Source organism: Canis aureus, chromosome 23, assembly GCF_053574225.1.
Source record: "Canis aureus isolate CA01 chromosome 23, VMU_Caureus_v.1.0, whole genome shotgun sequence".
In the NCBI taxonomy this organism is placed as follows: domain Eukaryota; kingdom Metazoa; phylum Chordata; class Mammalia; order Carnivora; family Canidae; genus Canis; species Canis aureus.
In genome coordinates, this window is record NC_135633.1 from 20,463,513 (window position 1) to 20,535,601 (window position 72,089).

Sequence of the window (72,089 nt, forward strand, 5' to 3'; positions counted from 1 at the left end):
TTAAATCTGATTAATTTATATGTATTGTATTCACTCAAAAACCAAAATGTCAATGAAATAATGTAGACAAGAATCAAAATCAAGAATATAAGGAAATGAATGATACAAGTGTCATCTACCTTAATAGAGACAGGTGTATTACTTAAAAATGGTGTTAGGATATCTGGCTATCTGTTTGGAAACAAAACACTCTTGCAACAATTCTTAATCTCTCCCCAAATCGAGATGGATTAAATATCTCAGTGTAAGACAAAACAAAAGCAAAGACGTCATACTATTACTAGTAGAAAATGTAAGTGAATACTTTCTGTGATCTTTCTGTGGGAAAGGACCTCCTAAGGATGACATGAAAACCATAACCCTTAAGTTAAGGTGGGTATAGTCTATTAAAAAACAATGTAAAATGAGCAGTTAAATAAAGAACATGTATATTTAACATATAAACAACAAATAAGAAACTAGGACATCAAAGAGCTTCTAAAAAGAATAAAAAGAATAGCGATGAAAATGATGCAAACAGGATGTTAAACACACAATTCAAAGAAGAAATGCAAATGCCCCAAGACTGACTCTGTAAAGAATGTTCATCCTCACATAGAGAAACAAAAATAAAATAGCTATTGTATCTCTCACATTAGATTAGCAAAGGTGAAATAGATTGAAATCACCCACTGTATTTTTGAGAATAGGGCAGATATGGAAAATGTAGGCCTGTATCATTTATAAAATCTCTTTGGAAGGCAATCTGAAAGTAGTAAAAATTTACAAAATGGATTTGCCTTTTGTTTCTGAACAATGCTATATTTAGTATTTTACATTTTCAAAATAAGTATGCATAAAACTTTGCTTCAAAGGATATTCATGTATAGGATTGTTACCAGGATAAAACAATTTACAGTCTAACAGTAGGTGCACAAAATAAATTATTTTCCTATACAATATACTATACCATATAGAGAAATGGGTAACAGTAGAGATGTGTGAATTTTACAGACATAGGTTGAATTCTTTCCCTCTATTTCTTAGCTCTTTGGCCTTGGCCAGTTGATTTAGCTCCTTTATGCCTCCTGTTTCCTAGTGTTAAATGGATATAACACCACAAATTCATAGTATGGATGTACAGATTAAATTAAGCACTTAATGGAAACTAGCTCGCACAATGCCTGACAACTACATTGAAAGAAATGGCTGCTGTGATCATGATACACTAACCTTAAGTCATTAAAAGTAAGTAGATCTATATTTTCCATAGAAAGATGTTGTTCAGATTGTTGAGTTAAAAAAATGGGTTGCAAAATAACATGTTTGGGTATGAACAACATATGGGGTTTTGTGTGTGTGTGTGTGTGTGTGTGTGTGCGCGCGCGCATGCGCGCATGTGCGGGCTGTGTATCTTTTGGTCCCTCTGGAGATAATTCCATTAAAGAATATCCTTACAATGGAATATTACTCAGCCATTGGAAACGACAAATATTCACCATTTGCTTCAATGTGGATGGAACTGGAGGGTATTATGCTGAGTGAAATAAGTCAATCGGAGAAGGACAAACATTATATGGTCTCATTCATTTGGGGAATATAAAAAATAGTGAAAGAGAATAAAGGACAAAGAAAAAAATGAGTGGGAAATATCAGAGAGGGAGACGGAACGTAAGAGACTCCTAACTCTGGGAAATGAAGAAGGGGTGGTGGATAGGGAGGTGGGCAGGGGGTGGGGGTGACTGGGTGACAGGCACTGAGGGGAGCACTTGATGGGATGAGCACTGGTGTTATGCTATATGTTGGCAAATTGAACTTCAATGAAAAAAAAGAATATCCTTACCAAATGAATAAACCCTTAACCACAACAAAAATTTAGCATCATGTAGAGACTGTACAATACATTTGAAGAATGATTCTCTGTCCCTTAAAAATAGGACATGTACATTTACATAAATATGTGTATATGTGGATTGGGAAAACCTTGAAACAGAGCAGTATAAAAATCAATGGAAAAGGAGGTAAATAAAATGAAACGTAGTATCTTACATTCCAAAGAAGGCCAGGGACTATTACTGTTTCATAGTCTTAAAGAATTCATTTAAATTTGTCAACTTTACTAATTCATTAAACAATGATGCTATGTTATTGAATTTAGAGAATAAAGGAAGAAGAAAAAAATCAGAGTGGGAAAAACAATAGAGAGAATAGAAATTAGAAGAATTCAGGGAACAGAAGCTAAGCTGAGAGGACAGAAATCTAGAGATGTGGAGAAAAAGCAGAAGGAAGAAATACAGGAAGAGATTTGAAAGTATAGTTGTGCCCTCAAATCGAAGGAACAGGGAATGCATCTTTCATCCTCTGAGGCCCTAGTAATATTGTCACTAGTATGGCCTTTCCAGACATCTTCTCTTAGGGACTGTGTCTCACACACTCACATTATGTACACGGCATTATTCCTTGTCATATATGCACACCACATGTTACATATACTTACTCTCAGCTTCACAATATCTTATATAAACACACAGACATCCATCACCACAGATATACTCACTGAAGTATTTCATACTCTAATTTGCATACCCTCATGGCCACTATCTCTTTCAAAACACCCAAAAATGTCCCAGAGTGGGTCCTGAGCCAACTGGATACTCACCAAGGCTGGGTGTTGTGGGAACCCACATGCCTGACCTTATGTGAAGGATACCACACTATGGGATGTTTGCCCGAGGGCACCTGTAGTGAGCGCTAGTATCCTCTTCAGGGCTAGAAGGCCAGCACTGCCTGTAACTGGACTCACACCCTACTGTCTGCCCTAACTCACCAGGGGCTTGGAGGCAGCAGTGCTGCCTTCCTAGAAGGCTGTACCACGCAGTCCTGATTCCTTCACATCTCCTAGACCCGGAGAAGACGCAAGAGCAAGGAGCTCTTGACCGGATTCCTTGAAGCAAGATTCCTGTTTCCTTCTAGCCCCTTGCTTGTTCAATGGGAGAGGGTGGGACAAATGCAAGCTGAGGCAAGCAATGCTGCTGAAGGCCTGACCAAGGAGGCAAAGAAAGAATCAGGCAGTTGCTTTTCAACAGCAAGAAGCACAACCTCTGTGATCTCTCTGGAAGGAGCCTCATCCCTGAAGAAGAAAGTCTGGGAAAGCATTTTTGGGCTGGGGTCCTGGAGAAGAGTGGGAATAGAATTGTCTCGGGGTGGCTAGCAAGGAACAACATTGATGTGCAAGAAAGCAAATGACAAAATTTACCTTTCCCAATGCCATGCCCACCTCACAACCCCCAACGGGTACCAAGATTCCTTCAGCCTGAGGCCCATCACCAGCTTGTCCACTCTCACCTGAGGGCAGAGAGGAGGCAGAAACTGTGCTGCCAGGTCCCTGGTGAAGGATCAAGGATCAAGTGTGGGAGGGAATGATGTCTGCAGCCTCCAGATCCAGTCTGGAAGGACAGCACCGGTTGTGGGTTGGCTCCTAAGCAATGCCTCTCGGGGCTGCACTCCAGTCATCCTAGGAGTCTGACTCCACCCCAAGCCTTTCTGCCTTACTGAATTCCAGGTACAAACTCCAATTCTCCTAGGTCCCACTCCTGAACAGAGAGCATTTTTCCTTCAAGGATCTATTTAAAGCTGAGGTCCTGAGAGTATGTAAACAGGGCATTCCCTGGAGCTTGAGAAGCCCTCAACCTGATTACCTTTCCATCCTCTGAGACATCCTAGGGCACTCGGTGTTCTATTTGAGGTCACAGACTGAAGTCTCTAACTCATGCTAGCACCCTTCATTCAAACCTTACACCAGTGGTATTCCAGATAGCATCAGCAGATATATCTCAGGGGTTCGCAAGTCATCAAACTTGTGTTTTCACATATATGGCAATGACAAGAAATGAAAAGAAATACATATTGGAGTGTCTGGATGCCAACTTTCTGAGTACTACAAGCTTAATTGCAGGGCTCATAGTTTCATTTTGGTTGTTTTAATGCCCTATGTTCACCTTCGACGGTGTAGTTCATTTGGTTAGCAGGGTCTTAATATCAACATGATAGTAGGGGTCTGGGTGGGCTCTTCTATTAAAATTGTTAATTTACTGGACATAAAGTCAAAGCTTTCCTTTTGTGGGAATAATTCACAAAGGACAGTCTTAAAGGATGAGACTTTTAAACTATTAAGTTAATACTTTGGCCACATAAAAATGGAATTATTCCTATAGCCCTCTAATGAAAGGGCTATAGGGAAATACTCCTATAGCCCAAGCTAATGAAAACATTTTTTAAAAGGTAAATTTCACTGAGGTGGGCACTTGACAGGATGAGCACTCTACATATATGATACTGTGTTATATGCCTCTTTGTTTACCTTTTCACTTACCTGAGTCTTTAAGATCATTTACAATGCCAGGGGTTCATCTAATCCTTCTCCCTACTGCTGTGCAATATCCTTGGTGCACATCTCTTGCATTTTCATTTCATGGTCACAGCTAGCCATATCTCTTCTCCAGTGAAGGATATCCAAATCACACAACGTGTTGCCAACACAAAGTACAGAACCACACACATTACAGAAATATACCATATGACCGTACCATATTCTGTGTGAGAAATTATGTGGCTCTCTATTTGCCTATATTGCCAATAGAAAAGCAATCATTTAGCATGATTGTTATATCATAGTGTATGCACAGGCATAAGGTGACCAAGTGATACCAATTTCCCTCCCAGAATGGCTCTACCTCCTTTTTCCCAAATGTAAATGCGTGTTCCTCTCTCTTCTGCTTTTGCCGACAATTTACAGTATCTGACTTTCTAATTTCTGCCGGCCTAATAGAGGTAAATAGATATCTCTTTCTTGTTTCCATTTGTAGACCATTAATACTAATGAATTTCAGTTTTGCTTTCTATTCTTGGAGGACTTTTGGTTAATTTTTGTAAATTCCCTTGTATATCATCTGGTTGTTTATGTTTTCTATTGGAGGTTTCTTCCTTTTCTTCCTGAATTTTAGAATTCATTATCAATTCCTGATATGAACTTATTTCTTATTTGTCCTACATACTGTGAATATCTCCTTCATTTACCTTTTTTATTCATAAATTCTTTGTTTAAAATGTTTTTCACTGAAGACAAATCTCAGATGTTGAGGAAATCAAATTCATCAACTGTTTCATTATGGTCTGTGCTTTGGAGGTTCTGTCCTCTAGGTCAGAAAGATAGATGTTCCCTTATGTTTTCTTGCATAATGTCATTGTTTTATTTTAACTTTTAGTTATTTAATCTATTTAGAGTCTACCTTCTTGTGTCATGTTAGGTAGAAATCCAGTTTTATTTTTCTCTAGGTAGTAAACTAGTATTTAGTGATGCTTTATACTTCACTATTTGTCCTCTTCCTAAGGATTTTTGGAATTAACTTTGTCAGACATTAAAATCATATATGTCTATCTATGAACTCTCAATTCCGTTCCACTTATCACTCTTTTTTCCCACCAGTGCCACCTGGCTTTTACTTTGTGACTTAGCAATATTGCCAATAGAAAAGAAAGAGGTTCTATTTCTTTTTTCTTTTAATATGTATATTTTTTATTGGAGTTCGATTTGCCAACATATAACACCCAGTGCTCATCCCGGCAAGTGTCCCCCCCAGTGCCAACACCCAGTCATCCCATGCCCCTGCCCACCTCCCCTTCCATTACCCCTTGTTCGTTTCCCAGAGTTATGAGTCTCTCATGTTTTGTCACCCTCTCTGATTTTTCCCACTCATTTATTATATGGTTTCACTCATATGGGGAATACAAAAAATAGTAAAAGGGATTATAGAAGAAAGGAGAGGTTCTATTTCTGTGGTTTTAATTTGCAATTCCAAAAATCTAATGATGTGCAACATCCTTTCCTGTTCCTGTCAGCCATTTGCATACTTTACTTGGAGACATACCTTTAGAAGCCTTTTGTCCATTTTTAAATTGTGTTGTTTCCCTTTCTCGTTTTTGAGTTTCAGGAATTCTTTATATATTCTGGATACTAGATCCTTCTCAGATATATGATTTGCAAGTATTTTCTCCCATTCTATGAGATGTCATTTCACTTTCATGGGGAGACTAAGGTAAACAACTCAAACATGGTTTCAGTAGTGTTTTTCTTGATTAAACATTCAATTGGCTGCTGTAAACTTCTATTTTCCAGAAACCAGATAAAGTTAATTCTGACAGTATTTGTTATGTTTTTGCATTTCTTTGGAGGGAGGGCCAACTGCCCCTTAATTTATTTACTTTAGTATTGTCTCTCATAATTTTTAAAAAAGATTTATTTATTCATGAGAGACACACAGAGAGAGAATGAGAAGAAAGAAAGAGGCAAAGACACAGGCAGAGGGAGAAGCAGGCTCCATGCAGGGAGCCCAATGCGGGACTTGATCTCGAGTCTCCAGGATCATGCCCTGGCCTGAAGCAGGCGCTAAACCGCTGAGCCACCCAGGGACCCCCATAAATATTTTTAAATAGAGTTTTGGCAATGTTGTAATCATTATAAAGAAGCGGGAGCGGGAGAATCGGGGCTCGGAGCCGGCCGCCGCTCCGCTCCGCTCCCTGTGGGGCTCGGTTTCCCGGGGGTGGGGGGGCGGGGGGGGCTCAGATATGGAGGCAAATGGGAGCCAAGGCACCTCAGGCAGCGCCAACAACTCCCAGCACGACCCCGGTAAAATGTTTATTGGTGGACTAAGCTGGCAGACCTCACCAGATAGCCTTAGAGACTATTTCAGCAAATTTGGAGAAATTAGAGAATGAATGGTTTTTGTTTTTTTTTTCCTGGCAAAGCAAACTTTATTAATGGCCCTGAGGTTGGAGCTCCAGGTCCCGCTGAACACTTGAGAGTTGGGGCGAGGGCCTCTCGTGTTGGCCTCAGCAGCTCCATCCCATTCAGACTCAGGTGGAGAGAGGCTGGGTGGGGGAGACCTGGGGTCACAGCTAGCCAACTCTCCCTCGGTCGCTGCAGCCAGGCCACTCCTGGCTCCTCATTTCTTGGATCCTGGCTTTTTAGGTTTGAGTGTGGGTTTGGCCTTTTTCACAGGACTCTGGTCTTTAAGCCTGGGTCTCACTGCCTCCTCTTCTTTTTCCATCCTTTTTTTCTTGGCAACACTTGTCTGCTTCTGGGACGCCAGCCTCTTGACTTGTTTAACAGGGGTCTCCTCTAGGGACACATCTAATCATCGTCGTCATCATCAACCTCATCACTGTGACTTTCCTCCTCCTCTTCCTCCTCCTCCTCGGGATCCTCCTCTTCCTCCCAGGATACGTCTGCAGTGTCTATGTAACATTCCTGGCCACCGAGGAACACAGGTCCAGAGCCAGCCCGGAGCTGGAAAGTAACTGGAGGAGAAAGCTCCAATCCCATCATGACAACCATGGGTAGCACGGAGGCCTGGAGCGAGGCGATGGTGATGGGCTTGGCCTGTTTGTCCTCCGGGCTGGCCGGGGGCAGGATTTCCACCAGGTTCATCTCTTCTTTGGCTTTCTCTCCCAAGCAAATCGTACTGAGCAACAGCTTCGAGTCCTGCTTGCCCTCCTTCTGGGGTTTGACCGTCCAGGTCCGCTTCTCCTGGTTTAGCTCACAGTCCCAGAGCACGGCTGCCGCGCCTTCTCGGCAGCGCTGCTGCTGCTGCTGAGGTTCATGCCCCGGGGCGCGCGGGGGGCGCGGGGGGGCGCAGCGGCTGTGCGGGAGGACAGAGGAGGGAAACCACTGGTTGTAGGAGAGAAGGCATATATTTAAAGTTAGGTTTAAAAGATGCTGCCAAATGGACCTTCTGAATTGACTGTGCCAAGCTAATCTTCCATCAGCAATGTAAAGTGTTATACATTCTCAGACATTTAAACCCATCCTTATGAGGCTTAGTGGTATTTCACTGTACTTTTAATTTATGTATTCTGGTCGCTAATTCTGTTGTGCCACTTTTTATATGCTTATAGCTATTTGTGTTCCCTATGCTGTAAAGACTTGTTCTAGTCTTTTGTCCATTTTATAAACTGGAATTTTCTGACTTTTCCTACCTGTAGGAGTTCCTTATATATTCTGGGCAGTAAATCCACAAGTTAGCATCAAGTTATTAAAATAACTATGGGTATTAGGAGAGACAAAGAAAATAGGGTTAAATGTTAATAATTAAAGAATCTATCACACATCATATTCACATTCTACACATGATGAAGTTCTTAATAATCATATGTAGAATATGTAATACAACGGGGTTGCAACCTAGAACCTAGAAATTCCAACAATACAACACTTCACAAAGAAGAGGACAGGTAAGCAGAACTGAAAATGGGGCCCATAAATGGAGATGTGAGTGCTAACTGCATGCTATTTTTTATTCTACTTATAACCATTTGGGAACCTATGAGAAGAAACAGAGCTGAAGATCCACCCTAATGATTCAGAATTCTCCTGAGCACTTCACCCACTGCAGAGACTGCTCCAAGTATCCTTCTGGTGACCTCCTTTAAATGGAACTATTGTTGCACAGTATGCCTTGACGTCAATAATACCTTTGGAGGCAACAGGACAACAGAGTTGTGGGGATTCCCCTTTCTGCCTTGTCTTTGATCTTGGCTTCAGAGATTTTATGGAACTGGTTGACTCAGATGACTTATACCAAGATGCTCACACTTTTGCATTCTCCCCTCTGCCCACTAACATGCTAATTTGATGTTTTTTTTCATTCCTCAGATGGAAAAATGGTTGTAATATTATCAAAGGGATGGAAAGATGGGTGTCTGGGTGACTAAGTGTTGAATATCTGCCTTCAGCTCAGGGAGTGATCCTGAAGTCCAGGGATTGAATCCCACATTGAGCTCCTTGCATGGAGCCTGCTTCTCCCTCTGCCTATGTCTCTGCCCCGCCCCCCCCCCCCGTGTCTCTCATGAATAAAATAAAATCTTTTTTTTAAAAAAAGATTAAAAAAATAAAGGTATCAAAAGAGAAGGCACAATGTGACAAAGGTAATAACTTGGCATATATTGGGAGTGAACTAGAATTTGGCCTATAAATTCAACTAATTTGGTCCAAACAATCAGATCCTTAGGGGTAAATCTAATAGATCTAGCCAAGGTGTTTTCCACAGTGGATCTACTTTAACAAACAACTACAATGTCAAACTCCTTGTGAAAAAAATCATGGTCCCCACATAGAGAGGGCATAAGTAGAACTTCCATGGAGTCCATATTGATTCTCTATGTGGGGATGTATATGCCTTGCTGAGCTGGGCTTGGAAGACAGTAAGTCGGTATGGAGGATAGGGAGTACGTGATTTTGAGCACAAAAGATTTTGGAATCAGAACTGAAATTTAGTATTTTCTCTCGATTCCAATGGACTCCCTCAGAATCTTCTTCCTAAAAGGAATGTCAGATGAGACAATGCATGGCTCCATGAACTGATCATCTTGTTTCATTCGTCATAAATGTCATTATTAGAGAAATGAACTTAAAGTTGACATTCAATCTCTTGAAAAGGCAGAATAATGAGAAAGGTTGGCAGCACACACGATTCCCTTTGAGGAGCTTCCTGACTCTGGGGGCAGGTTCATGGTCACCTAGGGGAACATTTTCTCCTCCACATTTGCATTAGAGAATAATATGGTTTTAAAAACAAATCAGGAAGTCCAGGGGTGTATTCTTCTACTATTGTGCCAGAGTTGGTGAGAGCTCCTACATCTGACAGGTCACAAGTCACACTCATCCTGACTTAGATTGGTCTGTCTTCCGGTATTCTGGCTCAGGTGAAGTCCCAATCCTTAACAGAGAAAATAACTTAAGTAATAATAGAGATGAAAATGTGCTTAGTGTGATATAGAAAACCAGACAAAACATAATTTCTACTCATGCACTTATGAAAAGGTTTCCAAAAGCTACTATATTAGGTTACACAAAAACCTCCTCAAATAAAAAGCACCTACCTGTGTAGAGACCACACTTACCAGAATGAAAACTACAATTTAACACAAAGAGAAGATACACTCTCAACTAATTTGAAATTTAAACTTTGCTCTACAACTCAAATCCAACACCATAAAAACATTGCACAGAAACATCTATACAGCACAGCTCATGTTCCACTGTTAGGCAATGTCAAAGACGTTTATATGTAATTAAGCAATAATGAGATGAGCTAAATAGCCAATTCAGAGTGAGAAAAAGCAACAGAATATAGTGGGAATGGATAGGCTGAAAATATAAATTAATAACTCAGTCGGTATCAATAATTAAGGAACCTGAAGGTCGGAGACGTTCAGGAGGACCTGCTTGCAGTGAAGAGTCCAGAAAAGGAGCCGCTGGACGACAGAAGGTCAGCGTACGGCTGAGACTGCGAGCAGCCTCGCGCTGTGTAAGCGATGAACACTGGGGCGAGCAAAGCCAAGAAGGGCCGGAGTTTAACCTCTGCAGTGAACGGCCGCCTCTCAGGACGGCGGTGGCAGGAGCGAGGGAGCTTCGAGTGCGAGCCAGGCCCACGGACACGGAGGGCGCGACAGGCGCAGGCGGCGGGAATCCAGGGCACTGAACCAGGGGCCACAGGTTCAAGGGATTTTCTAGCACCGAGGACTCAACAGGTGCCAATCATGCGCAAGGTACTTTCTGTGGGTGAAGAGGGTTGTTTCGTAGAGCAAGTTTACATGTCAACTAAAGAGCTGATAGGCAGTGGCCTAGGTAAAACCCCTTCGCGCCTGGCGCAGGGAGAGGGGCGCAGAGGGCCCGGTGCACACGGAGCGTCTGAAACCCAGAAAGACGCCTCGAAGCGTCCGCACTGGCGGGAGGTCAGGGATGACTGGGAAGAAGGCCAGGGGGATGCAGACTTCCCACCGCGTCTGCAGTCGACGCAGCCAGCCCCGTCACCCCGGCCCCCAAGCACCCCCTCCAGCCGCCCGAGGCCCGCAGGCCGCCCCCGCAGCAGGGCCGAGAGGCGGCGCCGCACGCGGCTCCCCGGGCTCCGGCGCGCACCCCTCCTCCTGCAGCCCGCGCCTCCCCGCCGCCCGCGCCCCCCGGGGTCCCGCACACACTGCGGGGCGCGCGCCCCAACCCGCCGACGCGCCGCAGCGGGGCTCCCCGCGCCGCACAGCGCGTCCTCACCGCCACCGAGCCGGTGGTCCCTGGGCGCGGCTCCCGGCAGGGGCTCCGTTCCGTCCGCCCGGGCGCCAGGGGCGACGGCAGCCGCGGAGGCCGTGCGGCTCCGGGCGGGGGCAGCCGGCGTGGGCACTGACGCCCGAGCCAAGCAGCAGGGCACAGCCCGCCCTTCCGCGCCGCCCGGGTCCTGCGAGTCCCAGAAGCCCAGGCGCCCCCCCGACCCCGCCCCCGGGCGCGCGCACGCGCACCAGCCCTGGAAGGAGCCCCCAGCGGCCCCCGCGGCCCCAGGCCACCTGAGAAGACCCCGCCCCTCCCCAGCTCCAGGTCCCGCCCCCAAGCAACAGGCCACGCCCCTCCCGTCTCAGGCCCCCCCCACATAAAGCCCCGCCCACTCCTATCCCCAGGCCCCGCCCCATCTCCAGGCCAGCCTTTCCCTAGGCCCCACCCACCCGTAGAAGGCTGTCCAACCAGGGGGCTGGGAGTGGGCGGCAGCAGGCCACAGTGAGGGTGGAGGCGAGGGTGAGGTGCAGGGAGAGCCTGTTATACATTCTTAGCTTCCCCCATCCCACCCATGTAGCTGCCCCAAATCCTCACCTTGCTTCTTGGATCATGATGCCTGGGGAATTCCTGAGCAGAAAAATGACATGGGAAAACTGGACAGTTGACAGTGAATTTGTTTCTGTGAACTTTTCAGCCTTGTCCTCTGAGCTCCAAGCTCTACTCTTTCTCCTTTTTTGGACTATTTACTGGCACCGTAGTGGGCAATGTTCTTATCATCCTGCTCTGCTCTACAAAGTCTTACCTGCTTCTTCCCCAGGAATTTTTTACCACCTGGAGGTAGGTTTTAACTTGATTATTGTGCCCTAGATGCAGCGACTCTGATCATCCAAGATACAACCAACTCCTTCCATGGCTATGCCACTCAGTGTATTTCTTCTTCTTTGGGGCTGCTGAGTGCTGCCTCCTGGCCACAATGACATATGACCGCTGTGTGGCCAACTGTGACCCTTTGCGTTACCCAGTCATTATGAACTGCAGAGCCTGTGCCCAGCTAGCAGGTACATCTTGGTTCTCAGAGTTTCCTGTGGCCCTGTGCAAACCACATGGATTTTCCACTTCCCTTTTTGTGACCCCAACAGAGTGAACCACTTTTTCTGTGACAGCCCCCCTGTCATTGCACTGGTCTGTGCTGATACCTCTCTGTTTGAACTGGAGGCTCTGACAGCCACTGTCTTATTTATCCTCTTCCCTTTCCTGCTGATCCTAGGGTCCTATGTCCACATCCTCTCTACTATCTTCAGGATGCCCTCAGCTGAGGGGAAACCTAAGGCCTTTTCCACCTATTCCTCCCACCTCCTTGTTGTCTCCCTCTTCTACAGCACCGCCATCCTCACGTACTTCAATCCACCACCTCTCCTGAGATAGCCTAACACTAACACTTCTCCACGTCACCACCACCCCATTAGCCTGGGACCAAAAAACAGGGCAGAATTTCGAAAATATACTGGGATGTATAAAACATGGTGGTCCCTGATTAATCGATTCACTCATCATTCATTCTGGTTTCCATCCAAGTAAAAAGTCTGACGGAAGTCTCGTGAATCCAGTTTGGGCTTGTTAAGTACAAGATAACTCTGGGTCATCCAAGAAGCATTATCAAATAGGCAGATGGACCGGGGGTCCGCAGTTTATTGGTGTCTGAGGCCAGAGGTGTACAGTTTGTGTCCATTCTGGGTGGATGATCCTTGAGGCTATGGGGGAGGATGACATTGCAGAAAGGAAGAGAAAACAAGAAAACACTAAAAGAAGGTCCTGGCTTGAGGCCCAGGGGAAGACTCCACAGAATCAGTCACAGAGAGCCTCCAGGGAGGGAGCTTTAAATCTAGACCATGAGTTCACCAACATAAAACAAAAAGGTTACTAGGAGCTTTTTCTAACCTCCTCTGTGCTCACTACTGTCTTAAGCACATTATACATAGCATCTCACTCATCACCACAAAACACTGTAAGGTGGAGATTAGCATCCCCAATTTTTTGCAACTAAAATCTGGCAAAGCTAAGCTCCAAGCTCAGATCACTTATACTCAGATCACTGCTGTTCACTCAATGATATTTTTCAAGATGTGGGTAGAATGTGTGCTATGAATTCTTTGTAATGAGGCTGACCTTTATGAAAGTCATAATAACGTAGCCAGGCAAAATTTAAATTTTAACCTGTAAGTATTGCCAGGAAACAGGCTCAAAACCCAGTGAGACGAGGGAGTTGGAAAAGGCACAAAGCAAGACAGAGAACTCCCAGACCTTCTCTCTTACCTCTCATAGATCCAACTCAATCATAGATGCGAGGTTTCTGACCACGTACCCTCAGAGGTCCCCTGAAGCCCTGAGTCTGCTATCTAATAGAACAAGATAAGTTTTGGTTGCAGTCACTTCACTAAAGGTCCAAATATTTTTTAAATGAACAATCTTGTAAGGTTTCCCTCAATATATGACGTTCATTGTTAGGGTAAAGGGCTTTGAAGGTCTATGGGACATGACCTTGAGTTGCATGCAATTGATTGCTACAAACTCTATTTCTTTCTAGCATCATGAAAAACAGATCTTCTGATATGAACCCATCTGTTAATATTTAATAAAAAGTACAGGGGTACCTGGGTCGCTCACTTGATTTAGTATCTTTCTTAGGCTTGGCTGGGATCCTAGGGGTGGGAGCCTCTTCCCTCTCTCTCTCTGCCAGTCCCCCTGCTTCTGGCCACTATGTAAAATAAATTTAATAAAATCATTTTAAAATGCAGAAAAAACTGGACTTGGGCCAATAGGTTTCCTACACTCATATTCTTTCAGCAAATTCTTATTATGAATCTAATTTGTGGCAGATAGTGTACTAGCAGTTGGATTATATTAGTAAACACAATCAGAAGAGGACACTACATTTTTAAGATTTTATTTTATTTTTTGTTTGAGAGAGAGAAAGCATGAAATGGGGGAAGGGCAGGGATGGAAAGAGAGGAGAGCAGAAGGAGAGGAGAAGCAGACTCCCTGCACACCAGGCTCCATCCAAAGTCCTACAGATCATAATCTGAGTTGAAGGCACATGCTTAAGCAACCGAGCCCCTCAAAACCCTCAGATGAGGACTTTCATAATGCCCACAACTAAGAACCCTTATCTATACATTATCTCTATTATTATTTTTTGGTGTATACAGGAAATGTTTTCTTTAGAAGCTTTCTGGCAGTTTATTCCCTCTCTCCTTCCATAGCAGGAGAGAGAGCATGCGTTGGGGAGCTTGTTTTGTTTTGTCTCGTTTTGTTTTGAGAGAGATGGCAGCTTTAATTAGTAGTGTGAAAAACCCCACCAGTATCTATTTTGATGGAATGAATGGGAGTATAATTCTCTCAGCATTTCGGTTATCCCCTGCTGTATAATAAACTGTCTCGGAAATTAGTGCCTGAAAACTGTAACCATTTTATTTTGCTCAGGATTCTGTGGTTTCAGAATTTGGAGTGGGGATGGCAACTCTTGGTAATGGTAATATGAAAGATAGGACCAAGGCATGGATGGCTGAGATCATCCAAGGAATTCTGAGAAGGCAGAATAATTAAATATTTCATTTTATGTGAAGACTAGAAAACCCAAGATCTATAAAAGGAGGAGTGTGCCATGGGATGACAGTGACCCAAGGGTTAAAGTCTTCAAAGTAAAGAGGGAAGTGACCTAGGAATTTAAAAATTTTATAAACTCATAATCCCACTTTCTCAGCCATACCTTCTTTCTTCTTCATGGCAAGAATTCTCTAAATTAGTGTTGAAATTTTCTGTTTACATTTCCTTATTTTCCCTCCCATTAGTGAAATAGATCTCATTTAGATCATCATGGGCAGCCACATCAGCAACTTCACCTATTAGTGCTTTCTCCTGTCTATGTCACTTCAAGTATCAGATGCTGTTACTATAAAAGTTTTCTCTGATCCTCACACCCCAGACTAGCATCTGTCTATTGTGGTCCAGCTCCAGTAATTTTAAAAGGGCAGTAATGATTGCAAAAATTTGTATTGAAATACATAATACATCTGTGTCTGTTCTGGATATATTGGATACAGAGAGAGTCAGATAAGCGAAAATATAAAAAGAGCTCAATAATGGTTTTAAAGTGAATGCACGGATGCATGAATGAAAGAAAGAAGAAATTTAGCTACTATATATTTCTTCACTGGGAAGGTGTTCTATAGTGGAGTCAGTAGTTCCTGACTCCTGACGTCTGCTGTTCCTGGACTCATATCCATGGTAACTGTAGAAAAGTTTTACAGTTGTCATTGAATCCCCTCTAAACAAGTGATTGATTAAAAGCTTGGGTAAAATAGACAGGTGGCTGTCAGGCAGATTGTGTGTCCTAAGGGTTCATGAAACCTGAAGGGGAGCCCAGAAGCAACTATTTTTGAGAAGTTGAGTCACAGTAAGATGTGGTTCTAGGCATCTAAGCCCATGGACGGGTCCGCCTCAGGTTCACAAATTCCAATTTCTAAAATCCTAAATTCTCTTTTGCTTATGGAAAAGGTATTTATGGATAAAATGAGCTCATTCAAAGGAGGATGACCAGAATGAATACAGGGTGCCTGAGCATGTTAGATCTAGGAACTTTAAAGAATCAAGTGAGTGATTGGCTGTGAGAATTGAATTTGGGCCAATACAGGAACTGACTTCAGAGGGCTATGGTAGAGGAAAATGAAATTTCTCTAGGACTAGAACTAGAGAAGTTTGGTTCAAGGTACCAGAACATTGATTTTGACTTATGATATGGAAGATCTTTGTAAAAGCAAAAAACTATCTATAGTTGACCCTTGAACAATGCAGGTTTGGACTGCATGGGTCCACTAATACATGGATTTTTTTTTTGATACGGTACAGTACTGTGAATGTATTTTCTCCTATGATCTTTTTTTGTTTTAAAGATTTTATTTACTTATTCATGAGAGACACAGAGAGAGAGAGAGGCAGAGACACAGGGAGAAGGAGAAACAGGCTCCATGCAAGGAGCCCGATGTGGGACTGGATCCCAGAATTCCAGGATCACACCCTGGGCTGAAGCCAGCGCTAAACTGCTGAGCCACCAGGGCTTCCCTCCTATGATCTTAATAACATTTTTTTCTCTTGCTTATTTGTTGTAAGAATACAGTGTGTAATATGTATACAAAATACATGTTAGTTGAATGCTGCTCATGTTATTGGTAAGGTTTCCAGGCAACAAGGTTATTAGAAGTTAAGTTTTGGGGGAGTCAAAAGTGGTATGAGGATTTTCAAATATGAGGTGGTTGGCATATGCTGTTCATTGGTCATCTGTATAAATGAAAGTAGACCATTCATCTCATGATCCAAGACGTTACGGAGGAATATATTCTTCTTTAGGCAAATGCTGGATAATCACTCAGTAGATATATACAGAGTAGTTTAAGACTCAGAACTATATTTGTGTACATGACTTAAATTTCCTTATTACTCTGCTATTTTATGTTTACATAAAATTGGGGATATCAAGTGAAAATAAATTCATTTTTTTGAAGCTTTTAAGAGAAACAATTGTGCACTAGTAAGTATTTGGCTTTTGTGCTATTATACAAGGTGAAATGCTTTGAGCCATGAGTGATCCAAGTATTAAAGACTCTTCCAAGGATACCTTGATGGCCCAGGTATTGAGCCACCCCGGGTCCCCAATCCTATGCATCTTTTAAGAATATTACAATAGTTCTAAAAATCATACCCACAGAGGTGATTGGGTGGCTCGGGCAATAGAGCATCCGACTCTTGATTTTGACTCAGGTCATGATGTCAGGGTTGTGAGATCAAGCCCTGAGTCAGCTCTGGCCTGGGTGCGGAGCCGGTTATGATTCAATCTCTCTAATTCTCCTTCTGCCCTTCCCCTAACCTGCTAAAGCAAGCACACATGCAATACTCTCTCAAAAATGATAAACTCAAAATGGATGAAAGATCTAAATGTGAGAGAAGATTCCATCAATAATCTAGAGGAGAACACAGGCAACACCCTTTTTGGACTCGGCCACAGTAACTTCTTGCAAGATACATCCACGAAGGCAAAAGAAACAAAAGCAAAAATGAACTATTGGGACTTCATCAAGATAAGAAGCTTTTGCACAGCAAAGGATACAGTCAACGAAACTAAAAGACAACCTACAGAATGGGAGAAGATATTTGCAAATGACGTATCAGATAAAGGGCTACTTTCCAAGATCTATAAAGAACTTATTAAACTCAACACCAAAGAAACAAACAATCCAATCATGAAATGGGCAAAAGACATGAAGAGAAATCTCACAGACGAAGACATAGACATGGCCAACGTGCACACGAGAAAATGCTCTGCATCACTTGCCATCAGGGAAATACAAATCAAAACCACAATGAGATACCACCTCACACCAGTGAGAATGGGGAAAATTAATAAGGCAGGAAACCACAAATGTTGGAGAGGATGTGGAGAAAAGTGAACCCTCTTGCACTGTTGGTGGGAATGTGAACTGGTGCAACCACTCTGGAAAACTGTGTGGAGGTTCCTCAAAGAGTTAAAAATAGACCTGCCCTACGACCAGCAATTGCACTGCTGGGGATTTACCCCAAAGATTCAGATGCAATGAAACGCCGGGACACCTGCACCCCGATGTTTATAGCAGCAATGTCCACAATAGCCAAACTGTGGAAGGAGCCTTGGTGTCCATCGAAAGATGAATGGATAAAGAAAAGAAGATGTGGTCTATGTATACAATGGAATATTACTCAGCCATTAGAAATGACAAATACCCACCATTTGCTTCAACGTGGATGGAACTAGAGGGTATTATGCTGAGTGAAGTAAGCCAATCGGAGAAGGACAAACGTTATATGGTCTCATTCATTCTGAGAATATAAAAAATAGTGAAAGTGATTATAGGGGAAAGGAGAGAAAATGAGTGGGTAATATCAGAAAGGGAGACAGAACATGAAAGACTCCTAACACTGGGAAACGAACTAGGGATGGTGGAAGGGGAGGAGGGCGGGGGTTGGTGGTGACTGGGTGGCAGGCACCTAGGTGGGCGCTTGATGTGATGAGCACTGGGTGTTATTCTGTATGTTGACAAATTAAACACCAATAAAAAATAATTTATTAAAAAAACTTAAAGTAAAATAAAAGTCAGACCCTGAGATCACCATCTCTGAGAAAAGGGCTTTCTTCCAGCTAGTTTTCTGAGACCCTCTTTAACATCTTTATTTCTCAGGCTATAAATTATGGGGTTCAACATTGGAGTCACCACTGCATAGAACACAGAGACTACTTTATCCCTTTCATTCATTATTTTGGAGTTTGGCTTCATGTAGTTGAATATTGCTGATCCATAGAAGAGGACAACAACAATGAGATGGGAGCCACAGGTAGAGAAAGCTTTGAGCCTCCCCTCCCCAGACTGCATCGGGATCACGGTGGAGATAATATTCCAGTAGGAGACCAGAATCAGGCACACAGGAACTAAGAGCATGACCACACCCATTGCAAAGATGGCCATTTCTGTGCTGTAAGTATCTGCTGAAGCCACCTTCAGAAGGGCAGGAAGTTCACAAAAGTAGTGATTAATAATGTTCTGCCCTTGATAGGGTAGTTGGAAAGTAAAGGTGGTATCCACCAGAGACACGAGTGCTCCACTGGCCCAGGATCCTATGGCCAACTGGAGACACACCTGCTGGGTCATGATGCTAGAGTAGTGCAGGGGCTTGCAGACAGCCACGTACCGGTCATAAGACATCACCGCCAGCAGTGCACACTCTGTACACCCAATCAGAAGGGAGACAACTATCTGTGCCATACACCCAAGAAAATAAATCATTTTCTTCTTTGCCAGGAAATGGACCAAGACTTGAGGGACGATGCTGGTAGAGAAACAGAGATCTGCAAAAGAGAGGTTTCTAAGAAAAAAGTACATGGGAGTGTGAAGTCGAGAGTCCATGAAGATGAGAATGATGATGAGCAGGTTCCCAAGCACAGTCAAAAGATAAATGATGAGAAAAAGAACAAACAGCAGGATCTGAGTCTGCAAGTCCTGTGAAAGGCCCAGGAAAATAAACTCAGCCACAGTGGTTTGGTTTTCCTCTTCCATTGAGATTATGCCTGTTTACCTGTTTGCACAAATAAAAAGAACAACCTTTCAGTTTGTAACATCTTGTAGAAGAGTCTTATTTAAAGCTCAGCTTATAAAAAAAAAAAAAATAAAGCTCAGCTTATAACCAAATTGGGTGTTTCTAGCTTTTTGCTATCCAAGTCATTCTAATTAATACTAAATAGAATATCTTAATTCTTAATAGTGGTTGTAATTTCAATAGACTTAATTTTTTCCAAATCTCCTCTTTCCACTGCCACTTATAGATAATGACATTGTTAAAGCCTGCCGGGCTAGTTCTGCGATGAGGGTATCGGAATTTGTGTGGATTTTACTAAATAGCTGTACACATATTGTTACAAAATGACTGTGTGTACTGTTAGCACTATTACCATGTATAAACCTGCACCACTAACTGTTCAAAATACTACATATTTAATTGTAACATATGCTTGAAAATATGAAACAGGGTCAAAGTTAATTGTCCCATTAAAAAACTGCTATTTTTTCTTGGCTTAGAAATAGAGGCTTATCACTTAATATACCAAGTATTTTCCTTTTTGATTAAAGAGTAAAATGGTAAAAGTAAAACAATAAAAAAAAACCAGGTAACACAAGTCAAAATTCTTGTGCTATCTGGACAGGATCATACTGACATAGAAGGTAATAGACTATGAAAGAAAACAGGTAGAATTTACATCATTGAATGAAAAGCTTTTGTGAAATAATATCACGAATAAAATTGAGATAAACTACAAACTGAGGAAATTATTTGAGATGTCAGACCAAAGTTAATGTCCTTTTTACATTAAGATTACATATAAGACACCACAAAAATTGTTGAGCCCCAAAAATAATGGGATAAGAATATGAACTGACTACTTACAAAGAGGAATTATGAATAGCTACTAAATAGAAGAAGAATACTTGATATTATTGTAACTAATTAAGGACAACTACAACATGAAAGATGGTTTTCCTCCTGGAAAATTAGCTAGGATTTTAACAAAACAATCACATCACAAAATAGTAACCTTGTATTTTACTGAAAATTTAACACATGCCAGGCATGATGCTTTTATATAATTACATTGTTACAATGACATTGTAAATTAGACATTATTAATCTCACTCTGCAGACAAAAAAAATTGTGGCACAGAAAAGTTCTGTTTCCTTCCTCCAATCATACAATTAATAAATGTCAGAATTCATTAACTTTAAAATGAAGGATCAGAAAAAAACACATTTTTGTACAGTGCAAGTGGGTAGTAAAATTAGTCCAGCCTGTCTGGAAAATAACCTTGTCAAATGTATCTTAAACTTTAAGTATTTGTATATTTTGTTCTCAATTTTTCTAAATAGTACGGAGCGGGAAAGATTCCCTTTTTACTGTTCCTTTCTTCTCCATGAGGAAAAATCTGATTTGTGACATTTTAGGATGTAGGTTGGTCCCTATTTACTACTGGCTAGGGTTACTGGGCTTTAAAAGGTCATGCATGTTCTATTTCCTCACATCATCATGGAACTGGACAGATACATTGGACCACATCCCACTCAAGCTGCAAGGGAGGTTGAAGATTTTGAAAGACTTTATAGTAGGTCACCTCAACTGAGGCTTATCAGAGTTCTGAACTTCAGTGACAATAGGGACCAGTGCCATTAATAAAAAGCAGTCTGTTATTTTTTATATGTCTTCTTTCTTTTATAGGACTTGAAGGAGAGGATGACCAGGACTAGAATATTAGGAGTTTCTGAGTCTCTAGGCCTAGTATCATATAATATTCTGTTTTTAAAATTCTTTTTCATATAATATTCTCAAATATTATCCCAATTTAGAAATCTAATTATAGGAATCTATTCTAAATAAGTACTTTAAATTGCAGAAAAATATTTGCAAGAAAATATGTTTGTCATATTACATAATAATGGTTAAAAATGGATAGACAAATGGAATATAATAAAGAACTCAGAAATAAACCTACACAAGGCTGGGTTTCTGTGGCGAGGGTACCAATAATACACAATGAGGAAATGGCAGTCTCTCCAATAAATGGTGTCAGGAAAACTGGATATCCACATGCAAAACAATGAAATTGGACCCTTTCTCACATCATATACAAAAATCAACCCCAAATGGATGAAAGACTTAACATAATACCTGAAGTATGACTCCATAAAGGCAACATAGGGAATACTTCTGGGCCCTAGATTTGGCAGTAATTTTGGTTTTGACACTTAAAGCACCCACAACAAGAGCAAAAACTAGAAAAGTGAGATTAAAAAAAAACTAACTAAAAATCTTCTGCTTTTAGTTCCTTCTGCAAAGGAAACAATCAACAAAATAAAAAGGCAAACCATGAAATAGAAGTAATATTACCAACCATATATCTCATAGAGAACTAAATCTGAAATATACAAGGTACTCATACACCTCTATGACAAAGGGCAGATAATCCAATGCTTTAAATTGACAAGATAAATGAATAACCATTTTTTTAAAGAATACATACAAATGGCCAACAGGTACATGAAAAGTTGTGCATCATCACTAATTATCATGGAAGTGTAATAAAAACCACAATGACATATATTACATTACCCCTGTTAAAATGGTTACAATAAAAAAAAAGTCTTTTTAAAAACTCAGAAGGTGACTAGTGTTGGGAAGAAAGTGGAGACAAGGAAACCCTCATACATCATTGGTGGAAATGTATATTGGTACAGCTACTACGGAAAATGATATGGAGGTTTCTCAAAAGTTAAGAATAGACCTATCACATAATATAATAATCTCACTTCTAGGTAGATATTCAAGGGAACTGAAATCAGGGTCTCAAAGAAATATCTGAACACCCATGTTCAGTGCAGCATGATTCATAACAATCAAGACATAGGAGCAATTTAAATGTCCATTGACAAATGGATCAAGAAAATGTTGACTGTACACACAATAGAATATTATTCACCTTTAATAAAAAGAAGGAAATTCTTCCACTTGTGACAACATGGATGAACCTGGAGACTTAGCTAAGTGAAATAAGCCAGACACAGAAGGAAAAAACTACATGATATCACTTATGCAAAATAGTCAAATTCCTAGAAGCAGATAACAGTACAGTCATAGCCAGGGGCTTGGAGAAGGAGGCAATTATTAATCAAATTAGGTATTAGTAAAAGGATGCTATGTTTCAGTTATGTAAAATGAATAAGTCCTAGAGGTACTGTATAGCATAGTGCATATTCTATACAGAAGAACCATGTCCACTTTCACAATAAATTTTTCAAAAAAGATTTTACTTATTTATTTGTGACAGAGAGTGAGAGAGAACATGAGCAAGGAAGAGGGGGAGATGGAGAGGGAGAACCAGATGAACTGAGCAAGGAGCTGAAAACCAGGCTCTATCCCAGGACTCGGGATCATGGCCTGAGTCAAAGGCACACACTTAACCAATTGCGCCACCTAAGCACCCATCCCACAATTATTTCTGAAATTCCTCAGGTAACAACTGTTCTCAGCACTGTCAGTAATGTAATGTTTGTCACCTTCTTTTTCCCCTCATTTGATCATCTAGCTGTTACCTGAGCATTACTATTTCCTCTATATCCTACAGATAAAATCAATATGGTTAATAACAATAATGACAATCACCTTCCACTGGCACTTACCAAACGTGATTTTGCTATGCCTTAGGGACCAATGTTAATATGTTTCAGAATGTACAGAAAGGACTGAAAAATTAATTTCCAAAATGTTGGGAGTGATCGATTCTGGATATTGGAATTATGAGTGGGTTATTTTATTTCTTTTTTTAATGTTTTTGTTTTTTAATGTTGTTCTTTAATAGATAATAATCTAGGGGATCCATGGGTGGCTCAGCGGCTTAGTGCCTGCCTTTGGCCCAGGGCGCGATCCTGGAGTCCCGGGATCAAGTCCCACATCGGGCTCCCGGCATGGAGCCTGCTTCTCCCTCTGCCTGTGACATACTCTGCCCCTCTCTCTCTCACTCTATGTCTATCATAAATAAATAAATAAATCTTAAAAAATAGACCACAATCTATTGTCAATATGGAAAAATATAAACATGAAAAATCTAAACAGCACTTAGTTGAGGATGCCCTAAACTAAAGGTACATTATTGCATCTGATTTCAGTCTTTATAAAGTAACTGCTATAGGACCAGGCCTCTCGCTAAAAGCAAATATAAAACAAAATATGGAACAACTATATTCAGACATTGGGCAAAAGCTAATTCAGAAAGTAATCCAGTACAGCAAGGCAATAAATAAGCTGAATTCCATGGTCCTACTAACTTTATGCCTAGAGGCATTCTCAGAACCATGGTCCATGGAGCTGAAACCTAAGCAGAGCATGATGGCCTCGTGGAGCTGAGAGGAAAGAGATCCATAACTGATGAGTGCCAAAACATTTGGAAACAGTGAAAGAGAGTATAAGAAAGGAACGAAATGAACAGTAAAGGGGCTTTAGGAATCTGAACAGATTTTCGCTGTTCATTAAGATAGCCAGGCAGAGGGTAAGACAGGGCATGCCCCTCAAAAAGCAATTATTAGGAAGCCCAGGTAAGGCTACAAGATTTTGGAATATTAGCCATCTAGAGTGGAAGGGCTTCATTGAAAACTCCTGGCAATGAGTTGCTACCTCTCAGAGGACAGGTCTTAGGAAAAAAACTGTGATAAATATTCTAACTCTCCATATATAAAATGATAGGAATAGAAAAAAATAAATAGCACATGTAAAATGGAATAATAAAAAGTACTCAAACAGAAGGCAAGAGAGACGAAAAGAACAAGGAATACATGGGAAAAAGTGGAAAGTGAATAACAAGATGGTAGAATTAAACCTAATTGTATTTATAATTCCATTAAAAGTAAATGGATAAAAGATTCTAATTAAAGGAGGAGGAGACCTTAAACTCTCCTTATCCCATGGATACAACTAGATAACACTTACATCATTTAATAACCCAGAAAATGACCTGAAGATTGAGAACAAACTCCAAACATCATGTATAAAAGAGCCACACTGAAGGAGGTAGGAAGGGTGAAGACATACTTTGGGAATGAAATGGACTGTGGAAGTGAGGAGGTAGCCACTGGTACAGACAAGGGCAAAAAACAGTCACACCAGGGAGCTTGCTTTGGAAAGATGAAGCCACTTGTCATTTGGCTTTGAAAGGAGGTGGGAGCCAATCTTTTGAGTTCTCAAAACTATTAAATTCCAACGACAGCCTAAAATTTAATAAATTGGCAAACTTGGCTCTAGGAGAGACCAGGAAGCCCTTGAAGAGATAGCACAACAAACAGCCAGGGAAGATACAGTGTGTATGTTGTATCCAGTAGTTTGAAAAACTATTGGGGCAGGAGGTTGGAGAGTTATTTATTCATTTCAAGGCATGCCACAGATAGACAGGCTCACTGGGAGACCCCTCTAGGGACACAGGAGCTGACAGGTACCATTTTCTCTCTCACTTCCAACATAAACACTGGTCACCTGCAGGAACCTGCACAGTGCTGACACTTACACCCACACATTGGCAGTGTGATCCGTAGGGTCATACCTGCCTCAGTCTTGGCTCCATGGGAGGCCTCCCCAAGAGTAACCTGAACCCCACCAACACCTCATCTCCTGACCCACACATTTTGTAGGATCTCAGTTTTGGCAGCTGCAGGTCTCATTTCACAAGGAAACCAGCATATCACGTCATTATAATGTTCCCCACTTGACTGGGGACTAAAGACTGCACACAACACCCAAAGAGAGGCCTCTGCCGACTACTGGACTGAGGGGGAAAATGGCCAGGACTAACAGCAGGGCATAAACAACACAGATAAAGGAACTTTATGAAGCACCAGGTCCTGAAGAACTGGAGACACTGAACTGCAGGACAGACACTGCACTACAGGCTTCATAAAGTCACTACCTTCAAAAGATATAGAGATACAGCTGACATTTCTAAAACACAAAACAGACACAGAGAGTAAGCCAAACTGCAAACACAGAGGAATAGGTCCCAAGTGAAAGAACAGGACAAAACAACAGCAAGAGATCTAAGCAAAACAGGTACTACTTATCTGATAGACACCGAGAATTAAACTAATGATCATAAAGACACTCACTGAACTTGAGAAAAGAATAGAGAACATCAGCGAGAAGCTTAAGAAAAAACCCATCAGAGACAAAGAATACAAAAAATGAAAATAAAAATACACTTGATGGAATAAATAGCAGGCTAGAAGAGGAGAGGAATGAATTAATCAGCAATAAAACAGAGCAATGGAAACTAATCAAAATGATCAAATGGGAGAAAAAGATTAGCAAACAAAGGAATAGACATGGAGAACTTAGTGACTCCATTGAGCCTAATAACTGTTACATTCTGGAATTCCAGAAGGAGAAGAGAGAGAAAAAGGGGCAGAACATTTACTGAAGAAGTAATAGCTGAAAACTTACAATATCTTGGGAAAGAAACAGAATTAGATTCAGGAGACACAGACATCCCCCAATAAAGTCAACTGAAGGAGCTCCATGACAAGACACATAGTGATTAAAATGGCAAAAAGAAAGATAAAAACATCAAGAGAAAAGAAGACAGTTACAGGGGATATCCTGTAAGGTTATCAGTATATCATCAGAAACTTTGCAGGCCATGAGGTAGAGACTGATAAATTCAAAGTGCTGAAAGGGAAAAATCTGCAGCTAAGAATACTCTATCCAGCAAGGTTATCATTCAGAATAGGAGATAAAGAGTTTCTCACACAAACAGAAACTGAAAGAGTTCAGGATCACTGAACCACCTCTATAAGAAACATTAACCGGCCAACATGCATATGAGAAAATGCTCTGCATCACTTGCCATCAGGGAAATACAAATCAAAACCACAATGAGATACCACCTCACACCAGTGAGAATGGGGAAAATTAACAAGGCAGGAAACCACAAATGTTGGAGAGGATGCGGAGAAAAGGGAACCCTCTTGCACTGTTGGTGGGAATGTGAACTGGTGCAGCCACTCTGGAAAACTGTGTGGAGGTTCCTCAAAGAGGTAAAAATAGACCTGCCCTACGACCCAGCAATTGCACTGTTGGGGATTTACCCCAAAGATACAAATGCAATGAAACGCCAGGACACCTGCACCCCAATGTTTATAGCAGCAATGGCCACGATAGTCAAACTGTGGAAGGAGCCTCGGTGTCCATCGAAAGATGAATGGATAAAGAAGCTGTGGTTTATGTATACAATGGAATATTACTGAGCCATTAGAAACGACAAATACCCACCATTTGCTTCGATGTGGATGGAACTGGAGGGTATTATGCTGAGTGAAGTAAGTCAATCGGAGAAGGACAAACATTATATGTTCTCACTCATTTGGGGAATATAAATAATAGTGAAAGGGAATATAAGGGAAGGGAGAAGAAATGTGTGGGAAATATCAGAAAGGGAGGCAGAACGTAAAGACTGCTAACTCTGGGAAACGAACTAGGGGTGGGAGAAGGGGAGGAGGGCGGGGGGTGGGAGTGAATGGGTGACGGGCACTGGGGGTTATTCTGTATGTTAGTAAATTGAACACCAATAAAAAATAAATTAAAATATATATATATACTTAAACTCTTAGAGCAAGATGAACATAAGTTTTTATAACTTGTTATAAGAAACAAAATTTTACAATAAATGCATTTCAAATATTTCTATAAAAAAAAAGGAACATTAACCGAGACTGCTTGAGTTGAAAGTAAAGACCATAAGTGAGAATACAAGGAATAGGAAACAGAATACCAGTAAAAATTTAAAAATCTGTAAAAATCAGTGAAAGGATTCATAAAATGAAAGGCTGTAAAATATGACACCACATAACTAAAACGTGTGTCTACATGTGTGAGGCCGATTGGTATAAAGAATGGGTCCAAGCAGAAGCAACTATCAACTTAACATAAACTGGTATTTGCAGGAGATGCTACATACAAATGAAATGGTAACCACAAATCAAAGACCAGTAATAAGATATGCAAAGAATAAGAGAAAAGAATCTGAGTATATCACTAAAGAAAGCGAATGAACCGTGAAAGAGAGCAAGAGAAGAAAGGATCAGAGAAAAACTACAAAAACAACCACAAAATGGCCATAAATACATATATATTAATAACTACTTTGAATGTGAATGGACTAATTGCTCCAATGAAAAGACACAGGGGACAGAATGGATAAAAAAAAAAAACTAGACCCATCTATATGCTGCCTACAAGAGACTTATTTCAGACCTAAAGATACATGCAGGTTAGATTGAAAGTGAATAGATATTCTTTCATGTTCTGTCTCCCTTTCTGATATTTCCCCCTTTTCTCCTAACTCTGGGAAATGAACTAGGTGAAAGGTGTGAACTAGGTGTGGTGGAGGGGAGGTGGACAGGGGGTAGGGATGACTCAGTGGCGGGCACTGAGGTGGGCACTTGACTGGATGAGCACTGGGTGTTATTCTGTATGTTGACAAATTGAACACTAATAAAAAATAAATTTTAAATAAATTAAAAAATTTAAAAAAAGAAAATGAATAGATAGGAAAACATTTATCATGCAATTTCAAGTTTAAGAGAGCCATGGTAGGAATACTTATATCAGACAAAATAGACTTAAAAACAAGAGACCAAGAATGATAGACCTTTGGATAGATCATCCAAATATAAATCAACAAGGAATCAGTGCTTTTCAATGACAGATTGGACCAGATAGATCTAACTTATATATTCAGAACAAACCATCCTAAAACAGAAGAATACACATTGTTTTCAAGTGCACATTAAACAATCTCCAGTATAGATCACACATTAGCCCACAAAATAAGTGTTATGAAGTTAAAAAACAGTGAAGTCATAACATGCATATTTCCATCCACAATACAACGACTAAAAAGCAAACAAAAGAAGATATCTGGAAAGAGGACAAAATATGGAAGCTAAATATCATGCTATTACACAATGAATGGGTGAATCAAGAAATCAAATTAGAAATGGAAGCTCTGGGTACCTCAGTCAGTTGAACATCTGCCTTTGATTTCAGCCCAGGTCATGATCTAGGGTCATGATTGAGCCCCACATTGGGCTCCATCTGAACATGGAGCTGGCTTAAGACTCGCTTTCTCTCCCTCTATTCTGCCCTCCCCAGCTAGTTGTGTGCATGATCTAGAAGAATGAAAGAAAGAAAGAAAGAAAGAAAGAAAGAAAGAAAGAAAGAAAGAACAGATAGAATATGAAAACATTTCCTCAAAGAGGAAATAAAGAACACATGGAGATCATCAAAAATAAAAACACAATGGTCAAAAATATTTGGAATGTAGCAAAAGCTTTTCTAAGAGGGAAGTTTATAGCAATATAGTCCTACCTCAAGAAGTAAGAAAAATACCAATAAACAACTTAACCTTACACCTAATGGAGCTAGAACAGGAACATCATTTTAAGGTTAAAGCCAGCTTAAGAAGGGAAATAATAAAGATTAGAATGAAAATAAATGATAGAGAAACTAAAAAGACAATGGAACAGATCAATGAACCCAGGAGCTGGTTCTTTGAAAAAATTTGTAAAATTGATGAACCCCTAGCCAGACTTATGAAAAGGAAAATAGAAAGGACCCAAATAAATAACATTAGAGTTGAGAGAGTAGAAATAACAAACAGCACCAAAGAAATACAAATAATCATAAGTTAATATGATGAAAAATAGCAGTATCTTTCTAGAAATGTCTCTTGAGTGTAGCAAAAGCAAAAATAAACTAATAACAAAAGAACCCCTCATACACTGTTGGTGGGAATGCAAATTGTGCAGCCACTTGTGAAAAACAGTATGGAGGTGACTCAAAAACTAAAACCGGTATTATCATATGATCCAGTAATTCCATAACACGATATTTACCCAAAGAATGCAAAAACACTAATTTGAATAGATATATACACCAGTGTGTTTACTGCAGCATTATTTACAGTACTCAAATTATGGAACAGGCCAAATGCCTATCAACAGAAAAAATAAAGAAAAAGAGACCAAAAAATAGACTCAATTATAGAGAACTAATGGTTACAAAAGGGGGGTGAGCGGGGGGAGGAGGGAAGTAGGTGAAGGCGATTAAGAGTATCCTTATCATGATGAACACTGAGTAATATACAGAAATTTGAATCACTATATTTCACTTTTGAAACTAATGTAGCATTGTATGTTAATTATACCTGAATTAAAATTAAAAATAAATAAAAGCCTATAGGGTACCACAGTATTCCAAAAGACTTTATTCTTTATTTATTTATGCATCACTATCTATTGAATTTTTCCCATGAATGCACAGATGAACTGATTGTTAGGAAGTTTATTTAAGCATTTCTTCCTATTAACAGGTCAAAATGAGGATAAAGTAATCTCAGTAGATGCTGTAAAAGGCATTTAATAAAGTTTACTTTCATTATTAAGGAGCATTTTAAGTAAAATAGGAACTTAGGTGTATATCATTTTATTTTTTTAAAGATTTTACTTATTTATTTGAAAGAGAGAGAGAGAGCTCAAACAAGCAAATTGAGGGTGAGCAGATGAGGGAAAGGGAGAAGCAAGCTCCCATGGAGCAAGGAGTCTGACTTGGGGCCAGATCCCAAGACCCCAAGATCATGATCTGAGCCAAAGGTAGATGCTCAAACGACTGAGCCGCACAGGCTCCCCAGTATGCCTCATTTTAAAAGGAATTTGAATATACTGCCTTTTATGATGTTACATATTATTTGAAAACAAAAACTAGCATCATGCTCAATGGTGAAATGTTAAAATATTCACATTAAATTCTGGGTTCAGAAAAGATATCTGTTTGCAAAGAGTTAATTAATGCAATAGAAATTAGAAGTAGAAACTAGAATTACGAGGTGCAAGGACTGGAAAGGAATGGTAACATCATTATTTGTAAGTGAATATTATTTTGCCTGGAAATCTTAATAAAATAGTGAAAACTGGAAACAATAAGAAATCTATAAACAAACTAGTATTATGTATGCTTTTTTATATATTAATGAGAACTATCAGAGAATTTATTAAATGTAGCTCCAGTTCATAACAGCACCCTCTTTCAAATGTTCAGTTGTCATGTTAACAGAACATGGTCAAGATCAAAGCAAAGGGAAAATTATACTCCAATGAGGATCATAGACATCAACGTAAATACATGGAGAAAGACACCTAATTCCCAGATGGGAAATTGAAATATTATCAATGCTTCTTAAATCCTTGATTCTCATATACAAGTGTTCTCACTAATTCTCTCTGTGAGAGTTTGTCAAAAATAAATATTCCTGGGCTCTGGAGATTTTCAACAGGTTGGTGGTGGAACAAAGAAATCTGCCTTTCTAACAAGTATTCTTGATAATTTTGATGTGATTATTTCATGGACCATATTTTGAGAAGCACTCCTCAGAAACATGCTGAAATCAAGTGCAATTATAATCAAAATCCATACGCATTTCTGATGGGAAATTTAACAAAATAATTCTGAAATTTATCCAGAAGAATACTTGTGAAACTCTTCACAGTAAATATTTGAAAAACTGAAACAGTAAATATTTGAAAAACCCACTGTGGTAGGGGTGAGGGTGGGAAATTTAACCTACCTGACACATTAAGATATATGGTTAAATCTGATTAATTTATATGTATTGTATTCACTCAAAAACCAAAATGTCAATGAAATAATGTAGACAAGAATCAAAATCAAGAATTTAAGGAAATGAATAATACAAGTGTCATCTACCTTAATAGAGACAGGTGTATTACTTAAAATTGGTGTTAGGATATCTGGCAAAACACTCTCGCAACAATTCTTAATCCCTCCCCAAATCCAGATGGATTAAATATCTCAGTGTAAGACAAAACAAAACCAAAGACGTCATACTATTACTAGTAGAAAATGTAAGTGAATACTTTCTGTGATCTTTCTGTGGGAAAGGACCTTCTAAGGATGACATGAAAACCATAACCCTTAAGTTAAGGTGGGTATAGTCTATTAAAAAACAATGTAAAAAAGAGCAGTTAAATAAAGAACATATGTATTTAACATATAAACAACAAATAGGAAACTAGGACATCAAAGAGCTTCTAAAAAGAATAAAAAGAATACCGATGAAAATGATGCAAACAGGATGTTAAACACACAATTCAAAGAAGAAATGCAAATGCCCCAAGACTGACTCTGTAAAGAATGTTCATCTTCACTTAGAGAAACAAAAAATAAGATAATAGCTGTTGTACCTCTCACATTAGATTTGCAAAGGTGAAATAGATTGAAATCATCCACTGTATTTTTGAGAATAGGGCAAATAAATCATTCATAAAATCTCTTTGGAAGGCAATCTGAAAGTAGTAAAAATTTACAAAATGGACTTGCCTTTTGTTTCTGAACAATGCTGTTTTTAGTATTTTACATTTTCAAAATAAGTATGCATAAAACTTTGCTTCAAAGGATACTCATGTATAGGATTGTTACCAGGATAAAACAATTTACAATCTAACAGTAGGTGCGCTAAATAAATAATTTTCCTATACAATATACTCTATACCATATAGAGAAAAGGGTAACAGTACAGATGTGTGAATTTTACAGACATAGTTTGAATGTCCCTCTATCTCTTAGCTCTTTGGCCTTGGCCAGTTGATTTAGCTCCTTTATGCCTCTCATTTCCTAGTGTTAAATGGATATAACACCACAAATTCATAGTATGGATGTACAGATTAAATTTAGCACTTAATGGAAACTAGTTCGCACAATGCCTGACAACTACATTGAAAGAAATGGGTGCTGTGATCACGATACACTAACCTTAAGTCATTAAAAGTAAGTAGATCTATATTTTCCATAGAAAGATGTTGTTCAGATTGTTGAGTTAAAAAAATGGGTTGCAAAATAATGTTTGGGTATGAACAACATATGGGGTTGTGTGTGTGTGTGCGTGCGCGCATGTGCGGGCTGTATATCTTTTTGTCCCTCTGAAGATAATTCCATTAAAGAATATCCTTACCAAATGAATAAACCCTTAACCACAACAAAAAATTTAGCATCATGTAGAGACTGCACAATACATTTGAAGAATGATTCTCTCTCCCTTAAGGTAGGACATGTACATTTACATAAATATGTATATATGTGGATTGCGAAACCTTGAAACAGAGGCATAATAAAAATCAATGGAAAAGGAGGTAAATAAGATGAAATATAGTATCTTTTACTTTCCAAAGAAGGCCAGGGACTATTACTGTTTTACAGTCTTAAAGAATCCATTTAACTTTGTCAGCTTTACTAATTAATTAAACAATGATGTTATGTTATTGAATTTAGAGAAAAAGGGAAGAAGAAAAAATCAGAGTGGGAAAAACAATAAAGAGAATAGAAATTAGAAGAATTCAGGGAACAGAAGCTAAGCTGAGAGGACAGAAATCTAGAGATGTGGAGAAAAAGCAGAAGGAAGAAATACAGGAAGAGATTTGAAAGTATAGCTGTGCCCCCAAATCGAAGGAAAAGGGAATGCATCTTCCATCCTCTGAGGCCCTAGCAATATTGTCGCTAATATGGCCTTTCCAGACACCTTCTCTTAGGGACTGTGTCTCACACACTCACATTATGTACACGGCGTTATTCCTTGTCATATACGCACACCACATGTTACATATACTTACTCTCAGCTTCACAATATCTTATATAAACACACAGACATCCATCACCACAGATATACTCATGAAGTATTTCATACTCTAATTTGCATACCCTCATGGCCACCATATCTTTCACAACACCCAAAGATGTCCCAGAGTGGGTCCTGAGCCAACTGGATACTGACCAAGGCTGGGTGTTGTGGGAACCCACATGCCTGACCTTATGTGAAGGATACCACACTATGGGATGTTTGCCCGAGGGCACCTGTAGTGAGCGCTAGTATCCTCTTCAGGGCTAGAAGGCCAGCACTGCCTGTAACTGGACTCACACCACTGTCTGCCCTAACTCACCAGGGGCTTGGAGGCAGCAGTGCTGGCCTTCCTAGAAGGCTGTACCACGCAGTCCTGATTCCTTCACATCTCCTAGACCCGGAGAAGACACAAGAGCAAGGAGCTCTTGACCGGATTCCTTGAAGCAAGGTTCCGGTTTCCTTCTAGCCCCTTGCTTGTTCAATGGGAGAGGGTGGGACAAATGCAAGCTGAGGCAAACATGATGCTGAAGGCCTGACCAAGGAGGCAAAGGGAGAATCAGGCAGTTGCTTTTCAACAGCAAGAAGCACATCCTCTGTGATCTCTCTGGAAGGAGCCTCATCCCTGAAGAAGAAAGTCTGGGAAAGCATTTTTGGGCTGGGGTCCTGGAGAAGAGTGGGAACAGAATTGTCTCGGGGTGGCTAGCAAGGAACAACATTGATGTGCAAGAAAGCAAATGACAAAATTTACCTTTCCCAATGCCATGCCCACCTCACAACCCCCAATGGGTACTAAGATTCCTTCGGCCTGAGGCCCATCACCAGCTTGTCCACTCTCACCTGAGGGCAGAGAGGAGGCAGAAACTGGGCTGCAGGTCCCTGGTGAAGGATCAAAGATCAAGTGGGGGAGGGAATGATGTCTGCAGCCTCCAGATCCAGTCTGGAAGGACAGCACTGTTGTGGGTTTGCTCCTAATCAATGCCTCCCGGAGCTGCACTCCAGTCATCCTAGGAGTCTGACTCCACCCCAAGCCTTTCTGCCTTACTGAATTCCAGGTACAAACTCCAATTCTCCTAGGTCCCACTCCTGAACAGAGAGCATTTTTCCTTCAAGGATCTATTTAAAGCTGAGGTCCTGAGAATATGTAAATAGGGCATTCCCTGGAGCTTGAGAAGCCCTCAACCTGATTACCTTTCCATCCTCTGAGATATCAGTGTTTTATTTGAGGTCACAGACCGAAGTCTCTATCTCATATTAGCACCCTTTGTTCAAGCCTTACACCAATAGCATTCCAGATAGCATCAGCAGATATATCTCGGGGTTCTCAGGTCATCAAACTTGTGTTTTCACATATATGGCAATTAAATAGAAATAAAAATAAACATGTATTCGATTGTTTGGATGCTTAGCTGAGTCCTATAAACTTAATTGCAGGGCTAGTGCTTTCATTTTGGTTTATATCTGTTTTGATGCCATATGATTACCTTTATTTGGTAGAGTTTTATTTGTTTAGCAAGGTCTTAATATCAACATGATACACTCATCAACATTGCATTAAAGTTTCTATTTAGTTGCAACTTTACTACCATTTGATAGTGTGAAACTCTTCAATTTTGTTAATCCATAGGTCAAAAAAATGGTATCTCCCTGTTAACTTATTATATGATACTTTAATTACAGTTGAGGATGAGCATAGTTTTATATGCTTATTGATCATTTTCATTTCCTATTTGTTCTGTGACATGACTGTGTATTTCCTTTGTTATTTTTCTTTTATTAGGCCATTCAAATTTCTGTTACTGCTGTGTAAAATCCATGTATATTATGAAAAATGGGTTGTTTGATTTTGTCTTAAAAATAAGTCTTTCTTGGGATCCCTGGGTGGCGCAGCGGTTTGGCGCCTGCCTTTGGCCCAGGGCGCGATCCTGGAGACCCGGGATCGAATCCCACATCAGGCTCCCGGTGCATGGAGCCTGCTTCTCCCTCTGCCTATGTCTCTGCCTCTCACTCTCTATGCTCTCATGAATAAATAAATAAAATCTTTAAAAAGAAAGACTTATTTTTTTTAATTTTTATTTATTTATGATAGTCACAGAGAGAGACAGAGAGAGGCAGAGACACAGGCAGAGGGAGAAACTGGCTCCATGCAGGGAGCCCAACATGGGACGCTGAACTGCTGAGCTACACAGGCATCCCAAAAAACAAGTCTTTTTCTACTTTGCCAGTTGAATTTATGGGTTTGTTTTCTTTAAATATTTAATTTATTTTTTCATGAGAGGCACAAGGAGAGGCAGAGACATAAAAGAGGAGGAAGCAGGCTCCCTGTGAGAAGCCTGATGTGGGAATTGATCCTAGGACCCCTGGGATCATGACCTGAGTCAAAGGCAGGCCCTCAACCGCTGAGCTACTCAGGTGACCTGAATTTATGGAGTTTTGTATCATACATTTATAATTTAATCAGTCTTTTCCCTTATGACTTGATTTTGTGTTAAAATTTGAAATGTCTCTGTTGATAAAAAGTTATGCTTTTTAAAAATTATCCCGTGGGACACCTGGGTGGCTCAGCAGTCGGGTGTCTGCCTTCAGCTCAGGGTGTGATCCTGGAGTCTGGGGATCAAGTCTCACATCGGGCACCCTGCATGGAGCCTGCTTCTCCCTCTGCCTGTGTCTATGCCTCTCTCTCTCTCTTCTCATGAGTAAATAAATTAAATCTTTTTTAAAAAAATCATCCTATTTGTCTTCTAAGATTTCCATAGTTTTGCTTACATGTTCAGCTTCATTTACATCATGATACGTCTAGAATTTATTCTTTTTTTCCCCATGACAGAATGTTTTATTTGCCTGCTTTTGTATTTTCTGCTTTATTGAGGTATAATTTACATATGATAATATAACAGACACACTTCAAGTGTACCATTTGCAAAATTTTGACATATTTACACATGAAACCATTACCACAATTGAGATAATGAACATACCATTGCCCCAAAAGCTTCCTTGTGCCCCTTTATGGCCCTTAACCCCCACCCTTTCCAACCTCCCCTCCAGCCTCCTTGGGCAACAACTGATCTACTTTCAGTTGCTGTACATTAGTTTGAATTTCCTAGAATTTTATATAAAGGAATTCACACAGTATGCACTCCTTTTTTGCTAGCTTCTTCCACACGGCATAATTATTTTGATTCATCTATGCAATAGTTCGTTCCTTTTAATTGCTGAGTAGTGTTCCATTATATGAGCATACCATGATTTGTTCATTCATCTGTTGAGGGAAACTTGGGTTGTTTCTTGTTTTTTGGCTATCACACATAAAACTGTTGTAAACATTTATGTACAAATCTTTGTATGGACATATGCTTTCATTTCTCTAGAGTAAATTCCTAAGAATCTGGATCATATAGTAGGTCAGTCTTGACTTTTTAGAAAATTATCTCTTTTCTGAAGTGGTTGTACTATTTTGTATTCCTGCCAGCAGTGTATGAATGTTCCAGTTTCTCTACATCCTCCTCAACACTTGGTATCATCAGTCCTTTTAATTTTAACCAATTTAATAACTATATAATTTTAATTTGCACTTCCCTCATGATTAATGATGTTGAGCATTATTCCATGTGCTTATTTGCTATCTGTATATCCTTCGTGAAATATCTGGTCAAATCTTTTCCCTACTTTTTAAATGGATTGTTTGTTTTCATTAGAATTTATTCTCATGTAGGGATCCCTGGGTGGCGCAGTGGTTTGGCGCCTGCCTTTGGCCCAGGGCGCGATCCTGGAGACCCGGGATCGAATCCCACGTCGGGCTCCCGGTGCATGGAGCCTGCTTCTCCCTCTGCCTGTGTCTCTGCGCCTCTCTCTCTCTCTCTCTCTGTGACTATCATAAATAAATAAAAATTAAAAAAAAAGTCTTCAAAGTAAAGAGGGAAGTGACCTAGGAATTTAAAAATTTTATAAACTCATAATCCCACTTTCTCAGCCATACCTTCTTCTTTCTTCTTCATGGCAAGAATTCTCTAAATTAGTGTTGAAATTTTCTGTTTACATTTCCTTATTTTCCCTCCCATTAGTGAAATAGATCTCATTTAGATCATCATGGGCAGCCAGATCAGCAACTTTACCTATTAGTGCTTTCTCCTGTCTATGTCACTTTAAGTATCAGATGCAGTTTCTATAAAAGTTTGCTCTGATCCTCACACCCCAGACTAGCATCTGTCTATTGTGGTCCAGCTCCAGTAATTTTAAAAGGACAGTAATGATTGCAAAAATTTGTATTGAAATACATAATACATCGGTGTCTGTTCTGGGTATATTGGAAACAACTAAGTCAGATAGGCGAAAATATAAAAAGAGCTCAATAATGGTTTTAAAATGAATGCATGGATGCATGAATGAAAGAAAGAAGAAATTTAGCTATTAGACGTTACTTCACTGGGGAGGTCTTCTACAGTAGAATCAGTAGTTCCTGACTCCTGACGTCAGTTGTTCCTGGACTCATATCCATGGTAAGTGTAGAAAAGTTTTACAGTTGTCATTGAATCGCCTTTAAACATGTGACTGATTAAAAGCTTGGATAAAATAGGTGGCTGTCAGGCAGATTGTGTGTCCTAAGGGTTCATGAAACCTGAAGGGGAGCCCAGAAGCGACAATTTTTGAGAAGTTGAGTCACAGTAAGATGTGGTTATAGGCATCTAAGCCCAAGTAGGGGTCAGCTTCACGTTCACAAATTCCAATTTCTAAAATCCAAAATTCTCTTTTGCTTATGGAAGAGGTATTTATGGATAAAATGAGCTCATTCAAAGGAGGATGACCAGAATGAATACAGGATGCCAGTGCATGTTAGATCTAGGAACTTTAAAGAATCAAGTGAGTGATTGGCTGTGAGAATTGAATTTGAGCCAATACAGAAACTGACTTCAGAGGGTATAGTAGAGGAAAATGAAATTTCTCTAGGACTAAAACTAGAGAAGGTTGGTTCAAGGTAACAGAACATTGATTTTGACTTACCATATGGAAGATATTTGTAAAAGCAAAAAACTATCTATACTTGACCCTTGAACAATGCAGGTTTGGACTGCATAGGTCCACTTATACATGGATTTTTTTTGGTACAGTACAGTACTGTGAATGTACTTTCCCCTATGATCTTTTTTTTAAGATTTTATTTACTTATTCATGAGAGACAGAGAAAGAGAGAGAGAGGCAGATACAGGCAGAGGGAGAAGCAGGTTCCATGCAGGGAGCCCGACGTGGGACTGGATCCTGAATTCCAGGGTCACACCCTGGGCTGAAGCCGGCGCTAAACCACTGAGCCACCCAGGCAAACTTCCTATGATCTTCTTAATAACATTTTTTCCTCTTGCTTATTTGTTGTAAGAATACAGTGTGTAATATGTATACAAAATACATGTTAGTTGACTACTGCTCATGTTATCGGTAAGGTTTCCAGGCAAAAGGCTATTAGAAGTTAAGTTTTGGGGGAGTTAAAAGTGGTATGAGGTTTTTCAAATATGTGGTGGTTGGCACATGCTGTTTATTGGTCAGCTGTATAAATGAAAGTAGATCTTTCATTCATCTCATGATTCAAGGCATTATGGAGGAATATATTCTTCTTTAGGCAAATGCTGGATAATCATTCAGTAGAAAGATACAGAGTAGTTTAAGATTCAGAACTATGTTTGTGTACATGACTGTTAAATTTCCTTTTTGCTCTGCTACTTCATGCTTACATGAAATTGGGGATATAAAGATAAAATAAATTCATTTTATTGAAGCTTTCAGGAGAAAACATCGTGCACTAGTAAGTATTTGGCTTTTGTGCTATTATACAAGGTGAAATGCTTTGAGCCATGAGTGATCCAAGTACTAAAGACTCTTCCAGAGATACCTGTGTGGCTCAGTTATTGAGCCACCCTAGTTCCCCAATCCTGTGCATCTTTTAAGAATATTACAATAGTTCTAAAAATCAGACCCACAGAGGTGCTTGGGTGGCTCAGGCAATAGAGCATCACTCTTGATTTTGACTCAGGTCATGATGTCAGGGTTGTGAGATCAAGCCCTGAGTCAGCTCTGGCCTGGGTGTGGAGACTACTTATGATTCTATCTCTCTAATTCTCCTTCTGCCCTTCCCCTAATCTGCTAGAGCAAGCACACATGCAATACTCTCAAAAAATTAAAATAAAGTAAAATAAAAGTTAGACCTTGAGGTCACCATCTCTCAGAAAAGAGCTTTCTTCCAGCTAGTTTTCTGAAACCATCTTTAACATCCTTATTTCTCAGGCTATAAATTATGGGGTTCAATATTGGAGTCACCACTGCATAGAATGTAGAGATCACTTTATCACTTTCATTGACTATTTTGGAGTTTGGCTTCATGTAGTTGAATATCGCTGATCCATAGAAGAGGACAACAACAATGAGATGGGAACCACAGGTAGAGAAAGCCTTGAGCCTCCCCTCCCCAGACTGCATCTGGATCACAGTGGAGATAATATTCCAGTAGGAGACCAGAATCAGGCAGACAGGAACTAAGAGCATGACCACACCCACTGCAAAGACGGCCATTTCTGTGCTGTAAGTATCTCCTGAAGCCACCTTCAGAAGGGCAGGAAGTTCACAAAAGTAGTGATTAATAATCTTCTGTCCTTGGTAGGGTAGTTGGAAAGTAAAGGTGGTATCCACCAGAGACATGAGTGCTCCACTGGCCCAGGATCCTATGGCCAACTGGAGACACACCTTTTGGGTCATGATGCTAGAGTAGTGCAGGGGCTTGCAGACAGCCACGTACCGGTCATAAGACATCACCGCCAGCAGTGCACACTCTGCACACCCAATCATAAGGGAGACAACTATCTGTGTCATACACCCAAGAAAAGAAATAGCTTTCCTCTTTGCCAGGAAATGGAACAACACTTGAGGGACGATGCTGCTAGAAAGACAGAGATCTGCGAAAGAGAGGTTTCTAAGAAAAAAGTACATGGGAGTGTGAAGTCGAGAGTCCATGAAGATGAGAATGATGATGAGCAGGTTCCCAAGTACAGTCAAAAGATAAATGATGAGAAAAAGAACAAACATCAGGATCTGGTTCTGCAAATCCTGGGAAAGACCCAGGAAAATAAACTCAGCCACAGAGGTTTGGTTTTCCTCTCCCATTGAGATTATGCCTGTTTACCTGTTTGCACAAATAAAAAGACCAACCTTTGGGTTTGTAACATCTTGTAGAAGAGTCTCATTTAAAGCTCAGCTTATAATCAAATTGGGTATTTCTAGCTTTTGCTATCCAAGTCATTCTAATTAATACTAAATAGTATATCTTCATTCTTATTAGTGGTTGTAATTTCAATCAACTCCTTTTTTTTTTCAAAATCTCCTCTTTCCAGTGCCATTTATAGATTATGACATTGTTAAAGCCTTCTGGGCTAGTTCTGCTATGAGGATATTGGAATTTGTGTGGATTTTACTAAATAGCTGTACACATATTGTTACAAAATGACTGTGTGTACTGTTAGCACTATTACCTTGTATAAACCTGCACCACTAACTGTTCAAAATACTACATATTTAATTATAACATATGCTTGAATATGTGAAACAGGCATCAAACTTAATTTGACCTCTTAAAAAACAGCTATTTTTTTCTTGGCTTAGAAATAGTGGCCTATCACTTAATATGCCAAGTATTGTTCCGTTTTGATTAAAGAGTAAAATGGTAAAAGTAAAACAATAAAAACCCAGGAAAAACAAGTCAAAATTCTTGTTCTATGTGGACAGGATCAGACTGACACAAAAGCTGTCAGTAACAAAAGAGACTATGAAAGAAAATGTAGAATTTACATCATAAAATGAAAAGCTTTTGTGAAATAATAATATCACGAATAAAATTAAGATAAACTACAAATTGAGGAAAATATTTGAGATGTCAGACCAAAGTTAATGTCTTTATTACATTAATATTACATATAAGACACCAAAAAAATTGTTGAGCCCAAAAAATAATGGGCTAAAAACACGAACTACTTACAAATAGGAACTATGAATAGCTACTAAATAGAAGAGGAATATTTGATATTATTATAACTAATTAAGGACAACTACAGCAATGAAAGACACATTTTCCCCCTGGGAAATTAACTAGGATTTTTTTTTTTTTTAATTTTTTTTAAATTTATTTATGATAGTCACACACAGAGAGAGAGAGAGAGAGGCAGAGACACAGGCAGAGGGAGAAGCAGGCTCCATGCACCGGGAGCCCGACGTGGGATTCGATCCCGGGTCTCCAGGATCGCGCCCTGGGCCAAAGGCAGGCGCCAAACCGCTGCGCCACCCAGGGATCCCAATTAACTAGGATTTTAACAAAACAATCACATCACAAAATAGTAACCTTGTATTTTATTGAAAATTTAACACATGCCAGGCATGAAGTTTTTATATAATTACATTGTTCCAATGACATTATAAGTTAGACATTATTAATCTCACTCTGCAGACAAAAAAAATTTGAGGCACAGAAAAGTTCTGTTACCTTCCCCCAATCATACAATTAATAAATGTCAGAATTAACTTTAAAATGAAGGATCAGAAAAAAAGACATTTTTGTACAATGCAAGTGGGTAGGAAAATTAGTCCAACCTGTCTGGAAAATAACCTTGTCAAATATATCTTAAACTTTAAATATTTGTATATTTTGTTCTCAATTTTTCTAAATAGTATGGAGCAAAAGATTTCTTTTTTACTTATCCTTTCTTCCCTATGAGGAAAAATCTGATTTGTGACATTTTAGGATGTAGGTTGGTTCCTATTTACTACTGGCTAGGGTTACTGGGCTTTAAAAGGTCATGCGTGTTCTAGTTGCTCACTTCTTCATGGAACTGGACTGATACATTGAGCCATGTTCCACTCAAGCTGTAAGGGAGGTTGAAGATTTTGAAAGACTTTATAGTAGACCACCCTGACTGAGGCTTATCAGAGTTCTGAACTTCAGTGACAATAGGGACCAATGCCATTAATAAAAAGCAGTCTGTTATTTTTCATATGTCTTGTTTCTTTTGTAGGACTCTAAGGAGAGAAATGACCAGGACTAGAATATTAGGAGTTTCTGAGTCCCTAGGCCCAATATCATATAATATTCTCAAATATTATCTCAATTTATAAATCTAATTATAGGAATCTATTCTAGATAAGTACTTTAAATTGCAGAAAAATATTCGCAAGAAAATATATTTGTCATATTATATAATAATGGTTAAAAATGGATAGACCAAAGGAATATAATAAAGAACTCAGAAATAAACTTACACAAGGCTGGGTTTCTGTGGTGAGGGTGCCAAGAATACACAATGAGGAAATGGCAGTCTCTCCAATAAATGGTGTTGGGAAAACTGGATATCCACATGCAAAACAATGAAATTCGACCCTTATCTCACATCCTATACAAGAATCAACCCAAAATGGATGAAAGACTTAACATAATACCTGAAAGTATAACTCCATGAAGGCAACATAGGGAATACTTCTGGGCCCTAGATTTGGCAGTAATTTTGGTTTTGACACTTAAAGTACCCGCAACAAAAGCAAAAAATAGAAAAGTGAGATTAAAAAAACTAAATAAAAATCTTCTGCTTTAGTTCCTTCTGCAATGGAAACAATCAACAAAATAAAAAGGCAGGCTATGAAATAGGAGTAAATTATTACCAACCATATATCTGATAGATAGCTAATATCTGAAATATACAAAAGTACTCATATATACCTCAATGACAAAGAAGAGCAAATAATCCAATGCTTTAAATGGACAAGATGCATGAATAATCATTTTTTTAGAGATGACATATAGATGGCCAACAGGTACATGAAAAGTTGTGCATCATCACTAATCATCATGGAAGTGAAATTAAAACCACAATGACATATATTACATTACCCCTGTTAAAATGGTTATTATAAAAATGTCTTTTAAAAAACCCAGAAGGTGATTAGTGTTGGGAAGAAAGTGGAGACAAGGAAACCCTCATACATCTTTGGTGGAAATGTATATTGGTACAGCTACTGCAGAAAATGATTTGGAGGTTTCTCAATAATTAAGCATAGACCTATCACATAATATAATAATCTCACTTCTAAGTACATATTCAAGAGAAGTGAAATCAGGGTCTCAAAGAAATATCTGAACGCCCATGTTCAGTGCAGCATGATTCATAAAAATCAAGACACAGGAGCAATTTAAATGTGCATTGACAAATGGATCAAGAAACCGTGGAAGGAGCCTCGGTGTCCATCGAAAGATGAATGGATAAAGAAGATGTGGTCTATGTATACAATGGAATATTAGTCAGCCATTAGAAACAACAAATGCCCACCATTTGCTTCAACGTGGATGGAACTGGAGGGTATTATGCTGAGTGAAGTAAGTCAATCGAAGAAGGACAAACAGTGTATGTTCTCATTCATTTGGGGAATATAAATAATAGTGAAAGGGAATATAAGGGAAGGGAGAAGAAATGTGTGGGAAATACCAGAAAGGGAGACAGAACGTAAAGATTCCTAACTCTGGGAAACGAACTAGGGGTGGTGGAAGGGGAGGTGGGTGGGGGGTGGGGGTGAATGGGTGATGGACACTGAGGGGGGCACGTGACAGGATGAGCACTGGGTGTTATTCTGTATGTTGGTAAACTGAACACCAATAAAAAATTAATTTATTATTAATAAAAAAGAAAATGTTGACTGTACACACAATAGAATATTATTCACATTTAATAAAGGAAAGAAATTTTTCCACTTGTGACAACATGGATGAACCTGGAGACATTAGCTAAGTGAAATAAGCCAGACACAGAAGGAAAAATAGTACATTATATCACCTATGCAAAATAGTCAATTTCCTAGAAGCAGATAACAGTACAGTCATTGCCAAGGGCTTGGAGAAGGAGGCAATTATTAATCAAATTAGGTATTAGTAAAAGGATACTATGTTTCAATTATGTAAAATGAATAAGTCCTAGAGAGGTACTGTATAGCATAGTGCATATAGCTATTCAAAGAACCATGCCACTTTCACAATTAATATTACTCAGCCATTAGAAATGACAAATACCCACCATTTGCTTCGATGTGGATGGAACTGGAGGGTATTATGCTGAGTGAAATAAGTCAACCACAGAAGGACAAAAATTATATGATCTCATTCATTTGGGGAATATAAAAAATAGTGAAAGGGAATAAAGGGGAAAGGAGAAAAATAAGTGGGAAATATCAGAAAGGGAGACAGAACATGAAAGACTCCTAACTCTGGGAAACCAACTAAGAGTGGTGGAAGGGGAGGTGGGCGGGGGTGGGGGTGACTGGGTAGGCGCACTGAGGTGGGCATTTGATGGGATGAGCACTGGGTGTTATTCTGTATGTTGACAGATTGAAAACTAATAAAAAATAAATTTATTTTTAAAAAAAGGAAAAAGAAATAAAAAAAAAAGATTTTATTTATTTATTTATTTGTGACAAGGAGGGAGAGAGAGCATGAACAAGGGAAGGGGGGAGATAGAGAGGGAGAATCAGATTACCTATTGAGCAAGGAGCCAAAAACCAGGATCTATCCCAGGACTCGGGATCATGACCTGAGTCAAAGGAACACACTTAACCAATTGAGCCACCTAGGCACCCATCCCACAATTATTTCTGAAATTCCACAGGTAACAACTGTTCTCAGCACTGTCAGTAATGTAATGTTTGTCACCTTCTTTTTCCCCTCATTTGATCATCTAGCTGTTACCTGAGCATTACTATTTCCTCTATATCCTACAGATAAAATCAATATGGTTAATAACAATAATGACAATCAACTTCCATTGGTACTTACCAAACGTGATTTTGCTATGTTTAGGGACCAATGTTAATATGTTTTCAGAATGTACAGAGGACCTGAAAAAATAATTTCTAAAATGTTGGGAGTGATCGATTGGGGGTATTGGAATTATGGGTGGGTTATTTTTTTCTTTTTTAATGTTTTTTTTTAAATGGTGTTCTTTAATAGATCACAATCCACTGTCATTATTGGAAAAATATAAACATGAAAATTCTACACAAAACTTAGTTGAGGATGCCCTAAACGAAAGTTACATCAATACATCTGATTTCAGTCTTTATAAAGTAACTGCTATAGGACCAGGCCTCTTGTTAGAAGCAAATATAAAATGAAATATGGAACAACTATATTCAGACATTGGGTAAAAGCTAATTCAGAAAGATTTCCTGTGCAGCAAGGCAATAAATCAGCTGAGTTCCATGGTCCTACTAACTTTATGCCTAGAGGCATTCTCAGAACCATGGTCCATGGAGCTGAAAACTAAGCAGAGCAAAATGGCCTCCCCGAGCTGAGGAGAAAGAGATGCATACTGATGAGGGCCAAAACATTTGGAAACGGTGAAAGAGAGCATCAGAAAGGAAGGAAATGAACAGTAAAGGAGCTTTAGGAATCTGAACAAGTTTTTGCTGTTCATTAAGACAGGCAGGCAGAGGTTAAGACAGGGTATGCCCCTCAAAAAGCAATTATTAGGAAGCCCAGGTAAGGCAGCAAGATTTTGGAATTTCAGCCATCTAGAGTGGAAGAGGTTCATTGAAAACACCTGGCAATGGGTTGCTACCTCTCAGAGGACAGGTCTTAGGAATAAAATTATGATGAATACTCTAAACTTCAATATATAAAAAAATATGTATAGCAAAAAATCAAATAGCACATATAAAATGGAATAATAAAAAGTACTCAAACAGAAGGCAAGAGAGAGGAAAAGAACAAGGAATACATGGGAAAAAATGGAAAGCGAATAATAAGATGGTAGACTTAAACCCAATTGTATTCATAATTCCATTAAAAGTAAATGGATAAAAGATTCTAATTAAAAGTAAGAGACCTTAAACTCTCCTTATCCCATGGAGACAACTAGATAACACTTAGATCATTTAATAACCCAGAAAATGACCTGAAGATTGCAGAACAAATTCCAAACCTCATGTATAAAAGAAACCACACTGAAGGAGGTAGGAAGGGTGAAGACACACTTTGAAATGGACTGTGGGAGTGAGGAGGTGCAGAGAAGGGCAAAAAACAGTCACACCAGGGAGCTTGCTTGGAAAAGATGAAGCCACGTACCATTTGGCTTTGAAAGGAGGGGGGAGCCAATCTTTTGAGTTCTCAGAACCATTAAATTCCAACGACAGCCTAGAATTTAATAAAATTGGCAAACTTGGCTCTAGGATAAACCAGGCAGGGTTAAGAAGCAGAGTGTCCACCTTTGAAGAGATAGCACAACAAACAGCCAGGGAAGATACAGCATGTATGTTGTATCCAGTAGTTTGAAAAACTATGGGGGCAGGCAGGTTGGAGAGTTATTTATTCATCTCAATGCATGCCACAGATAGACAGGCTCACAGGGAGACCCCACTAGGTACACAGGAGCTGACAGGTACCATTTTCCCTCTCACTTCCACCAAAAACACAGGCCACCTGCAGGAACCTGCACAGTGCTGACACTTACACCCACATGTTGGCAGTGTGATCCTTAGGGTCACACCTGCCTCAGTCTTGGCTCCATGGGAGGCCTCCCCAAGAGTAACCTGAACCCCACCAACACCTCATCTCCTGACCCACACATTTTGTAGGACCTCAGTTTTGGCAGCTGCAGATCTCATTTCACAAGGAGACCAGCATATCACTTTGTTAAAATGTTCCCCACTTGACTGGGGACTAAATACTGCACACAACACCCAAAGAGAGGCCTCTGCCGACTACTGGACTGAGGGGAAAATTGGCCAGGACTAATAGCAGGGCATAAACAACACAGATAAAGGAACTTTATGAAGCACCAGGTCCTGAAGAACTGGAGACACTGAACTGCAGGACAGACACTGCACTGCAGGCTTCATAAAGTCACTACCTTCAAAAGATATAAAGATACAGCTACATTTCTAAAACACAAAACAGACACAGAGAGTAAGCCAAACTGAAAACACAGAGGAATAGGTCCCAAGTGAAAGAACAGGACAAAACAACAGCAAGAGATCTAAGCAAAACAGGTACTACTTATCTGATAGACACTGAGAATTAAACTAATGATCATAAAGACACTCACTGAACTTGAGAAAAGAATGGAGAACATCAGTGAGAAGCTTAAGAAAGAGATAAAAAAATATCTATCAGAGACAAAGAATACAATAAATGAAAAAAACTGGCCCATCTATATGCTGCCTACAAGAGACTCAGTTCAGACCTAAAGATACATGAAGATTAGATTGAAAGCGAATAGATAGGAAAACATTTATCATACAATTGGAAGTGTAAGAGAGCCATGGTAGGAATACTTCTATCAGACAAAATAGACTTAAAAACAAGAGACCAAGAATGATAGATCTTTGGATATATCATCCAAACATAAAATCAACAAGGAATCAGTGCTTTTCAGTGACAAATTGGGCCAGATAGATCTGATATATTCAGAACAAACCATTCTAAAACAGAAGAATACACATTCTTTTCAAGTGCACGTTAAACAATCTCCAGTATAGATAACACATTAGTCCACAAAATAAGTCTTATGAAATTAAAAAATAGTGAAGTCATAACATACATGTTTCTATCCACAATATGATGACTAAAAAGCAAACAAAAGAAGATATCTGGAAAGAGGACAATAAGATGACTATGATGACTAAAAAGCAAACAAAAGAAGATATCTGGAAAGAGGACAAAACATGGAAGCTAAATATCATGCTATTACACAATGAATGGGTGAATAAAGAAATCAAATTAGAAATGGAGGCTCTGGGTACCTCAGTCAGTTGAACATCTGACTCTTGATTTCAGCCCAGGTCATGATCTAGGGTCATGATTGAGCTCCACATTGGGCTCCATCTGAGCATGGAGACAGCTTAAGACTCGCTTCCTCTCCCTCTAATTGCCCTCCCCAACTAGTTGTGTGCATGATCTCGAAAGAAGAAAGAATGAATGAAAGAAAGAAAGAAAGAAAGAAAGAACAGATAGAATATGAAAACATTCTTCTCAAGTGCACATGGAACTTTCTCCAGAATATACCACATACTGGGTCACAAATCAGGTCTTAACGGATACCAAAAGACTGAGATCGTCCCCTGTGTATTCTCAGACCATAATGCCTGGAAATTAGAACTAAATCACAACAAGAAGTTTGGAAGGACTTCAAACACATGGAGGTTAAGGACCATCTTGCTAAAAATGAAAGGGTCAACCAGGAAATTAAGGAAGAATTAAAAAGTTTCATGGAAAATAATGAGAATGAAGATACAAGGGTTCAAAGTTTTGGGATACAGCAAAAGCAGTCCTGAGGGGGAAATACATCACAATACAAGCATCCATCCAAAAAATGGAAAGAACTCAAATACAAAAGCTAACCTTACACCTAAAGGAGCTAGAGAAAAAACAGCAAATAGATCCTACACCCAGCAGAAGAAGAGAGTTAATAAAGATTCGAGCAGAACTCAACGAAATCGAGACCAGAAGAACTGTGGAACAGATCAACAAAACCAGGAGTTGGTTCTTTGAAAGAATTAATAAAATAGATAAACCATGAGCCAGCCTTATTAAAAAGAAGACAGAGAAGACTCAAATTAATAAAATCATGAATGAGAAGGGAGAGATCACTACCAACACCAAGGAAATACAAATGATTTAAAAACATATTATGAACAGCTATACACCAATAAATTAGGCAATCTAGAAGAAATGGACGCATTTCTGGAAAACCACAAATTACCAAAATGAACAGGAAGAAATAGAAAACCTGAATAGGCCAATAACCAGGGAGGAAATTGAAGCAGTCATCAAAAACCTCCCAAGACGCAAAAGTCCAGGGCCAGATGGCTCCCTGGGGAGTTCTATCAAACGTTTAAAAAAGAAACCATACCTATTCTACTAAAGCTGTTTGGAAAGATTGAAAGAGATGGAATACTTCCAAATTCATTCTATGAGGCCAGCATCAACTTCATTCCAAAACAGACAAAGACCCCACCAAAAAGGAGAATTATAGACCAATATCCCTGATTAACATGGATGCAAACATTCTCAACAAGATACTAGCCAATAGGATCCAATAGTACATTAGGAAAATTATGCACCATGACCAAGTGGATTTATCCCCGGGACACAAGGCTGGTTCAACACTCGTAAAACAATCAATGTGATTCATCATATCAGCAAGAGAAAAACCAAGAACCATATGATCCTCTCATTAGATGCAGAGAAAGCATTTGACAAAATACAGCAGCCATTCCTGATCAAAACTCTTCAGAGCGTAGGGATAGAGGGAACATTCCTCAGCATCTTAACAGCCATCTACAAAAAGCCCACAGCAAATATCATTCTCAATGGGGAAGCACTGAGAGCCTTTCCCCTAAGATCAGGATCAAGACAGGGATGTCCACTCTCACCACTGCTATTCAACATAGTACTGGAAGTCCTAGCCTCAGCAATCAGGCAACAAAAAGACATTAAAGGCATTCAAATTGGCAAAGAAGAAGTCAAACTCTCCCTCTTCGCCGATGACATGATACTCTACATAGAAAACCCAAAAGCCTCCACCCCAAGATTGCTAGAACTCATACAGCAATTTGGTAGCATGGCAGGATACAAAATCAATGCCCAGAAATCAATGGCATTTCTATACACTAACAATGAGACTGAAGAAAGAGAAAATAAGGAGTCAATCCCATGTACAATTGCACCCAAAAGCATAAGATACCTAGGAATAAACCTAACCAAAGAGGTAAAGGATCTATACCCTAAAAACTATAGAACACTTCTGAAAGAAATTGAGGAAGACACAAAGAGATGGAAAAATATTCCATGCTCATGGATTGGCAGAATTAATATTGTGAAAATGTCAATGTTACCCAGGGCAATTTACACGTTTAAGGCAATCCCTATCAAAATACCATGGACTTTCTTCAGAGAGTTAGAACAAATTATTTGAAGACTTGTGTGGAATCAGAAAAGATCCCGAATAGCCTAGAGAATTTTAAAAAAGAAAACCATAGCTGGGGGCATCACAATGCCAGATTTCAGGTTGTACTACAAAGCTGTGGTCATCAAGACAGTGTGCTACTGGCACAAAAACAGACACATAGATCAATGGAACAGAATAGAGAACCCAGAAGTGGACCCTGAACTTTATGGTCAACTAATATTTGATAAAGGAGGAAAGACCATCCATTGGAAGAAAGACAGTCTCTTCAATAAATGGTGCTGGGAAAATTGGACATCCACATGCAGAAGAATGAAACTAGACCACTCTCTTGCACCATATACAAAGATAAACTCAAAATGGATGAAAGATCCAAATGTGAGACAAGATTCCATCAAAATCCTAGAGAAGAACTCAGGCAACACCCTTTTTGAACTCGGCCACAGTAACTTCTTGCAAGATACATCCACGGAGGCAAAAGAAACAAAAGCAAAAATGAACTATTGGGACTTCATCAAGATAAGAAGCTTTTGCACAGCAAAGGATACAATCAACAAAACTCAAAGACAACCTACAGAATGGGAGAAGATATTTGCAAATGACATATCAGATAAAGGGCTAGTTTCCAAGATCTATAAAGAACTTATTAAGCTCAACACCAAAGAAACAAACAATCCAGTCTTGAAATGGGCAAAAGACAGGAACAGAGATCTCACAGAGGAAGACATAGATATGGCCAACACGCACATGAGAAAATGCTCTGCATCACTTGCCTTCAGGGAAATACAAATCAAAACCACAATGTGATACCACCTCACACCAGTGAGAATGGGGGAAAATAACAAGGCAGGAAACCACAAATGTTGGATAGGATGCGGAGAAAAGGGAACCCTCTTGCACTGTTGGTGGGAATGTGAACTGTTGTAGCCACTGTGGAAAACTGTGTGGAGGTTCCTCAAAGAGTTAAAAATAGACCTGCCCTACAACCCAGTAATTGCACTGTTGGGGATTTACCCCAAAGATGCAGATGCAATGAAACGCTGGGACACCTGCACCCTGATGTTTATAACAGCAATGTCCACAATAGCCACACTGTGGAAGGGGCCTCGTTTTCCATTGAAAGATGAATGGATAAAGAAGCTGTGGTTTATGTATACAATGGAATATTACTCAGCCATTAGAAATGATAAATACTCACCATTTGCTTCAACGTGGATGGAACTGGAGGATATTACGCTGAGTGAAATAAGTCAATCGGAGAAGGGCAAACATTATATGGTCTCATTCATTTGAGGAATATAAATACTAGTGAAAGGGAATAGAAGGGAAAGGAGAAGAAATGGGTAGGAAATATCAGAAAGGGAAATGGAACATGAAGACTCCTAACTCTGGGAATTGAACTAGGGGTGGTGGAAAGGGAGAAGGGCCGGGGTGGGGGTGAATGGGTGACGGGCACTGAGGGGGGCACTGAGGCGGGCACTTGACGGGATGAGCACTGGGTGTTATTGTGTATGTTGGCTCTTCCCTCCCCTCGCACCAATACAAAATAAATTTATTATTAAAAAAAACAACCAATACAAAAAAAAAAGGAAAACATTTCCTCAGAGAGGAAATAAAGAACACATGGAGATCATCAAAAATAAAAACACAATGGTCAAAAATAAAAACACAATGGTCAAACATAATGCCATAATATTTGGCATGCAGCAAAAGCTTTTCTAAGAGGGAAGTTTATAGCAATATAGCCCTACCTCAAGAAGCAAGAAAGATACCAATAAACAACCTAACCTTACAAATTATGGAGCTAGAACAGGCACGTCATTTTATGGTTAAAGCCAGCTTAAGAAGGGAAATAATAAAGATTAGTATGAAAATAAATGATAGAGAAACTAAAAAGACAATAGAACAGATCAATGACCCAGGAGCTGGTTCTTTGAAAAAAATTGTAAAATTGATGAACCCCTAGCCAGACTTACGAAAAGGGAAATAGAAGGGACCCAAATAAATAAAATTATAGCTGAGAGAGGAGAAATAACAAACAGCACCAAAGAAATACAAATAATCATAAGTTAATATGATGAAAAATAGCAGTATCTTTCTAGAAATGTCTTTTGAGTGTAACAAAAGCAAAAATAAACTAATAACAAAAGATTTTAAAAAGATTTTATCTATTTATTCATGATAGTCACACAGAGAGAGACAGAGACACAGGCAGAGGGAGAAGCAGGCTCCAAGCAGGGAGCCCGACTTGGGATTTGATCCTGGGTCTCCAGGATCGCGCCCCGGCCAAAGGCAGGCGCCAAACCGCTGCGCCACCCAGGGATCCCTAAATCCTTGATTCTCACATATAAGTAAGTGTTCTAATTAATTCTCTCTGTGAGAGTTTGTCAAAAATAAATGTTTCTGGGCTCTGGAGATTTTCAACAGGTTGGGGGTGGAACAAAGAAATCTGCCTTTCTAACAAGTATTCTTGATGATTTTGATGTGGTTATTTCATGGACCATATTTTGAGAAGCGCTCCCCAGAAACATGCTAAAATCAAGTGCAATTATAATCAAAATCCATATGCATTTCTGATGGGAAGTTTAACAAGATAATTCTGAAGTTTATCCAGAAGAATACTTGTGAAACTATTCACAGTAAATATTTGAAAAACTGAAACTGAAAAGCACTGTGGTAAGGGTGAGGGTGGGAAATTTAACCTACTTGACATTAAGATATACAGTTAAATCTGATTAATTTATATGTATTGTATTAGCTCAAAAACCAAAATGTCAATGAAATAATGTAGACAAGAATCAAAATCAAGAATTTAAGGAAATGAATGATACAAGTGTCATCTACCTTAATAGGGACAGGTGTATTACTTAAAATTGGTGTTAGGATATCTGGCTATCTGTTTGGAAACAAAACACTCTCACAACAATTCTTAATCCCTCCCCAAATCCAGATGGATTAAATATCTCAGTGTAAGACAAAACAAAACCAAAGACGTCATACTATTACTAGTAGAAAATGTAAGTGAATACTTTCTGTGATCTTTCTGTGGGAAAGGACCTCCTAAGGATGACATGAAAACTGAGGGGGGCACTTAACTTAATCCTTAAGTTAAGGTGGGTATAGCCTATTAAAAAACAATGTAAAAGTGAGCAGTTAAATAAAGAACATATGTATTTAACATATAAACAACAAATAGGAAACTAGGACATCAAAGAGCTTCTAAAAAGAATAAAAAGAATACCGATGAAAATAATGCAAATAGGATGTTAAACACACAATTCAAAGAAGAAATGCAAATGCCCCAAGACTGACTCTGTAAAGAATGTTCATCCTCAAGGAACAACATTGATGTGCAAGAAAGTAAATGACAAAATTTACCTTTCCCAATGCCATGCAAACCTCCCAACCCCCAACGGGTACTAAGATTCCTACAGCCTGAGGCCCATCACCAGCTTGTCCACTCTCACCTGGGGGCAGAGAGGAGGCAGAAACTGGGCTGCAGGGTCCCTGGTGAAGGATCAAGGATCAAGTGTGGGAGGGAATGATGTCTGCAGCCTCCAGATCCAGTCTGGAAGGACAGCACGGGTTGTGGGTTGGCTCCTAAGCAATGCCTCTCGGGGCTGCACTCCAGTCATCCTAGGAGTCTGACTCCACACCAAGCCTTTCTGCCTTACTGAATTCCAGGTACAAACTCCAATTCTCCTAGGTCCCACTCCTGAACAGAGAGCATTTTTCCTTCAAGGATCTATTTAAAGCTGAGGTCCTGAGAGTATGTAAACAGGGCATTCCCTGGAGCTTGAGAAGCCCTCAACCTGATTACCTTTCCATCCTCTGAGACATCCTAGGGCACTTGGTGTTCTATTTGAGGTCACAGGTTGAAGTCTCTAACTCATACTAGCACCCTTCATTCAAACCTTACACCAATAGCATTCCAGATAGCATCAGCAGATATCTCGGGGTTCGCAAGTCATCAAACTTGTGTTTTCACATATATGGCAATGAAAAGAAATAAAAATAAATAGATATTGGAGTGTCTGGATGCCAACTTTCTGAGTACTACAAGCTTAACTGCAGGCTCATAGTTTCATTTTGGTTTACGGTTGTTTTAATGCCATATGTTCACCTTATATGGTGGAGTTCATTTGGTTAGCAGGGTCTTAATATCAACATGATAGTAGGGTTCTGGGAGGGCTATTCTATTAAAGTTGTTAATATACTGGACATAAAGTCAAAGCTTTCCTTTTGTGGGAATAATTCACAAAGGACAGTCTTAAAGGATGAGACTTTTAAACTATTAAATTAAGACTTTGGCCACATAAAAATGGAATTACTCCTATAGCCCTCTCAAGCTAATGAAAACATTTTTAAAAAGGTAAATCATATCCAAATGATGCATTCGTATTAGCCGAAGGCCAAAAAATGTAAGTGAAATGGGTGGAAGAATCAGGTAGTTACATGGTAGGATAGCCATGTCGGGTTCCAGGAAAGGCCCTGAAGCTGTTAATCCCCCAATCATATGTCTAGTGGCGATTTCATTCAGCAAAACATCATTCGTCACATTAAAAAACACCAGTAATTTGAATTTATTGGTTTTGGGCTTGACTTACACATTATTTATAGTTTAATTTTGATTTCACACACATATCTGTCTAACTCATTAAAACTGAATGATGATGTTGCATGGTAGAAATATGTTGTAATATCTCACCTTATCCATAGTAATGGACATACAGATTTTTTCAAATCTTCAAACATTTGAACAGTGCCACAGTGAACGTCATTGAACATACATCTTTGTGTCAAATATATCTGATGAAGAATCTAATTGCAGGATCTAAAGGTACATTCTTTTAAGTGCCAATAGATGTTGTCAATTGCCCTCTCACAAATTTGTGTTATTTTACACATCGATATTGCATAAAATTTCCTCTTTAGTTACAACTTTACTACTATTTGGTAGTGTGAAACTCTTCAATTTTGTTAATCCATTAGGTTAAAAAAAAAGCATCTCCCTGTTAATTTATTATGTGATACTTAAATTGTAGTTGAGGATGAGCATAATTTTATGTTTATTGATCATTTTCATTTCCTATTTCTTCTGTGAAGTGACTCAATATTTCCGTTGCTACTTTTCTTTTACTGGGCTATTCAACTTTCTTTTACTGCTGTGTAAAATCCTTCTGTATTACAAAGAATGGGGTCTTTTAACATTAAAAAGAAGACTTTCTACTTTACCAGCTGACTTTATGGATTTTTGTATCACACGTGTATAATTTAATCAGTCTTTTCCCTTTATGACTATTTAGCGTTAATCCTTGAAAGGTCTCTGTTGTTAAAGGGTTATGCTTTTAAAAATCATCCCTTTTTCTTCTAAAAGTTTCAGTTTTGCTTACATGGATGGCTTCATTTACATCTCGATACACCTAGAATTTATTCTGATGTAAAGAATGCTGCAGAAATCTTCTTTTCCTCAGCACCACTTATGGGGAAATTCTCATTAATTTTAAGTGTCTCTTTATGACATTAAACTCTTGCTAAATTTGATCTATATCTGTACTCTGTATTCTGTTCCTTTACTGACTTTGTTTTTCTGTACAAGTACCAAGGAATCTTAATTTTCCTGTTTTTTTTTTTTTTGTGTGTGTGTGTTCTCAGGTGTGGAGAATGGAGTTAATTACATTCCTCAGTGTATGACACCTTGTATGACTAGTGATTTTAAAGACCCCTCTTGTTTATTTATGCATTTGTTTGCATCATATACACCCATATCTTATTCCCAATGACTTCATAAACATTCTAAATATGCGATGCATTTATTTTCATCAAAAATGATTTTATGTGTGTGCATGTACTTTTACTCTACATAAATGATACTGTGTTATATGCCTCTTTGTTTACCTTTTCACTTACCTGAGTCTTTAAGATCGTTTACAATGCCAGGTGTTCATCTAATCCTTCTCCCTACTGCTGTACAATATCCTTGGTGCACATATCTTGCATTTTCATTTCTCTCTTCTCCAGTGAAGGATATCCAAATCACACAATGCATTGCCAACACAAATAACAGAACCACACACATTACAGAAATATACCGTATGACCGTATCATATTCTGTGTGAGAAATTATGTGGCTCTCTATTTAGCAATGATTGTTATATCATACTGTATACACAGGCATAAGGTGACCAAGTAATACTGATTTCCTTCCCAGAATGGCTGTACCTCTCATTTTCCCAAATGTAAATGTGTGTTCCTCTCTCTTCTGCTTTTTGCCAACAATTTACAGTATCTGACTTTCTAATTTCTGCCTGTCTAATAGAGGTAAATATATATCTCTTTCTTGTTTCCATTTGTAGACCATTAATACTAATGATTTTCAGTTTTGCTTGATATTATTGAAGGACTTTTGGTTAATTTTTGTAAATTCCCTTGTATATCCTCTGGTTGTTTACTTACGTTTTCTATTGGAGATTTCTTCCTTTTCTTCCTGAATGTGCTTGTTGGCCATGCCTATGTCTACCTCTGTGAGATTTCTGTTCATGTCTTTTGCCCATTTTATGATTGGATTGTTGTTTCTTTGGTGTTGAGTTTAATAAGTTCTTTATAGATCTTGGAAACTAGCCCTTTATCTGATACGTCATTTGCAAATATCTTCTCCCATTCTGTAGGTTGTCTTTTAGTTTTGTTGACTGTATCCTTTGCTGTGAAAAAGCTTCTTATCTTGATCAAGTCCCAATAGTTCATTTTTGCTTTTGTTTCTTTTCCTTCGTGGATGTATCTTGCAAGAAGTTACTGTGGCCAAGTTCAAAAAGGGTGTTGCCTGTGTTCTTCTCTAGGATTTTGATGGAATCTTGTCTCACATTTGGATCTTTCATCCATTTTGAGTTTATCTTTGTATATGGTGGAAGAGAGCGGTCTAGTTTCATTCTTCTGCATGTGGATGTCCAATTTTCCCAGCACCATTTGTTGAAGAGACTGTCTTTCTTCCAATGGATAGTCTTTCCTCCTTTATCGAATATTAGTTGCCTATAAAGTTCAGGGTCCACTTCTGGATTCTCTATTCTGTTCCACTGATCTATGTGTCTGTTTTTGTGCCAGTAGCACACTGTCTTGATGACCACAGCTTTGTAGTACAACCTGAAATCTGGCATTGTGATGCCCCCAGCTATGGTTTTCTTTTTTAAAATTCCCTTGACTATTTGGGGTCTATTCTGATTCCACACAAATCTTAAAATAATTTGTTCTAACTCTCTGAAGAAAGTCCATGGTATTTTGATAGGGATTGCATTAAACATGTAAATTGCCCTAGGTAACATTGACATTTTCACAATATTAATTCTGCCAATCCATAAGCATGGAATATTTTTCCATCTCTTTGTTTCTTCCTCAATTTCTTTCAGAAGTGTTCTATAGTTTTTAGGGTATAGATCCTTTACCTCTTTGGTTAGGTTTATTCCTAGGTATCTCAGGCTTTTGGGTGCAATTGTCAATGGGATTGACTCCTTATTTTCTCTTTCTTCAGTCCCATTGTTAGTGTATAGAAATGTCATTGACTTCTGGGCATTGATTTTGTATCCTGCCATGCTACCAAATTGCTGTATGAGTTCTAGCAATCTTGGGGTGGAGGCTTTTGGGTTTTCTATGTAGAGTATCATGTCATCGGCGAAGAGGGAGAGTTTGACTTCTTCTTTGCCAATTTGAATGCCTTTAATGTCTTTTTGTTGTCTGATTGCTGAGGCTAGGACTTCCAGTACTATGTTGAATAATGGTGGTGAGAGTGGACATCCCTGTCTTGTTCCTGATCTTAGGGGAAAGGCTCCCAGTGCTTCCCCATTGAGAATGATATTTGCTGTGGGATTTTTGTAGATGGCTGTTAAGATGTTGAGGAATGTTCCCTCTATCCCTACACTCTGAAGAGTTTTGATGAGGAATGGATGCTGTATTTTGTCAAATGCTGTCCCTGCATAAATTGAAACGATCATGTGGTTCTTGTTTTTTCTCATGCTGATATGATGAATCACATTGATTGTTTTATGAGTGTTGAACAAGCCTTGCATCTCAGGGATAAATCCTACTTGGTCATGGTGAATAATCTTCTTAATGTATTGTTGGATCCTCTTGGCTAATATCTTGTTGAGAATGTTTGCATCTGTGTTAATCAGGGATATTGGTCTGTAATTCTCCTTTTGGTGGGATCTTTGTCTGTTTTGGAATTAAGGTGATGCTGGCCTCATAGAACGAGTTTCGAAGTACTCCATCTCTTGCTATCTTTCCAAACAGCCCTAGTAGAATAAGTATGGTTTCTTCTTTAAACGTTTGATAGAATTCCCCTGGGAAGCCATCTGGCCCTGGACTTTTGTGTCCTGGGAGGTTTTTGATGACTGCTTCAATTTCCTCCCTGGTTATTGGCCTGTTCAGGCTTTCCATTTCTTCCAGTTCCAGTTTTGGTAGTTTGTGGTTTTCCAGAAATGCGTCCATTTCTTCTAGATTGCCCAATTTATTGGCATAATACGTTTTTAAAATCGTTTGTATTTCCTTGGTGTTGGTAGTGATCTCTCCCTTCTCATTCATGATTTTATTAATTTGAGTCTTCTCTGTCTTCTTTTTAATAAGGCTGGCTCATGGTTTATGTATCTTATTAATTCTTTCAAAGAACCAACTCCTGGTTTTGTTGATGTATTCCACAGTTCTTCTGGTCTCGATTTCGTTGAGTTCTGCTCGAATCTTTATTAACTCTCTTCTTCTGCTGGGTGTAGGATCTATTTGCTGTTTTTTCTCTAGCTCCTTTAGGTGTAAGGTTAGCTTTTGTATTTGAGTTCTTTCCATTTTTTGGATGGATGCTTGTATTGCGATGTATTTCCCCCTCAGGACTGCTTTTGCTGTATCCAAAAATTTTGAACCCTTGTATCTTCATTCTCATTAGTTTCCATGATAGGTTTTAATTCTTCCTTAATTTCCTGGTTGACCCTTTCATTTTTAGCAAGATGGTCCTTAACCTCCATGTGTTTGAAGTCCTTCCAAACTTCTTTTATTTTTTTTTTAATTTTTTTTTATTTATTTATGATAGTCACAGAGAGAGGGAGAGAAAGAGAGACAGGCAGAGGGAGAAGCAGGCTCCATGCACCGGGAGCCCGATGCGGGATTCGATCCCGGGTCTCCAGGATCGCGCCCTGGGCCAAAGGCAGGCACCAAACCGCTGCGCCACCCAGGGATCCCCCCTTCCAAACTTCTTGTTGTGATTTAGTTCTAATTTCAAGGCATTATGGTCTGAGAATACACAGGGGACGATCCCAGTCTTTTGGTATCCGTTAGGACCTGATTTGTGACCCAGTATGTGGTCTATTCTGGAGAAAGTTCCAGGTTCACCCGAGAAGAAAGTGTATTCAGTTGCGTTTTACGTAAAGTTCTGTAGATATCTGTGAAATCCATCTGGTCCAGAGTATCATTTAAAGCTCTTGTTTCTTTGGAGATGTTGTGCTTAGAGGACCTATCAAGTGTAGAAAGTGCTAGATTGAAGTCACCAAGTATATGTGTATTATTATCTAAGTATGTCTTAACTTTGGTTATTAACTCATGGATATATTTGGCAGCTCCCACATTGGGGGCATACATATTGAGGATTGTTAAGTCCTCTTGTTGGATAGATCCATTAAGGATGATATAGTGTCCCTCTCCATTCTCACTACAGTCTTCGGGGTAAATTTTAGTTTATCTGATATGAGGATGGCTACCCCTGCTTTCTTTTGAGGACCATTTGAATGGTAAATTGTCCTCCAACCTTTTATTTTCAGGCTGTAGGTGTCGTTACGTCTAAAATGAGTCTCTTGTAGACAGCAGATAGATGGGTCCTGCTTTTTTATCCAGTCTGATGCTTTGGGACTTTTGATTGGGTCATTAAGCCCATTCATGTTCAGAGTTACTATTGAAAGATATGAGTTTAGTGTCATCATGATCCCTACTCAGTCCCTGTTTTTGTGGATTGTTCCATTGGAATTCTTCTTAAAGGGGAATTTTAAGAGTCCCCCTTAAAATTTCTTGCAAAGCTGGTTTGGAGGTCACATATTCTTTCAGTTCCTGCCTGTCTTGGAAGCTATTTATCTCTCCTTCCATTCTGAATGAGAGCCTTGCAGGATAAAGTATTCTTGGCTGCATGTTTTTCCTATTTAGGACCCTGAATATATCCTGCCAGCTCTTTCTGGCCTGCCAGTTCTCTGTGGAGAGGTCTGCTGTTAATCTGATATCTCTCCCCATAGAAGTTAGGGATTTCTTGTCTCTTGCTGCTTTAAGGATCTTCTCTTTATCTTTGGAATTTGCAAGCTTAACTATTAAATGTCAAGGTGTTGAACGGTTTTTTATTTTAGGGGGGGATCTCTCTATTTCCTGTATCTGAATGCCTGTTTCCCTTCCCAGATTAGGAAAGTTTTCAGCTATGATTTGTTTAAATACATATTCTGGCCCTCTGGCCCTTTTGGCGCCCTTGGGAACCCCAATTAAACGTAGGTTTTTCTTCCTCAGGGTGTCATTCATTTCCCTTAATCTATCCTCATGGTCTTTTGTTTGTCTCTTTTTTCCTCAGTTTCCCTCTTTGCCATCAACTTGTCTTCTATGTTACTCACTCGTTCTTCCACCTTGTTAATCCTCATCCGTAGGACCTCTAGATTGGATTGCATCTCATTTAATTGATTTTTAATTTCTTCCTGATTAGATCTAAATTCTGCAGTCATGAAGTCTCTTGAGTCCTTTATGCTTTTTTCTAGAGCCACCAGTAGCTGTATAATAGTGCTTCTGAATTGGCTTTCTGACATTGAATTGTAATCCAGATTTTGTAACTCTGTGGGAGAGAGGACTGTTTCTGATTCTTTCTTTTGAGGTGAAGTTTTCCTTCTAGTCATTTTGCTCAGTGCAGAGGGCCAAAAGCAAGTTGTACTGGGAAAAGGAGAAAAAGAGAGGAGAGAAAGAAGGAAAGAAAAGAGAAAAATAAAAAAGAAAAAAAGAAGAAAAAAGGAAAAAAATAGAAGAAAAAGAGAAAGAGAAAGAAAGAAAGGAAAAAAAAGGGTCGGGGAAGCAAACAAATCAAAAAGCAAAACAAAACAAAACAAAAACAAAAACAAAAACATGGGGGAGTATCTTTTGATTCTGTATACTTAAGTCCCTTGACTTCCCCTGGAACTTGTCCGTCTACCTGGTCTTCTGGTGGAGGGGTCTGCTGTGCTGATTTTCAGGTGTTAGCACTTGGGAGAGCTGCTCTCCCCCTTGCCTGCTGTAGGGCTCAGTGAGTAATATTTATCCTCTTTATCTGGTGATGCCACTTTGAGGTTCAGCGGCGGTTGTTTACTTTGTGAGGCCCCAGGAGGAACAACCCCAGTGGAGGCGGCCAGCTCTAGAGCCCTGGAGTCAGCTCCCACAGTAACTACAGAGCTCTCCGTCTGCAGGGCCTGGAGGCTCCGGGCGGGGCCACTGATCCGCTCAGCTCCGGGCAGGAGCGTCCTTGCTGTCCTGGGCCCTCCTGGCCTCTGCCTGTCCCAGGGGGAGGCCGGATCCTGGGCTGTGTCCCCGGCGCCCTGTGCTCCGGGGCTTGCGGGGCCTGCGCTGTTGGATTCGCGCTCCCCACCGGGAAGCCCTCTCCCCGTGGAGCTGCTGCTCGAGCCCCTCCGAGCTGCTCCGGGTCCAGCCCTGCGTGCTGCAGCCCTTTAGGGAGCTCGGCGCACTCTCCCTGGAGCACAGGTGTCTGTTAGTGTCCCAGGGAGCCTGAGGGCATCCCCTCCCCTCCTGGGGTCCTGCTCTAACTCCCTGCGAGCCCCTTTCCGCCCGGAAGATTGGTGCAGCTCCTGCCTTTCCTGGAGGGAGCTTTCCTGTCCTGGGGACACTCGGCCCTGCCTTAGCCCGGCTCCTCGCGGGGCCCGTCAACCTTGGATGCCTTTTGTTTCTTTATTTCTTTTTTCCCCCGTCTTCCTACCTTGATAGAAGCCTGAACTCTTCTCACTGTAGCATTCCAGCTGCTGTTCTCTCTTTAAATCTCAGGCCGAAAATAAAATAAAATAAAATAAAAAAAATAAAATAAAATAAAATAAAATAAAATAAAATAAAATAAAATATAAAATAAAATAAAATAAAATAAAATATAAAATAAAATAATAAAATAAAATAAATAAAATAAAATAAAATAAAATAAAATAAATCTCAGGCCAAATTCGTAGATTCTCAGGATGATTTCAAGGTTATCTAGGTAATTTGGTGGGGACAGGTGACTTGGGGACCCTACTCTCCCTCCATCTTGCCCCCTATTCATAAATTACTTGTATAAAATGTTTTTCATTGAAGACAAATCTCAGATGTTGAGGAAATCAAATTCATCAACTGTTTCATTATGGTCTGTGCTTTGGAGGTTCTGTCCTCTAGGTCAGAAAGATAGATGTTCCCTTATGTTTTCTTGCATAATGTCATTGTTTTATTTTAACTTTTATTTAATCTATTTAGAGTCTACCTTCTTGTGTCATATTATGTAGAAATCCAGTTTTATTTTTCTCTAGGTAGTAAACTAGTATTTAGTGATGCTTTATACGTCACTATTTGTCCTCTTCCTAAGGATTTTTGGAATTAACTTTGTCAGACATTAAAATCATATATGTCTATCTACGAACTCTGAATTCTGTTCCACTTATCACTCTTTTTTTTTCCCACCAGTGCCACTTGGCTTTTACTTTGTGACTTAGCAATATTGCCAATAGAAAAGAAAGAAGTTCTATTTTTTTTTCTTTTAATATGTATATTTTTTATTGGAGTTCGATTTGCCAACATATAACACCCAGTGCTCATCCTGACAAGTGCCCCACTCAGAGCCCATCACCCAGTCACCCCATACCCCTGCCCACCTCCCTTTCCACTACACCTTGTTCGATTTCCAGAGTTATGAGTCTTTAATGTTTTATCACCCTCTCTGATTTTTCCCACTCATTTATCATATGGTTTCACTCATACAGGGAATATAAAAAATAGTGAAAGGGATTATAGAGGAAAGGAGAGGTTCTATTTCTAACTGTGGTTTTAATTTGCAATTCCAAAACATCTAATGATGTGCAACATCCTTTCCTGTTCCTGTCAGCCATTTGTATACTTTCCTTGGAGACATACCTTTTGAAGCCCTTTGTCCATTTTTAAATTGTGTTGTTTCCTTTTCTCGTTTTTGAGTTTCAGGAATTCTTTATATATTCTGGATACTAGATCCTTCTCAGATATATGATTTGCAAGTATTTTCTCTCATTCTATGAGATGTCATTTCACTTTCATGGGGAGACTAAGGTAAACAACTCAAACATGGTTTTAGTAGTGTTTTTCTTGATTAAACATTCAATTGGCTGCTGTAAACTTCTATTTTCCAGAAACCAGATAAAGTTAATTCTGACAGTATTTGTTATGTTTTTGCATTTTTTTTGGAGGGAGGGCCAACTTCCCCTTAGTATATTTACTTTAGTACTGTCTCTCATAAATTTTTTAAAAGATTTTATTTATTTATTCATGAGAGACACAGAGAGAGAGAGAAAGAGAGAGAGAGAGAGGCAAAGACACAGGCAGAGGGAGAAGCAGACTCTGCAGGGAGCCCAATGCGGGACTTGATCTCGAGTCTCCAGGATCATGCCCTGGCCTGAAGCAGGCGCTAAACCGCTGAGCCACCCAGGGACCCCCATAAATATTTTTTTATAGAGTTTTGGCTATGTTGTAATCATTTAAAGAAATATTTGGGATTTTGTTAATATATCATATTAATACTTTATTTTCGATTTCATTGATTTCTTCTTTTATCTTTATTATTTATTTATTTTTGCCTTTGGATTGACCCTGATATTTCTACTCCTGTCCCAGCAGTTTCAATTAAATGCTTAGTCTCATTTTTTCTCTTCTCTCTCTCCCTCTCTCTAAATGAGTTATTACTTATATATAGAATGTGTACCAATCTGCATACAGCTCAAGAAAATCTTACGTACGTATTTGTATAACTATTATATAGATCAGAATGTAGGACCCTCACAGCCATCAAAAGGGTCTCAGTCAACTCCAAATCAAAAGTCTCTCAAAGGTAACCATTACTTGGAATTCTAAAAATATAAATTAATTTTCTTCTTCCTAAACTTCAAAGAAGTGGAATCTGATAGAATATAATTTTTAGGGGCACCTGGGTGGCAGAGTCAGTTAAGTGTCTGCCTTCTGCTCAGGTCATGATCCCAGGGTCCTGGGATATAGTCCCACATCAGGCTTCCTGCTCATTGAGGAGTCTGCTTCTCCCTCTACCACTGCCCCTTCCTCTGCTTATGTTCTCTCTCTCTCTAAAATAAATAAATAAAAAATTTTAAAACTGAATGTACTTTGTAATGTCTGCTGCTTATACTACACATCTTTCCATCTACCTGATGCATGTAGTAGTAGTTAATTCTTTCAAAAATATTTTAATAGTTTTGCACTGCATGATTGTATCACAAATTATCCTTTCTATTATCTGTGAAATTTATACTGTTTCCAAATCCAGCTATTATAAATAAGGTGGTAATAAAAAATCTCAACATAGTTATGGTGGATATAAGCACTTGTATCCACAAGGCATGTATACCACAGAGGAGTGAAACCACTGGTTACAGGAGAGAAGGCATATATTTAAGGTTATGTTTTAAAGATGCTGCCAAATGGACCTTCTGAATTGACTGTGCCAAGCTAATCCCCCATCAACAATGTAAAGTGTTAAAAATCCTCAGACATTTAAATCCATCCTTATGAGGCTTAGTGGTATTTCACTGTACTTTTAATGTATGTATTCTAGTTGGTAATTTTGTTGTGTAACTTTTTATATGCTTATTAGCTATTTGTGTTCCCTATGCTGTAAAGACTTGTTCTAGTCTTTTGCCCATTTTATAAACTGGAATTTTCTGACTTTTCCTACCTGTAGGAGTTCCTTATATATTCTGGGCAGTAAGTCCACAAGTTAGCATCAAGTTATTAAAATAACTATGGGTATTAGGAGAGACAAAGAAAATAGGGTTAAATGTTAATAATTGAAGAATCTATTATTATCTAGGGCACATCATATTCACATTCTACACATGATGAAGTTCTTAATAATCGTATGTAGAATATGTAATACAACGGGGTTGCAACCTAGAACCTAGAAACCCAGTACTTAATTCCAACAATACAACACTTCGCAAAAAAGAGGACAAGTAAGCAGAACTGAAAATGGGGCCCATAAATGGAGATGTGAGTGCTAACTGCATGCTATTTTTTATTCTACTTATAACCCTTTGGGAACCTATGAGAAGAAACAGAGCTGAAGATCCACCCTAATGATTCAGAATTCTCCTGAGCACTTCACCCACTGCAGAGACTGCTCCAAGTATCCTTCTGGTGACCTCGTTTAAATGGAACTATTGTTGCACAGTATGCCTTGACCTCAATAACACCTTTGGAGGCAACAGGACAACAGAGTTGTGGGGATTCCCCTTTCTGGCTTCTCTTTGATCTTGGCTTCAGAGATTTTATGGAACTGGTTGACTCAGATGACTTATACCAAGATGCTCACACTTTTGCATTCTCCCCTCTGCCCACTAACATGCTAGTTTGATGGTTTTTCATTCCTCAGATGAAAAAATGGTTGTAATATTATTAAAGGGATGGAAAGATGGGTGTCTGAGTGACTAAGTGGTTGAATATCTGCCTTCAGCTCAGGGAGTGATCAAGTCCAGGGACTGAATCCCACATTGAGCTCCTTGCATGGAGCCTGCTTCTCCCTCTGGCTATGTCTCTGCCTCTCTATCTCTCTCTGTGTCTCTCATGAATAAATAAATAAAATCTTTTTTTAAAAAAAAAGTTTTAAAAAAATAAAGGTATCAAAAGAGAAGGCACAATGTGAAAGCTAATAACCTGGCATATATTGGGAGTGAACTAAAATTTGGCCTTTAAAATTCAACTAATTTGGTTCAAACAATCAGATCCTTAGGGGTAAATCTCTCTAATCGATCTAGCCAAGGTGTTTTCCACAGTGGATCTACTTTAACAAACAACTACAATGTCAAATTCCTTGTGAAGAAGAATCTTGGTCCCCACGTAGAGAGGACATAAGTAGAACTTCCATGGAGTCCATATTGATTCTCCATGTGGGGATGTATATGCCTTGCTGAGCTGGGCTTGGAAGACAGTAAGTCGGTATGGAGGATAGGGAGTACGTGATTTTGAGCACAAAAGACTTTATAATCAGAACTGAAATTTAGTATTTTCTCTTGATTCCGATGGACTCCCTCAGAATCTTCTTCCTAAAAGAAATGTCAGAAGAGACAATGCATGGCTCCATGAACCGATCATCTTGTTTCATTCGTCATAAATGTCATTATTAGAGAAATGAACTTAAAGTTGACGTTCAGTCTCTTGAAAAGGCAGAATAATGAGAGAGAAAGTTTGGCAGCACACATGATTCCCTCTGAGTAGCAAGGTACTTTCTGTGGGTGAAGAGGGTTGTTTCGTAGAGCAAGTTTACATGTCAACTAAAGAGCTGATAGGCAGTGGCCTAGGTAAAACCCCTTCGCGCCTGGCGCAGGGAGAGGGGCGCAGAGGGCCCGGTGCACACGGAGCGTCTGAAACCCAGAAAGACGCCTCGAAGCGTCCGCACTGGCGGGAGGTCAGGGATGACTGGGAAGAAGGCCAGTGGGATGCAGACTTCCCACCGCGTCTGCAGTCGACGCAGCCAGCCCCGTCACCCCGGCCCCCAAGCACCCCCTCCAGCCGCCCGAGGCCCGCAGGCCGCCCCCGCAGCAGGGCCGAGAGGCGGCGCCGCACGCGGCTCCCCGGGCTCCGGCGCGCACCCCTCCTCCTGCAGCCCGCGCCTCCCCGCCGCCCGCGCCCCCCGGGGTCCCGCACACACTGCGGGGCGCGCGCCCCAACCCGCCGACGCGCCGCAGCGGGGCTCCCCGCGCCGCACAGCGCGTCCTCACCGCCACCGAGCCGGTGGTCCCTGGGCGCGGCTCCCGGCAGGGGCTCCGTTCCGTCCGCCCGGGCGCCAGGGGCGACGGCAGCCGCGGAGGCCGTGCGGCTCCGGGCGGGGGCAGCCGGCGTGGGCACTGACGCCCGAGCCAAGCAGCAGGGCACAGCCCGCCCTTCCGCGCCGCCCGGGTCCTGCGAGTCCCAGAAGCCCAGGCGCCCCCCCGACCCCGCCCCCGGGCGCGCGCACGCGCACCAGCCCTGGAAGGAGCCCCCAGCGGCCCTCGCGGCCCCAGGCCACCTGAGAAGACCCCGCCCCTCCCCAGCTCCAGGTCCCGCCCCCAAGCAACAGGCCACGCCCCTCCTCGTCTCAGGCCCCGCCCCCACACAAAGCCCCGCCCACTCCTATCCCCAGGCCCCGCCCCCTCCCCATCTCCAGGCCAGCCTTTCCCTAGGCCCCACCCACCCGTAGAAGGCTGTCCAACCAGGGGGCTGGGAGTGGGCGGCAGCAGGCCACAGTGAGGGTGGAGGCGAGGGTGAGGTGCAGGGAGAGTGGTGTATCATACATTCTTAGGTTCCCCCATCCCATCCGTGATAACTGGCCAAAATCCTCTTCATCTCCTCATGTCACCCCCAACTCATTTGCGTGGAACCAACAAACAAAGCTAAATTTTGAAAACATGCTGCTTTGTATATAACATGGTGGTCATTGATTGATTGATTGATTGATTCATTCATTCATTCATTCTGTTTTCCATCTAAATAAAAAGTCTCGCGGAAGGTCATGAGTTCAGTTTGGGCTTGTTAAGTACGAGATAATTCTGGGTGATCCAAGAAGCATTATCAAATAGACAGATGGATGGGGAGGGTCCGCAGCTTATTGGTGTCTGAGGCCAGAGGTGTACACTTTGTGTCTGTTCTGGGTGGATAATAGTTGAGGCTATGGGGGAGAATGACATTGCAGAAAGGAAGAGAAAAAGAGAAAACACTCAAAGGAGAAGGTCCTGGCTTGAGGCCGAGGGGAAGACTCCACAGAATCAGTCACAGAGAGCCTCCAGGGAGGGAGCTTTAAATCTAGACCATGAGTTCACCAACGTAAAACAAAAAGGTTACTAGGAGCTTTTTCTAACCTCCTCTGTGCTCACTACTGTCTTAAGCGCATTATACATAGCATCTCACTCATCACCACAAAACACCTTAAGGTAAGCTAGAGATTAGCATCCCCAATTTGTTGTAGCTAAAATCTGGCAAAGCTAAGCTCCAAGCTCAGATCACTTCTTTTTTTTTTTTTTTTTTTTTTATGATAGTCACAGAGAGAGAGAGAGAGGGGCAGAGACACAGGCAGAGGGAGAAGCAGGCTCCATGCACTGGGAGCCCGACGTGGGATTCAATCCCGGGTCTCCAGGATTGTGCCCTCGGCCAAAGGCAGGCGCCAAACTGCTGTGCCACCCAGGGATCCCTCAGATCACTTCTTACTCAGATCACTGCTGTTCACTCAATGATATTTTTCAAGATTGGGGGTATGGTGTATGCTATGAATTGTTTGTGATGAGGCTGGCCTTAATAAAGTCTTAATAATGTAGCCAGACAAAAATTAAAATTTTATCTTGTAATATTGCCAGTAAAGAGGCTCAGACATGATCTATACCTGGTTTAAGATCAGTGCAATGGAAAAGGCACAAAGTAGGACAGACCTCTCCTACCTCTCATAGATAGGAGGTTTCTGACCATGTGCCATCAAAGGCCCCCTGAATCCCTGAGGCTGCTGTCTAATTAAATAGGGCAACCTTCTGGTTGTGGTCACTTTACTAAACGTCCAGATTTTTAGTTCAATAATCTTGTAAAGTTTTTCTCAATATATGACATTCATAGTAAAGGTAAAGGACTCTGAAGCTCTCTGGGACTTGATCCTTGACATCATGCTATCGTTTACTACAAACTCCCCTTTCCTTTTAGCATCATGAAATCCAGATCTTCTGAATTAGAACCTATCTGTATTTATTTAAGAGAAAAATAAAGAGAAAACTTGACTTAAGCCAATAGTTTTCCTAGACCACATATTAATTCAGCAGATTTTTATTGAGAATCTAATATGTGGCAGATGTTGTACTAGCAATAGGTAACATATAAGGAAACATAATCAGATGAGGACTATCTTAATGTCTAACAGAAGCAGTCCTTATGCTAAGCTATTGTATCTCTTCATTCAACATTCTGTGTTCTACAAGTCCTTAGAATATTGTGTTGTGTAGATTATGAATTACACTGGTCAGGCTGGAATCACATTAGTGAGGGTGATTTGGTTTCACAGGCCATGTGTAATGGACATATTACACATGCAATATGTACATGTTTTTGGCTTCTGGTCATTTGAGTTCCCTTTCACATTTATTGTCTTCGGTGAGTCTTGGGCTACTTAGAGCCTGTCTCCCTCCACAGAAGCTGGATACACCTGAAATTCAGTTTCTTGTCATCACCATAGCTATGGTATAGCTTTTAAGGTGGAGTCAGTCAGATATTCCCAGTCTACACTCTGAATTAAACTCCAGTGATATGATAAAGCAAGGACAGCAAGTCGTTTCTTTTCTTTTTTAAAAAATTGACTTTTTTTTTAGATCAGTTTTAGGCTTACAGAAAAACTGAGAAGTACCCTGAGTCCACATATACCCACTTTCCCTTATTACTGACATCTTACATTATTATTATTATGGCATTTGTTACTTTTAAGAAACCAACATTGGTACCTCATGATTTTAAGTTTTTATTTATTTATTTATTTGAGAGTGAGAGAGAAAGAGAGAGCAAGGGGAGGGGCAGAGAGGGAGGGAGAGAGAGAATCCCAAGTATCCTCCACGCTGAGTGTGGAGCCCCAAATGGGGAATAATCACACCACTCCAAGATCCCAAGATCATGACCTGAGCTGAAACCAAGAGTCAGACACCCAAACGACTAAGCCACCAAGCCGCCTACTGATACAGTATTTTTTTTAATTTTTTTTTCTTTTTCTTTTTTTTTTAATTTATTTTTTATTGGTGTTCAATTTACTAACATACAGAATAACCCCCAGTGCCCGTCACCCATTCACTCCCACCCCCGCCCTCCTCCCCTTCTACCACCCTTAGTTCGTTTCCCAGAGTTAGCAGTCTTTACGTTCTGTCTCCCTTAACCAAAATTCATACTTCATTTGGATTTCTTTCTTTCCTTTAAAGAGTTGATGTATTCATTTGAGAGAGACAGCACGAGTGTAGCAGGAGGGGTAGAGGAAGAAGCAGACACCCCACTGAGCAGGGAGGCCCACATGGGGTTTGGTCCCAGACCCCGAGATCATGACCTGAGCCAAAGGCGGATGCTTAACTGACTGAGCCACTCAGGTGCCCCTGTTCTTTTCTTTTCTTTTCTTTTCTTTTCTTTTCTTTCTTTTCTTTTCTTTTCTTTTCTTTTCTTTTCTTTTTTTTCTTTTTTTTCTTTTCTTTTCTTTTCTTTCTTTTCTTTTCTTTTTTCTTTTCTTTTCTTCTTTTCTTTTCTTTTCCCTTATATCCCTTTTCTGATCCAGGATCCCACACAGGATGCCATATTACATTTACTGAGCATCTCTCCTTAAGATCCTCTTGGCTGTGACAGGTTCTCAGACTTGTGTTTTGCTGACCTTTCCAGATTTAAAGAGTACTGGTCACATATTTTATAGGAAGATGACCTATTAGAATTTGTCTGGTGTTCTTCTCGAATTAGACTGAGGTTATGGGTTTAGGGGAGGGAGGTCACAAAGATAAAGTGCTATCTCCATCACGTCATCTCGAGGGCACATACTACTCAGGTGATCACTATTGCTGTTCACCTCTTTCACCTGACTGACTTAGTGTTGGTCAGCACACAATTTCCTTTGTCTTTTTCTTTTAGGGGCAGAGGAAGCACCAACAGCCCAATTTCCAGCCTCAGTGAAGCAGCAGCTCCAGCAGCAGGGCCTGGGCTGATGGTGTTGGCAGAGTGACGTGCACCATCTAGTGCTGAGTGGTAGCGACGTTGTCATCACACCCATTCTATCTGATTTTGGTCTGTGGTTCTGGCTGCGGGACCAGAATTACCATTCTTTCAATAATTTTCCTTCTATCTTAAATCATACATAGTCAATCTCTCTTACTTGCAACTAAGAACCTTTATCTATATGTTATCTTTATTATTATTTTTGGGTGTATACAGGAAATGTTTTCTTTGGAAACTTTCTGGCAGTTTATTCCCTCTCTCCTTCCATAGCAGGAGAGAGAGCATGTGTTGGGGATTTTTTTTTTTGGGGGGGAGGTCTTGTTTTGTTTTGAGAGAGATGGAAGCTTTTATTCATAGAGTGAAAAAACCCCATCGATATCTATTTTGATGGAATGAATGGGAGCATAATTCTCTCAGCATTTCGGTTATCCACTGCTGTATAATAAACCACCTCAGAACTTAGTGCCTAAAAACTGTAACCATTTTATTTTGCCCAGGATCTATGGTTTCAGAATTTGGAGTGGGGATGGCAACTACTGGTAAAGGCAATATTAAAGACACGACCATGGCATGGATGGCTGAGATCGTGGGAGGAATTCTGAGAATGCAGAATAGTTTAATATTTCATTTTATGTGAAAATTAGAAAACCTAAGAACTATAACAGGAGTAGTGTGTTGTGGAAAGTAGTGTGGGCAGTTACCCAGGGGTTAAAGTCTTCAAAGTAAAGAGGGAAGTGACCTAGGAATGTAAAATTTTTTATAAAGTTCACTATCCCACTTTCTCATCCATATCTTCTTTCTTCTTCATGATAAGACTTCTCTAAATTAGTGTCAAAATTTTCTGTTTACATTTTCTTATTTTTCCTCCCATTAGTGAAATAGATCTCATTTAGATCATCATGGGCAGCCAAATCACCAACTTCACCTATTAGTGTTTTGTCCTTGTCTATATCATTTCAATTAACACATGTTTATATGTGAGTTTTCTCTGATCCTCACACCCCAGATTAGAGTTTGTCTATTGTAGTGCAGCTCCAGCAATTTCAAAGGACAGCATCAAGGGGACCTGGATGGAACAGTTGGTTAAGTGTCCTCCTTAGGCTCAGGTCATGACCCCTGGGTCCTGGCATAAAACCCTTAATTAGGCTCCTGACTAAGTGAGGAATCTGCTTATTCCTCTCCTTCTGCACCTTCCCCCTGCTCCTTCTCTCTCTCTCACTCTCTCGAGTAAATAAATATAATCTTTAAAAA

At 39.9% G+C, this 72,089-nt stretch overlaps 2 protein-coding genes and 2 pseudogenes across 2 annotated transcripts; 1 reads left to right on the forward strand and 3 right to left on the reverse strand.

Moving 5' to 3' along the window:
* Positions 1-5,639: 5,639 nt before the first annotated feature.
* LOC144294748 (nucleoplasmin-2-like) lies at positions 5,640-7,653 on the reverse strand (annotated as a pseudogene).
* A 4,063-nt stretch (positions 7,654-11,716) lies between these two features.
* Positions 11,717-12,502, forward strand: LOC144295136 (olfactory receptor 10A4-like; annotated as a pseudogene).
* Positions 12,503-18,270: 5,768 nt separating this feature from the next.
* LOC144295287 (olfactory receptor 2D3-like) lies at positions 18,271-19,215 on the reverse strand. Its single transcript, XM_077867675.1, has one exon. The coding sequence runs from the start codon at positions 19,213-19,215 to the stop codon at positions 18,271-18,273; it is 945 nt and encodes a 314-aa protein (XP_077723801.1).
* A 19,914-nt stretch (positions 19,216-39,129) lies between these two features.
* On the reverse strand, positions 39,130-40,074 carry LOC144295288 (olfactory receptor 2D3-like). Its single transcript, XM_077867676.1, has one exon. It carries the CDS (start codon positions 40,072-40,074, stop codon positions 39,130-39,132), a length of 945 nt encoding a protein of 314 aa, XP_077723802.1.
* Between the last annotated feature and the right edge of the window lie 32,015 nt (positions 40,075-72,089).

Excerpts from the sequence above, each read along its gene's own strand:
- LOC144295287 (XM_077867675.1), bottom strand. The coding sequence starts at position 19,215 with ATGGAAGAGGAAAACCAAACCACTGTGGCTGAGTTTATTTTCCTGGGC.
- LOC144295288 (XM_077867676.1), bottom strand. The coding sequence starts at position 40,074 with ATGGGAGAGGAAAACCAAACCTCTGTGGCTGAGTTTATTTTCCTGGGT.